Below are 72,089 nucleotides of genomic sequence, written 5' to 3' on the forward strand. Positions count from 1 at the left end.
TTTAACTGAAAACTTATTACAGTACTTTGTATGAATGTTTGATACACTCTCTCAAACTGTGAATACAAGATACACTCTCATAGACCAACATTTTGATACTGTAGTTTACAAAACAAATAATTGTCCCTCAGCTCCCTCCCATCCCCTGGAAGGAGGATGGTGGACCACAGGAAAAGGGCAGCATCAGTCTGCAGTCCACCAGGTTAATGTTTCAGATGAACCTGGGACTATAAGATCAACATCACAATTCGTACATGCCCCTTGGTGACTGATGGACAAATCAGCCAAGCTTCATCTTTTCAGTTTCTTTGTGCTCATGTGTGGAGCTATGCATAGAATATTTTTTGACCTATCAGGGAGCCAGGATTCCAGGGTCTTGATTGGTGAGTGAATGGGAGTGAAGCCCAAGTTGGGCAAACTTTGGTTTGTACAGTATTTCATTCTGTCCAGTTTTATCTGGCCATCTGGACTCTACCTCACCATGCCAAGTGGTACTGTATAGGGAAATTATTTTCAAAATCAAGCTATTGAAAAAATTATGTGGCTGATTACTGAGTTAACTTGTTCAGTACATTAAAAATACATACCACAAACTTTAAAAACATAGATTGCAAACTGTAACCACCATTGTTTTTGTTATTGTTATTATTACTGTTATTATTCTTGCTGCAATCAAAGTCAGACATTTAAACTGATGGTCCGATGCCTAAACATTAAGCTGCCAGGTGGAATGCAAGCTTCCTTCATGTTATGATAATTTCTGAAGCATATGAGTAAACTGGAGCATATTTAGCCTTCCTGTACTGATGCTGACTGCACTGTGTAATATGGGATGCAGGTGGACCATACCTGATAACCACAGGTATTTCAGAACTGACGGTAAATATTTAGGGGTTTGTATTCCACTGTGTGATAAGGAGTTTAAGCACCAGGGCCTAAGTAAGAGTGACATATCCCATGAGAATTTTGAAGGGTTCACTGGATGAACATCTACAGTATATGGTTTGGGAGTTTCATGGATGGAAGAAGCCAAGTGTGAGTATTATATTTTGTGAGAATTTTGAAGTTTGAATAAGTGAACAGGTGCATGCATGGCCAATTTTTCACCAGGCCCCATACTGATAGCTTGTCCTGCCATTATGTTCTTTTCCTGTGAATAGGGCTTGCCCATTCTTTTTAGATAATAGAAATTGGGATAGGGTGGTGATAATGATGCAAAAGAATATCACTGGTAGTCCATGGGAAAGTAGTACATTTTTGGAGCTTCATTTCATAGTAGGATAAGGATTTCTTTTCGTGCCATGTACATTTATGAATAAACTCTTTTCACTTTAACTTGGCCAGAAATTGCATTCTTTCCATTTTGAATGCTAAGCTGGTCTAAGAGATCGATGCTAGAATATGGTGCTCATCATGAAGTGTGCAAAGGTTGTTGGGGCATAGTATTGTCTTATTCTGCCATTGAGCTTTTTGAAATAAGCTGCAAAAAGATGAAAATCTGTGCCAAGTTAAGGTGAAAAGAGTATAGGTTACTTTCAAGGTGCTGAATCTAAGCTGGAAGCATGCTCTATACATTCCACTACTATGTTAAGGCTTGCTGTTTTAGTTTAAGATGTGGGGGTGGTTGTAGCACTGTAATGGTTGTACCTGTGTGTGTAGGAAGTAGCTATGGGTTATTCTGCAGGAGATGGTGCCACCAGATAATGACCAGAATGTACAGGGTTGTCTGTATATAGCACTTCCCAGTATTGTGCATTGCAGGGATGGCTTAGTCTGCTGGTGTAAGGAGCGGAGATATTTTGACTGCTTCGTGAAATCACTGATCATCATTGCAGTCATTTGATATAAAGAGTATACACTGTGAAGAATGGAAAGGGTTATGAGATGTAGAAATTGATGCAGGTAGACAGTGCTAATGCTGACTGAGCCATTCCTGCATCATGCATGAATTGTGATGCATAGTACATAGACCGCCCTGTAAATTGCATCAAATAGTAACTGAGTATGTAGATATAACATATCTACACCATCCAGTAACTGCAGTTATTTTTTATTATGTTCATACTAAGGCAGCTTATTTTGCCTGTTTTAAACTCGTGGGATATTTCATTATTTATATTCCAGTAATTATATTATTTTCTATTCCAGTAATTATAAGTAGTGCAAAGTATTTATAATTCCAGGTATGTTGCTCCAAGCATTGTTAGGCCTGTTTTATGAGTGTTATTAGCCTGACAATTTGACAGCATTGTCAGATTTTTTCATGTATACAGCACTTTCGATTACTTTTGGTTTTACATTACTTTTATTCATTTGCAGAACTGCAATACTTTTTTTTTTTTTTTTAAATAAAAATGTCAGTTGAAGTGTTGTGCTGCATGTTACAAAGCTGTATGTAGTAGACTACTACAGCTGACATGTAATTTCTTAGGAGGTTCCATGGTTTTGTTCCCTGTACATGGTACAGTAACATAGCGATAAGTGTGACATAGTTTTCCAAGTAATTATTAGTTCACTTTGCTAAATCTTTCTGTTATTACTTATACAAGAACCCAGGAACTTGTAGTCATCAAACTTCTAGTGATTTAGTTTTGCCAGATTTATGGCTGACTATTTTCCATTATCCAGTGCTTCAATGCAGAAGTAATATCTTACTAACAAGAATCTCACCCCATGAAATTACTGACTTCCCAGGACTGTGGTTAGATTAGTAAGGTTCTCTTGTGCCACATTAGTGTAAGTCTGACCAGCCTCACACAGGAAGCAACATTGGTCCATTTATACCTTAGTACAAACCTTCCAGATTGCCTTCATAAGTTTCAGTTTATTCAGGGACACACCTTTGCCTAATATTTCATCATCTACTTATTATTTTATTATGCAGGCAGATATTCTTAACCCTCTAACAATACATAAATTTTTTTTTACAATACTGTTGGATTTTAATCATTGATCAATGAAAATAGTTGTTAAGGAGTTTAGCTTTGAAAGGCTTGGTATGATCCTAAGCCCTTAAATGATGCTGTTTGAAATGATGCATCAGGGAGCAAAGTAATGGACATCCCCTAAGTGTGCAGTAGCCTCAGTGAAATAGCCAGCTTACAGCCCTGACCCTGTACTTCAATACCGAGAGTGTTTTGAAACCAGTTATGTGAACACAACTCCAATTACTGTGTTTAAATATGCAGTTGTGTTTTCATGAGGTTACCCTGTATTTGTGAAGACTTTAGGTACAGTTGTAGGAGTGTGATGTAGACTCTATCTCATGTTTCTGTGCATCACCTTCCTTTAACCGTATGTTGTTAGAATTGCCAAGAATTGTAACCTTTGTACTGTTTTGAGGGTTTGGTGTATCCTGCTGTGATGCCAAGAACCCAGAGCATGGTGGGATATCATGCATCAAGCCCTTGTCTGTATATCAGGGATGAGTTCTGAAGTATCACAACCCTATTATCTATTGCCATACTTCTTAATCCTCTAAGGGGTGGCCACAAACAAATCTCCCCCATGCCACTCAGTCCTTTGTCATTTGGCTGCTCTTCTTCCAACTCAGACCCCCTTCCCTCTTATCTCTCTCCACTCCATCCCTCCATCATACCCTTGGTCTTCCCCCTCCTTCTCCCCATTTCTGCCTTACTCACATACACTCTTCTAGCAGTCACTCATTTTCTGCCCTCTCTTTATATACAGTTATTGATATTGTGAATTAGGAGAGACTGGTAAATCACCCTTTTAGGTAACAGATACTTTAGTTATTTTTTTAACCCTTTCAGTCAAGTGATCTATTTCCTAATTTTATTCTTTTGACCACCAGACAGTTTTATTGAAGTTAGGACAGACCCCTGCCTTACCCATTCCAACTTGGTCTAAATTGCCAAGTCTCCATCTTGAATACCGAGTTATAACAAGAGATGCAAGTCATGAAAGTGCTATGGACGAGATAAAGAGCCACAGCATGGTGTAAATTTGACACTGAGCTACATGAAATAAACTGCATAAGGAAAATCTTTTTGGCCAAGTGATGGTAAAACAGCCATAGTGAATGGGTTAATGATGGCCATATAATTATAATCTCTCCAGGTTGAAAATTTTCAAAACAGACTGACATTGGAGTTAGCAGGAATGAAATGGTAATTGCATCATCAGACTGAAGGGGTCAATTAACCAAGTCCTTAATAAGAGAAAAAGAATGTCAAAAAGGTGACATCAACAGGGACTTATTTTGCTTTATATTTTCATAGCAAAGTGCAAGTTGCTTAATCAAGTTCCATATTTTATTTATTGGCTGTGAGCCCCATAAAACCTCATCATTATCCCACATTCTAGCCATGGAATTTGGTGAGGCCATTCAAGTCAGGTTAGGTTGTACATTTGTTCTGGCTGGGTGTGTTGTAGCCATAAAGTATTAGGTCAGATGTCTTTAATTTGTGCTTAATGGACTCAGGATCTGGCATGGTGTGTTGTAGCCATGTACGGTCAGGTGTTGTTTTAACATTTGTAATGGCATTTGTGTCATGGTCTCGTTGGCTTAACCCTTTCAATCTGAGGACGTCATATTTATTTTGTGCTACAGTGCGTTCCTGACAATTTTATTCAGTTCAGGATAGCATTGATGTAGTGGAGAGATAGTGAAGGCTATATGTGACTTCTGTTGGAAAAGTCTTTCACAAGCCGAATAATACAGTCTGCAAGTACTGTAGTAAGAACGGTGGAAAAAATATGTCATTGGAATGAAGGCAGTTGGGAGGCTTTCCTGCACTTCTCTTACAAGTTTGTATTTATATTTTTATTTATTGGTATTTTATTTATTTTTTTGTTTTTTGTTTGCACTTGATGAATGGCAACCTCTTCAATTGGGTAGCATATTTTGTATTTTATTTTTGCTACCTTCAGGTGATTTTGTTCTAGTGAAGGGAGACTGAACAGGGAGGGTTAGAATTAGCTTTCGTTATCCCTGTGGTGTGAGAGATCTTTCTTAAGCTGAGTAAAATTGTCTTCTAGCAGCAAAAATAAAATGAAAATGAATCTCCTGGATTGAGGAATTAAAAAAAAAAAAGAGTGTAAAGAGAATACTAATGTGTTATTTTCAAGATAAAACACAAAGGAAGAGATGCTAAGAAGCTTCCTACTACTTGTCATTTGGGAACATGGCCCTTGGAATGTGTGTAAAGCAGTACAATAACTTAATGTCTGCGTGGGAAAAACAGGTTGTTTGTGCTTTAATTGGTGTAGTGATTCTGTCAGTGTAATGATGTATAAATTTTTTGTCATTGCAGACAAATTGAAGGAATACTGTATGAAGATTTTATATTCACATGATGGCTGTTCTATGAAGAATGACAATTATTTTAGGAAAGGCCCTGAAAGACTCATGAAGTCAGCAATATTATACTGGTAATTGAAAATGGTGTTTTGCAGTTTTTTTTTTTTTTTTTCTTTATGTCCAGCTTGATGGCATCTTCAATTTTCTTGCTCTCTTCAGACAGTTTTGTTTAACGTAAGGGAGATTTATCAAATTTAATGGGTTATACAGTAGCCTCCATTTATACATCGTCTGCAGGCATTGATGGGGCTACACGTGGTGTTACTGTGCATTCTGAGTAGAACGTCTGTGCTGTTCACTTGGGAGCCAGTCACAGGTTTCTGTACACCTCACCAGGGTAAGGACCCTGGTCCAACCCTGGTGAGGTGGTGTCTACCATAAGGGGATGATGGTTCCCTAAACGAAGTACTGCACTGTAATTGTAGGAGTGTTCCACAGCACTTACATGTGGTTGACTGGTCTGCTCAGCCATACAGACCAGGATTAAGCAACAATAACAGCCTTGTCTGGAAGAGTTTCCAGGTTTCCCTTAAGTTGGAAAAAAAAAAAAAAGTGCAGGTTACAAGAACAAAACATTCTACGTCATTTGATTGAAAGGTTTAAACTAAGTTTTGCACATCATTTAATGAAAATTCATTGCTGCAGTCCTATACATCAGACGTGTCCATAATATCAAAGGTATATTTTCACGAAGTCTTCCCATTGTAGTTACCAACACATGATGGTGGTTATTAGGAACAACAGGAAGAATGAGATGTACATTTTTAGCGTAAATTTATAATAACTTACAGTAGACCAAAGGTTTTAGTTCGGTAAAGCAGCTTAGTACATTCAGTGTAATCCTGTACGCTGTATGTTGAACGAGTTGTAATTTTTCCCAGTTGGTTGATATGGTGCTTCTCTTGTACATCACATTGGTGAGACTAACCATATTTACTCGTTTATTTACTTTGAGATTACTCTGGGATAGGGTGGCGCAGTGGTAGAGCGCCTGACGATGAGATTAATTCAGTGTTTATTAACCTTGAGCCCGAGTGACTTTTTCAGTTTGCTCTTGCTGCTACCAGACGTTTTTTATTTATTTCTGTAAAAGAAAGACCTCTTGTATTGGAGGGTTTTATTATCTTCTATGGTGAGCAAAATCATCTGGAGATGTTAAGAAGACAAAAAGATGTCCTTGGGCTCAGTGCACCAAGCACATCTTCCTGTAATCATGTAGATATTTGTGTTAAATTACATTAAATTTTGCATATGCTATTTTTATATTTCATTAGACTTCAATTGTTTCGGTATCCCATCTCAGATTATGTACACTTGACTCATCGTTACATCTTATCAGAAGAATAGACGTAATTTATACAGTATTGGCCTGCTTTGTTCAAGTTTAACTCATAACTACGATGATAGTATATTCTTGCTGCCTCCAGATGATTTCGTTCAACTTACAGAAGACTCATTGTAATGAAGGCTATTCCTAACTTAGTTTGTCAGGTCACCCCGAAACAGAATGAGCCAGCTTGATAGTAGCAAAAGTAAAATACTGTACGAAATACATCATCCAGTTTAAGCCATTTTTCCCTTTCAGTCCAGTAACGTAACAGTACTGATTTTGTTCTATGTTTCTCCAGTTGATTAAAAACCCAGAATTTTCTAACTGGAGTGGTAAAGTCACCAATGTCTGCAAGCATGTTGGAGTCGATAAATGGAACGAAATTAAACAAGTAGAGCCTTCATTGAACTCTTCATTACCAAGTGGCTCATCTTTGCTGAATATCACTGGGGGCAACAACAATAAACTACAAAATTACTTCATTGTAGTTAAAGGGTTAAGAAATCGTCTGCTAGAAACCTCAGGAGTGGAGCCAACATATCAAATTGTGTGAGGTGGGATTATCAAGATTTTAGTTACTGAGCTAAATTATGAAATGTAAGATTATGCTGCGTTTAATCCTTTTGGAGGGCAGTGTGGCCTCACGTTATGTATAGCAAGGCCTCATCATATTTCAAGGATGTGTTCTGAAATGTCACAACTTATTTTGTAGCCACAGTCCGTAATGTAAGTTGAGAAAGAATAGTAATAGGTAACGGTTGAACTTGAATTGGCAATTTTGTGATTACTGTGGGTTAATAGCAAGTGTGAGCGTCAAGGAAGGTGGCAATTTTTAGTGATTGCTGTGGGTTAATAGCAAGTGTAAGCATTAAGGAAGGCAGCATATAATTTTCCGGATATGCCACCTGGTGATCTAGCACTTGAGTAAGTTGAGTTGCAGTGCACCAGTTGGAGTGATATCGTTGCATAGTCAGTCCTTAAGAGGTGATTGGAGTTTTTTTTTTTATCATGTAGCCTAATGCCACATTGGGAAGTAGACTGGCTATTTACCCTCTGGACTCCAATACCTCAAATGGGGTGGTAATAGCTTCTTCAAACACCAGCACCTCAAAAGGGGCAATGCGGAATTGTCAATTATTTTTATAATGAGTAACCAGATTATGTATATATATTTTTCAAATTCAGCTGAGGTAGTGCGCTGCCCTCAAAAAGGTTAATGTTGTAATAAGAAACTTTTATTAGAAGTGACATGTGTACCTTGGTGAAATACAAGGGTATCTTAGAAGTGTTGTATTCCCAGTATGGTACATTTTTTGCTGGGTAAAGTGCTGGACAACTGGACTTACTGTACCCAGTTTACTCTAACCTGGCTGAAATTGCCACCTTTTCATTTTGGATATCATCATATCAAGAGAATAACATCAGTATAAGACGCCAGTCATGAAGTGTTATGGATAGGATGTAAAACCATAGTATTTTCTGCTCCCGAGCTTCATGAAATAAGATGCAAAAGAACAAAAATCTTGGCCAGGTTACGGTAAATGGACCATACACACTGTTAGGTTGGTGGTACTTTCACCCATGATGTAGTAAGACTTAGAGATTTATACATGAACTCCAGTGGATAAGGTGTTTCTAGCAAGATGATTTATATTTCCCAGTGTTTATGCCTGAAAATTTAGTGTTAATTTACCATAAACCTAAAGGTGACAGTGTGATAATACAAGTTGTCAGCAATTATACATGGTCAGAAATGGATAACCTGATGTTATGTCAGTGTTCTGTACTTTTCAAAACAGTAACATAAGAATCTCAAATAACCCGAGATGCACCAATGACAGCTATATCTGCTGTGTGCTGAAGGTCCAGTATTCAAGTTTATTTGTATGATGTGAGTGCTTAGGTACCAATATATATTATATATGCAGTATATATAGAGTTGTGAAATGAAAATTACTAAAGAAATTATTGAAAAAGTAATGTGTATATTAAAACAAACCTACATGTCTGCTGCACTTGATTGTATGCTAGAGTATCAGGTAAAATAATGTAATTAACAACATTTATGTTTATTAGCATATTGGATATATACCAACATTTACACACAAACATCAGATAAAAAACAATTAACTTATTACTGCAAGTCCCAAAACTCTTGTTCCAGTGATAAAGGACTTCCCTTACGTATACTAAAGTGCTTTGTACAATAATACAACAAATGCATACTGTAAAATATTTATCAGGAGTGATACTAAGTAACGTCAGCTAAACCTTTCATATGAGTAGCTTACAAGCACTAGTCATGGGTAAAAATATGGCAATGAGATGCACTTGACAAGTGACAGTTATGCTGGTTAGGTAGACAAGTTTTGAGTCTCAGCTGTAGAAATGGCTTGGATCTGCACTACAGAAAAAATGCAAAAAACTGCCATATACAATGAACACGGAGTGGTAAGTAATATCTGGAATGATGAGCTGCAGTCTATCCCTGAACTCACTCCAGAGGTGGGATGCCCAGTATGATCCATTCCGTCATAACACTTTCAATTTTGTGGGAAGAACAAGAGACTGGAAGTTTCTGCACTCCTTTCCCCATTCTTTTGGTATACAGTATCCAGTATATTATGAAATAATAAATAAAAATAATACAGGTAATAAGAATTATCGTCATAACTAAAGTTATTTTTTACAGACAACAAATGGCATAGGAAGAGTCTGCCGTCTTCTTGTCCTTCCTGCAAAAACAAACCCATTACGATGGAATAGATTGTAAGTATTTCTGACAATCCCACTCCAGTACTATAGCACCACACCACTACACTCCTTAGTGGTATGGGTGAACTACCTTGTCTGTTGGTGTGGGGTCTGTGTTCTCGTCACTTTAGGAGGCTATCTAGCATCTCTTTCTTACCACTTTATCTTGATCACTGCACCTCAGTATTATCTCTTATGCTACTTATACCACTATCTTCTTTTATACCACCAAAGATTACATAACACCTCAGTATTATCTTTCAGTGCTATTTATATGTAGTATACCAGCACAGATTACATACTTAAATAACACACAAGAGAATAATAACCTGTCATATGCAGAAATGAAACTGGTAAGGAAGAGATGCTATAAAAGCCCCTTAACTGACAAAAATATGGCCCTGTACTACTGCTATACTGAACTGTACAGGAATTCTACACTAGGCTAATACCATCCTGATTACCTCAAACTTTGATCATACTTTGCAGGGGTAATGACCACTTCAAGGGGATGGTGGACAGGGCCAACTTTTATCAATTATCTAAGAGCTCATTAATGAGATACCAGTACTGTTTGCTTAGCTAAAGCGTAAATTCATGAAGACTGTATGCACAGACACCACAGCAAGTATCAAAAATATGCTGTGATGTTAAACTGACCGAACGTATGTAAATTTTTAGAATGTGCACAGAGTAAGAATTTAACATTTATAAGTGATGAAGATAGACTGTACCTCCAGTGACCTCTTAGGGACATGGAATGTAACGTAAAGCATGTTAATCCCTTCAATCAGATAACATACTATTGATTTTATCCCTGCATCACTTCACATGATAATATTCAGTTTGGGAGAGGCTAAGGGTAGCTACAGCCTTCATTAACTGTAGTGCGAGAGATCTAAAGATAAATAAAATTGTCTGGGGGTACAATAGTGAGAAGAAAATGAATAATATGCCACTGGAGTCAAGGGGTTGTGTATGTATCGACTGAAAAATATACTACTGGAACATTTGAGTGCAGCTTCAGTGATGATGCACTGTACTGGATGTTAAGTGGCCAGTTATACTGTACTTAATCCCCTCACTTTCCTCTTGCTTCCTACATTCAGTTTTATTTAACTTAAGAGAGTATTTTATTTAGTTAATGCGGGTTGTTTGGCTTAGGAGAGCCAGTTTCATTAGAGACTACAAACTGCAGGGGTTGGGTCGAGTTTTCATCAACCTCATACATATCAGAGACTTCCTAACTTGCATGGATATTGTTTGGAAGTAGCAAGAATAAACTAAAAGATGTTGCTGAAGTTTATTGTTGCTAGGACTAACAATTTTGTCTAATGGAAACACCTTTTGTAGTGAAGGGGTTGAAAGTCTCCATTAGCATCTGACAGCTCCCCAAGTTCAACTAAATCACCTGAAGGTACCAAGCAGCAAAAATATAATCAATCTGAAATGCATTAGTGTTGTGAACGGGTCTTATTGTAGCCCCACCGATTGTATAATGTCCTGGGGGAAAGGGTAACGGAAATTGTGAGGAAAGCAAATAATGTGAACAGAAACTTTCAAGAACAAACTTAAAAGCTGATAAGACAATTACAAAGAGAATAATTCTGAGAACTAACAAGAGCAAAAATTACAAGAGCAAGTCATTTAAGCACCACAATTCTATGGTTTATTTATTTATTTAATTTTTATACACAATCTTGAAACTACTAGATGGTTTTAGTTAGCTCAAGAGCAACCAATCAATAAAGCAGCCACTGAAGGCTCACTTGATGTAGTGCTGCCTACTTCACCTTCATCTTTAATCATTCTTTTTCTGTGTTTGCCCTCCTCACTTCCTATTTCTCCCATCTTCCCCCTTTTTTATCCTGCTTTCATTTTCAGGTGGCTTTGCACCGAGTGACAAGCCTAATTGTATCCTGTAAGCCAGGAAACCTTTGACAGTGCTGAGTGATAATCATATGACCAACCCATACATGTTCCCTACATGTCATCAAATGGGTTTGATGGAGGTTCAGTACCCCTCTCCGTAAAACAACTAACTCAAAGACAAACCGCCAACGTTTATGGGATTGTGGTCTTTGGCTATAGACGAATAGCTGAAAGCTATGCCTTACCTCTTGTGCAAATCTCCTAAACTATTTAAAAAATAAATATATAAATAATTTTTTAAGATGTCACTGGACTAGAAGGGTTAAAGGTAAAATGATAAATCCTTTACTGACAAAAATAAATTAATAAATAACGAAAAAAAAGGAAAAAGTGTCCAGTCTAACATCCTATTAAACTTCCGATTTAATGGAGAGAAAAAAAAAAAAGCTTGGTCATTGGTTGAATTAAAATCCACTTACTGAAGATACAACCAGGCCTCTTCATGCACCCAAAATTTATTTGAAATATGACTAAAATAATTTCCATTGAAGTAGTTTTGTGCATCATTTAAATATGGTATGTCTGAGCCACTGCTGACCTGTGCAAAGGATTTAGTGACTATTTTCTTCATATGCAGGATTCCATTATTAAACAAAGAACAAACAGACAGGAAGTTACTTCTGAATTACATTTTCACGCTGAATTACAAACTGGGATAGACAGACCTGGCATAACCATACACTCCATTAGAGATCTTTGGCTATTACTATTTAATTAACTGCATGTCACATACATGAGTCTGTACAACTACCTTACTGGGACAGGATGGCATTGCTCCTTTTAGCTCCCTATCTCATATCTGGCTTGTGAGGTTCTTGGATACACATGTAATCCAGCCATTAACTTATTTCTTGTCCAGCTTGATACTTCGTGGATCTGAAAACGGTCCCAACCGACTCTTGATATCAACTGCACGCACCGCAAAATGATACACATGGCCCGGCATGAACTGTCAAGAAATGTAACTGTTAACAAGATATACAGTACATTCTGAGTAATAGCAAATATTCATCACTTTACAGGAATGTCAGTACTGTACAATTTTGTGTACAAGCAGTAATCACTGTTAGTCACTGATTTGTTCTACTATATTACCTATTTTCAAACAACTGATGCTGTGAATTGAGGGAGTAGGCAATTTTTCTGTTATTTACTGCTCAGTCAAGAATACAGAAAGAATGACATGTAAGCATGAAGTTACCTGAGTTAGAGTGCAAGCCATGGGTAGCTCCAGGGCCTTTACACTGCCAACCTTTTTCCAGAGACTGGGGCTTGGTGGAGAGGCACCCTCTTGATATGCATACAACTGGTAACTGGCAATGGTTTCATGGTCTTCTGTCTTGGCCATTGTCCACGACAACACTATACCTGAGGGGGAAGCAAAGGTGCCATATAAGGGGACCATCACTGGCATTATTCCCCCTAATACTGAAAGTAAATCGTGTATAATAATACCTATTACTTACGAGTTATAGTGAACATTATATCTAAAGCTTTTCTACACTCCTCCTGTTTCCATCCTTCCTCTGTTTCTCTTTTCTTCATTCTTTCCTCTTCCTACAGTCTACAGGTGACTCTACATTGTGTGACAAGTGAAACAGTTTTCTGCACACCAGGAAACCATTTACTATGCTGGCTGGTAACCATATAACCAAATTTTGGCACCTGGTGGTTTAGTGAGTAATTACGGTGCTCCAATCAAACTGAGCCGGTGAAGGTTTATATACAAGGGGTGGTTGGGGTTTAGTGCCCACATAATGCCACTCGGGGATAAGTGAGGCTGGTCACCCTCATCTTAAGTGTCAGGACCAACTTGCCTAGCCCGGGGCTCCTACGCTCCTCATGGGGCAGCACTAGATTAGATGACGAATGAATGAATGAATATAAGTTACAAGGCAGATGATGATCAGTATGCAAACACAACTGCAACCATTAGGAATATTTCCCAACTAGTTCACCCTCCTGGTTCTTAGGCATGTATAATATATCAACAAATAAATGAACCACCTTGAGGGTGATTATGACAATGAGGCTGAGATGTCCTGTTGTTTTGGAGTTTTCTGTTTTTACTCATTTTTCTTGACTTACTATCTGGTGAATGGAAGGTGTCTGTTACCTTTTATTTATTTTTTAATGACTGGTGATTCACTCATCTTTAATGTTAGGACCAACTTGCCTAGCCCCAGGTTCCTACACTACTCATGGGTCATCATAGGACTGGATGATGGATGGATGACTGATAATATTCTGGCTTACTGGTGCATAATAAATAGTATATTAGGTGGTTTGCTACCTCCTTCATGCTGGTTAGGAAGGTGTTGATGAGGTATATACAGAGTAACAAACAACAAAAATTAATGGTCAAAATAGCTGAAGAATTTTATATAAAACAGCAGCACCACCATGGTCAAAAAATCAGTTTATGACAGAAACACAGAGGGCACAGTCATTCCCAGCATTATATTACATCAGGTAGAAACACTGACAGGATACTGGAACACTTTGAGAGGACTGAGAAAGGGTAAAGCAGGAAGCTGATCTAATTAAATATGCAGGTGGAAATCATCAGGAGACAGCAAGACTTGAAGGAAACAGGCATCCAATCTCAAAAGGTACAATGAGGATTGACTACTGTAAATATACGTGTTACTTACTGCTTTCTTTGTGTGATAATTTGAGGGTAGGTTGTGGAGGGAGCTTCTTAGAAAGCCCAGCCACCTGTTGTACTGGGGTTCGAGGTAGCGGCGCCGGGTGTCGACTCTGTAAAAAATGAAAAAATAATTTAGTTACCCTCTTTGATGTTGGTTTTTCACTATCACACCCTCCTCTTTTTTTTTTTTTTTTTTTTCCAGTCATTGCTTTTTCACTCACTACTACTGTATTCTTATTGTCACTTTTTTATATATATTTTTTTCAATAACCCATTTTTTTTTTTTTTTTTTTTTTTTTGCTGTACTTTTATAATGTCAACCTTTTTATGTTTCTCTGTTAAAAAATATGAAATCAAGGATAAGTTACATAAAACTACTAATTAAATTTCCAGTGCTACCTTTAAAATGATTTGCCAGTTTCCCAAATTTACAGAAACATGATAAAATTTAAAGCGATTAGTGTGCCGGTTTTACTGTTGGGATGATAATACTCGTTTAACAGTTGGCATCCAGTTTTTCTACAAGTTAGGATAAACTGTTTAACTACTGTTAGGAATCATATGTGCGAGAAAATGTTTTATTTAAAATAAGATCTATATATATTTACTTTTGGCAACTGCTATTAATGATGTTGCATAATTAATAATCCGAGTGGAATTCCATATATGAGTTATTAGTACCTACTGTCCTTTTCTGGCTTTCACTGCCCACTGAATAAGAATGTGAAAATATAGTCATGTTAAAAAAAATAATAATAAATGCTTAACTAATTACACTAAAAATGCAGAGCAGGAAAATAAAAAAAAATGCTCACCAATTTGGAGTAAGTGTTGATGTGGTGAGTTGGGTTACTGTTTCAAATTATGTACATAAAGAAAAAAAAAAAAAGTTTGCTATGCTCACCAAATTCATGGGAATGAGTGTTGGTGTGGTGGGTTGGGTTAATGTATTCACCAACACCCCATGTACCCCCCTACTCACCACCCTGGCCCTGCCTCCCTCCACCAGCCCTGCCCCCTCCAGCCCTGCCCTGAAACCACCACCTACCACTGAGGTGCCAATGCGGGCCTGTGCCACGGCTGGGGTGCTAACGTTGCCCATCGACTGCATCCCCGCTGACTGTGAGCAGACATGGACATGGGTGGTTAGTTTTGCATGCTTCTGAACAACATTCTAACAGAATTTTCAAAAGGTTACATCAAATTCTGAGTTATGGGGGGATTAATTTTGCATGATTCTCAACAATAACATTACAATACAATGGTTTCAATATGTTTCCAGAAATTTTGAGTTATGGGTGGAGTGTTTCACACGACTCTGAACAATGGTCTTACAGAAGTTTCAAGAAAGTTTCTAGAATTTTGAGCAAGTTTTGTGGAACTTCTTAAGAGTTTTGGAGTAAGAGAATTCTGAATGACGGTCAAAGAGATTTCTGAATGTCTAACGTAACTAAAGAAGTCTTACAGAATTTTGGAGAACAGTCTTTACAGTTTGAAATAACTTCAAAGAACAATCTGAAAATATCAGTAACATAACCAGTAACAATCTTGATGCAGCCGTAGGTGTGACTATATTTCATGCACATTTTGGATAAACTATACTCCCACACTGCACTGCATTTATTGTTAATCCAACTCTCTTGTAGCTTCTTTGTGGATTTTGTATAACTGTCTCAACTATTCTGATGCTACTACAGTCAAGTTTTAATGCTGCATTAGGGAAAAGTGTTGTGATACAGTCTTTGCATTTGGAGGTATCTTAAATTCTATATTAAACTCTCTCTGTTGTTGAAATAACTGTACTGTATGAATTAAGTTACTTCAAAATTTACTGTGTGTGTGTGTGTGTGTCTCTCTCTCTCTCTCTCTCTCTCTCCAGTATGTACAGGTTTCCAATCAATTCATAACATGAAGAGTACAATTTTGTGGGCTTCAAATTCGTTCAAACTTAATGTGTGTGCAATGTACAGTATGTAGGCTTCAAATCCCTTCCAATAGAGTCTGTCATGGAATTACACAAAGCAACAGAAATCACTCACCACTTGACTAACAATAAGCGCTGTGGTTGGCTGTCCTCCTGAGGAGGTTGGTAGTAGTACAACTTGGCCCACACCTCCTGCTTGCTGTAAACATACACATCTGCCATTATACTCTTTTCACTTTAACTTGGCCTAAAACTGCCTATCTCTCCATCTTCAGTGTTGAGCTGTGACATTGGATTAATAATGGATTACGATGCAAATACTGTACTTTAGACCTATGCAAAGTTTGTAAAGCCAATACTATTTTTTTCTCTCTCTCTCTCTCTGTTACATGAACTGGGCTGCAAAAGGATGAAAACCTGGGCCAAGTTAAGGTGAACAAGCTATAGTCACCGTCGTAATCATAATCACCATCATAATCATTGTAACCCAATTTATTATATCAATAGGGTGGGTGGGATCCATAAGCCAGAAAGGGAATGTGTTGCAAAATACCACAACTTCCAAACAACTGTTGCTGTAAACTGGGGGAAACTGGCAAATCAGTTTTATAGGTAGCAATGGAATTGTAATAGGCAAGTTATCTGTAATTTACTGTGGACATACAAAAACAAAAGGGGGAGGGGGCGGACTTGCAGTGACCACACACACACACACAGTCTCACCTGTATGGGAAGAAGTTGTGCTGTGCCAGAGGCAGGAACCTTGACTAGGGTACCAGGTTTGGGCACCACAGCTGTACGCCCTGTTCCGCGACTCACTGAAATGTAGAAATATTATACAGAGTGCTGGACATGCTACTGATTACCCATGCAGCCTCACCTAAATATCTAGACCTAGTTGCCTAACCACAGGCCCCTATACTCACAATGAGGCACTAAAGACTTGGATAATGTACAGGCAGATATATACATCAAAAGAGAGAAAAATAAGACAGACAGACTGACTGCTTAACTGGTACAGATTGATGGTTACACAAGTAGACAGAGAGCCACTGAAACAGAAATAAGTAGATGACAACATGTGATAAAATATGACATGAACCAACCATCATCCTCATCCGTGAGATCAATGACCCCGCTGTTCTTTGTGGTGGTGGTGGCAGCATGTAATCCACTCTTATCCCCTTGCAGGAGGATGGGACGCTGGCCAATGAGTGTGGTGCCGGTGGGAGCCATGACGGTGCTAAGGGTGGCCACTGGGGCACGCACAACACGGCTCTGTGACACCGGAACCAGGCTACCACTCACACCTGTGGCCAAACTTCTGCTGTGATTACTCTGGCTACACACATACTACAGTAAGTTCCTGTTATACACTGCCATCCGAGTTGTGACAAAAGAGCAATGAAGTGTATGAAACTGATGCAAATAGGCAAACACATGTCCACTGGTTGCACATCAGATGAGATCTAATTATACAATCCACAATTTTCATAATACAGTACACCTTTGAGATGCTATATGGAGAGAGAGCACATCACAAGAGTATGCAATTGTTACCTAATATTACATGTACTCAATACTCAGGGGCATTGCAATTTTAGGCACAACAATAGCATTCTGGTACTATTTAATAAAAATACCGTACTTTTTATCACTGTGTAGAGAATAATTAATTTACTAAAACTGCACTAGAACATATTTGTCTTTTAATGAAATATTACTGATTATAACACATGGGCAAGATGTTTTGGAACACAACTGACATACATACTGTGCTTATAAGGAAGGACATAAATAACACTGCCTATTTAAACAAACATCCCTCCATTCCCTCCCTGTCCCCCAAACTGTGGATGATGGATTACAGGAGAAAGGCATCTTCAGCTTGCTGTTTGCTGGGTTCATGTTCGTATACAAATGAGCTTATGGCCACAACAAGAGGGAAGATGTTAACTAACCTGGATGAGGTAGTCTAGTGTTGGCTGCTGTAGTGAGGTTCTGTACAGTGGTGGTAGCTGGGGCCATCATCATGATCTGACCCTGGCCTGGTCTCACCCCCGTCCCAAGGGTGCTCGCTGAGGAGGCCACACCCGGGCTGGCTCGCACTGCCCCAGCCGGGGCAGTGGTGATGATGCCCAGAGTGCCAGTGGACAGCAGGCTTTGGCTTGGGTTGTTGGATGTGGGGATTACCTGATGGGGGAACAAGTGGCACTTACTACACACACCCACTAAGTCTCTCACTGCTTACATGAGTGTAACACTGTAGTTCTAATCTCACAAAAATCCTAATACATGCACTCACTATGTCTTCTCACTGGCTACAATAGTGCATTTGGTCTATTATGACAAAGATCTCAAACACTCTTCAGCTCAGCTGACAGCTAAGTGTAGTCAGACCAGAGGGTTGATTTGAACAGTAACCAGTAAGTCTCACTTGTATCTTATCATCAAGGCCCATCACACTTCCTGCAACAACTTTGTACAAGGTATAAGTTGTGAAAGTAGCCCAGCTGTCATGTGAAAACAAGCCAAAAACAATACATACACACCCATGAGACCTGTATTCTCATCAAGTGAGAATCCCTAAATACTTATCCCTTAACTGTTTCATATACTATTATCATTCTCTGGTTACATAAATCTTCTTTGTATCAACACTGACTGCACAAATAAAAAGCATATATTAGCATAGCAGATACAGAATTAAACTGAAAAGTAAGATGTGTCGAAAGCCTCTGAACGTCACCGGACAAACATAGAGTACTACATCTTCTCAGAGGCAACTAACCAATATCAATATGGAGCACAATACATAAAATTCTCGTTATGTTGCCCTCCCCTTCTTAAAGTACCTATTAAAGTCTTACTGCTATCTACTAAGTTGATTTACCACTGTCCCCAAACTTACAGTTGCACTTCTCTGTAAACAGTTGTGATATTTTAAAACACATTCCTTACTTACAATGACAAATGCCTGTACTCTAATTACCGTATATTAACATATGTATTGTAACAGCACAGCTTCCACACACCTGACATGGATGGGCCACTGTACTGTGTATATTCAAACTGTGTTTAATGGGTCATGAAGGGCAACTAATCCAATCCACAGCTGAAGAACACTGCTTTCTGTCACATGACACAACCATTATGCTTTTGCATCTCATGTACCTAATACCACATTTTACAAAACTAACTTGAAATAACAATAAGTAAATGAGGATTATTTCCTTTGACACCTGTAATGAAGATTACAAATACACACTACAAACTTTATATGTTTTAGGAAATATGATGAACTGAAGCAGCATTTAGTACCATACTCAAGTGAAACTATGAGTCTACAGGGTTTTAAGTGCATCTCTTACTATGTGACAAAGTGACTTGAGTATTGCTGTGCAACATTTAATACTTGTACTCATTTTGATAACTACCTTGTAACCACAACTTAACATATAACCAGGAATAGCAGACTAACATCAAACCACACTTATATAATACATGTAACACAGTAAAAGACAATGCACATTTATACTTTTTTCACCTAAACTTGGTCTAGACTTTTATCCATTTTCAGTTTATTTCACATAGTTCATAAATGGAATAAGACAAAATACAGCTCTAGCCTACATCCTTTCCATTGCACTTCTTCATAACTAGTATCATTCTGGTGTTATCTCCTTGAACTTAGGATTCAAGGTGGAGGGATGGCAATTTTATGCAAAGTTGAAGTGAAAAAGGTATACACACTTAGTTAAAATAAAGAGGTAAATAAACAGGAAGAGAGAATAAGGGTGTGAGAAATACATACCCCAACCATGGAGGCAGGCTGGGCGGTGGATGTGCGGGGGGAGATGGTCTTGATGGTGCCAGTATTGCCATTGGCATGCATGATACCCTTGTTAATCTGCAACCAGAGGGCACAGTAACAATAAAGAGAGGCCAAACTATAATACTGCATACACTACAACAAAAGCAGCATAAAAAAATACAGTAATGTTGAACAGTTACCAAACCAGGTATAAGTGGGGACAAAAGTTTGTCTATTATTTCACCTCTTCTACTCACTTTCCTCTGCTGGCCAATATTCCTAAAATGAAAGAGGCTTGGTACTGTGTTTCTCTGTCATAATGGAATCTCTACATGATGTGATGCATCACGGAGGAGAGTGACAGATATATCATAGGTGTACAGTAGACACACTGGAATAATGGCCAAGCTCTTGTCCCAGAATGTACACAGAACATTATACAAAATAAATAAAGTGAATAATACTAACGATGTGTGGTGCTGCCTGGATGCCAACTGAGCGCTTAATTCTGATGGGCGCCACATACTGTCCCTTCCTGGCTATGTGTTCTGATGATAGTCTGTTGGTCACCTTCCTCAGGTCCTCAATCTGGGAACAATAAAAATTTATTAACAAACTCTATGCATGGGGATACAATAACACAACAGAAACATTATCTTTCCTTTAGGTGCTGGATGAGACTGCAGCTCAGAGGTCAGAACAGGACTTGTGACTACAGTATAAGGTTAGTCTGATTATCTGCTTCATGATAAAATGTTTTCACTGCTCCTCTGAAAAAACCAACACATTATTAACATCCATGTCAACACCATCGCACCAGTTCTGCATGTGATATTCCTTGCACATTACAGTACAATGGAACTGGTGGCTATTAGTGCCCAAGTGGTGATGTATAAGGTCTGCTGGGGATCAAGGGTTCTATAGGCATACGGAAGGTCAACTAATGGATCTAATGAACTGGTTTACAAGCCAACAGCCACAGTAAGATCAATATCAAGTGGTTATCTGTATGATGAAGTAAGCTAAACTGGGGATAATAAAGACTTACCAGTATTTTATAAAATTAGGTACACTTGATTAAACCTTTCATTTCAGTGATGAATTTTTTTTAGTTTATACTCAACTAAGGATGGATTTCTAGTAATGATGGAGTCATTTTAATACTATATCTGACCTATCCAGTTCAAAATGTTTATCCCAAGGTGATTATAACTATTTGTGGTAGGTGAGGGCACTCACCATCCACTCATTTGATGTAGTGCTTCTCTCAGGTGCCTGCCCTTTCCTCTCTTCCTTCCTTCTTTTCTTCCTTCCTCTTCTGTCTTTCCTTCCTGTTCCTTCTCTCTATGAGTGACTCAACACTAAGTGACAAGCCAAATGGTTTCCTGTACACCAGGAAACCATTTACTACACTGAGTGGTAACAATATAACCAAATTTAAACACCTGGTGGTTTAGTGGGTAATTAAGGCACTCAAATCAGACTGAGCCTGTGCAGGTTTACATCCAAGAGGTGGTTGGGGTTTATTGCTCATGTAATGCCACTCAAGGATGAGTAAGACTGGTCACTCTCATCTTAAATGTCAGGACCAACTTGCCTAGCCCTGGGCTCCTGTGCTGCTCATGAGGCAACATTGGATTAGATGATGAATGAATGAATGATTACAAAAAGGAACCTACTGAACATCAGACTGAACAGGTTAAAAGACATGACCCACATCAGACATTTCACTATGGCTCACCTCCTTATGGAACTGAGCAGTTTTTTTTCTGTTGTTTTCTAAAGTCGTCTCCAGCTTCTCACACAGCTGTTTCATGCGTCCCATCTCACACTCATACAGCACTTTCTCACTGAACTGCCTCATCACAATACTCTCCAACTCCTGAAAATTAAAAGAAATGTCATGTAACTACTGTACGTATGTTGCAACCGCTTTTTACTCTGCTTATTATGCAAGTACTTTCCAACAAGACATTAGCATTTATTTCACAGTGTATTGACATAATGAGCTGCTGAATGTACATCAGCAGATAAATTCATTCTACTTCTTTTATGAACAATTATGAAACACTTACAAGCTATTCTGGAAGCCTGGGAGACTCTGAATCCATATCATCGGGTTTCATAAGTTATTGCTCACTGTCTTGTTATTAGATATTATAAAATGGATTGAGTATTTATATCACTACTGAACACTACCATCAAAAAGAAAAAACAAAAAAAAAAACATTTAATATAACAGTACTCGCCTTTCTTGACAACCGACGAACTTTTCTTCTCAAGTTCAAGTCCCTCTCTAAAAACGGCCGTTCTTTGCTTAGTGGTACGAGAGTCTCCCGTCGAGTGGGAGCAGAAGATAAAACATCTGGGCTGTTCTGGCTCCCCAGCACGGATATGCCAGCATCCTCATTCTTCCTAGAGGCAATATCCAGGTGCTGGTTGAATTCCTTCACGCTCAGGTCTCGCTGTAACATTTTTTTTTTTTTTTTTTAAATAAAAAATTAATAACACTATTGGCCTACTGTAGTACATGAAGTCCTCTGTCAGACAGTGATGTATTCCAAATTAGCAAATATTTTAAAAAATACAATTGATACCATTATTCTGGGGAAATTGGCAAATCAAGAGTGAGGGCAGTGGACATGAGTTACAGTATCTGACAGGAGCATGTGGAGTTACGTGGAGAGACTAAGTGACAAATAAGGAAGTGAAGGAGCATTGCAGTGAAGTTGTGGATTAGAAAGTGTTAGAATACACTGAGGTGGTTTGGCCATGTGGAGAGGATGGAGAATGAAACACTAATGAGGAGAGTGTATGCGAGTGAGGTGGAGGGGGGGTAGAGGGAGTGGGAGGCCAAGGGAGGGATGGAGTGGAGTATACTGTATAAGAGAGTGGGGTGTGAACTGGAAGCAGGGCAGTGAAGTGGCACTGGACAGGGTGACATGGAGGCAATTTGCTTGTGGCCACCCCTTACAGGATTGAGGCATCTGGCAATAGACTGGCAGAAGTTACAGATGATACAAAACTATCAACAAGTGCAGAAGTTACAGATGATACAAAACTATCAACAAGTAATTTTTCTGGGAGAAAGGAAGAATTAAGACTTACTGTACACATATGTACCACCAGTGTCCAAAGGATATATAAAAATTACATTCATCTCCCCTCCACTGTGAGTGATGAAATGATGAATAATGTCCAAATGTGAACTACTGTCTGCTGTGATTTGCCAAACAATAATACAGCTAGCCTATATGGTATTGGTATGCAACTACTAATGTAGCACTGTACTGTACACTTAAACCAAGATGTTAATTTATAATCACTAATGATAAATTTGGAATGAATAAACAATGTGATAACACCAACTCATAAAAAAATATAAGTTTACAGGCAAGAAATGTTTACCAGATCACCCCATAAACTAAGTCACACACATGGTAGTACAATCAAGCAAACAACCAAAAAGGACAAGGGAAATGTGGTTAACACCCCGCAATACTGTACTGACATGAAAATAAGACCCTAAAACATCCTTATGATGAAGATGGTGACTGGTTTCTCACCTTAAACCCATCAGCAGTAGCTGTAGGAAATACTCTAATCTTCTTTAGGTCTGGTTTGACTGGTCCGCCTTCCTCATCACTTGCCCTCTTAACTCCCACACCAACACTTCCATTTAGCACAGTCACCGAGTCATCTGCTATAACCTCATCTTTATCGTCTCTTACTTTGTCATCTTGTATATCTTCTTTTAATGGCTCTTCTTTTTCAGTCTCATCCACAGACGGTTTAACTTCACCATTTACACTGCTGTTTTCACCCAGGTTCTCTTTTTCTTCACTTTGGTCTCTGTCATCACTATCTGTTTTAGACTCATCCGGCACTTTGCCATTCAAAAGAGCCTCTAATTTTCGTGCTGGAGTTATGGTTATAGAAGAAGTGTCGAGTGAGGGCGGCAAAACTGGAGAGGAGGTTCGTGAGTTTGATAGAACGGTGGGGGTAGGGGTGGGAGTAGGAGTGGGGGTGGGTGTTGGTGTTGGAGTGGATGCTGGTGTTGGGGTGGGAGTTGATGCTGGTGTGCATGTTGGTGTGTTGAGAGGACTCAACTTGTCTGCCAAGGTGTTGACATTATTGGTGGCATTGGTACTGCTGGAGGTGTTGGTATTATTGATGGCAGTATTTGTAACAGGAGTGGGAGACACGCTAGAGACTGGGGGTGGAGTGGGAGTGCGTGAATTGGTTGTAGTCATGAATTCCTTGAGGACACCAGCTGGCACCGAGATCATGGGTGCCCCTGGCTCCACAGCTTTCATGGTTCCTATGTTACTGACTAGACACGCCACTTCCCGCACGCTTCAGCATCAACTCTGCCACACTCTGTTATCTGCTGAGGGAAGAACAAGGAAAAATTTACTTACCTAATACAACATGTAGACTATTTAAACTGTGAATTTATTTTTTGTATTGTATATACTATATATATATATATATATATATATATATATATATATATATATACAAACTTCAAATGTCCATACCTGTGAATCAGAAAAGAGTAATACTTACCAGAATATAATGTATATAAAATGCATATAGAAAAATAAGTTTTCATACTGTACCCAGTACAGTACTACAAATGTGAATTACTTTCACAGACTGGGCTACAAGGTACTACAAATGTGAACTGCTTTCACAGACTGGGTTAAAAGGCATTGAAGACAATATACCGTATATGGCATTAACTACTGTTTATATTTTAGCTATTAGTTTACAGGCTGCGGTGATTTAATCCTATAACAAATATACTGTAGGCAATTTTGTGGCTGCAGCTGCTATGACATAAAAGCATAAACCTTTACTTCTACCTCAGATTCATTCATATTCATTTACTTCCATCCACATCCACAATTGAAGTTCATTCCTGTCTATTCATCACTATGGTTCACAAGATCATATCAGTTTGTTTGTCAAATTGGGTATTTCAAGCCCAATTAAGTCTATTCACACCCATTCAGGTGACTACTCATATATTCAGTCCCTGCTGATTAAATATATGTCATACCGATATCAATTTAAATCCACCCAGTTCAGTCCAGGCCCTTACACATCTCTTCCTACCATTATCAGTTCAGTCTGGGTCTATTTAAGTCACCTGAGATTCTTTGATATCACATGTGATCTCATTTACATCTACTCATCAAATCAGATCCATTCTGACAACTTTTGAGTCAAGTACCGTACCTGACATCAATACTGAACTCCATCGCTTTCAAAACATTAAATCAGTACCAGAGTGACTCAGCGGCCTATGAAACTATGAGAAGAAGAAGAAAAGAAAAGAAAAAAGGCAGCTCTATCCAGACAAGTATCCATGTTGGATAACACAACAAATTGCCATGGGATGGTGAGTGGTGGGGCAGGGCCGACACTGTATTGTACATTCATCAAGATGGGCACTGAAGGCAGGCAGTATTGGCTGGGTAAAGGTTTATGCTAAATTTTTTCCAAGTAAAAGCAGAACTACATGAAAGCAAGTCAACATAGAGAATTACGGGGAAGGGCAAATTTGCCCATCCTGGGGTAGATTAGGGTGGCCAGGGCATTGGTGTGGATTAGGGTTAGGCTAATGTAGCCAACATTGTGATAAACAAAGCAAAACCCATGATAACTGAGTGGAAACTCCAAGACACAGCCAGAAGCAGACTGAGAATAAGATGGCGATATGAAATTTATATTTTGCTGGGACTGGATGGAACTGGTTAATAGCCAATACTATGTTTGAGAGGGAAATGATGGGAGATGCCTTTGTCCTGCCGTGGAACAACTCTAGCTGATGATTATATGAATTACTGCCAAAGCACTATTCATAATCTAACCTAAGAGATTGGAGTTGCCAGCATGTCTCACATCGCTAATCAGATTTTCCCGTGTAAAATCAGTCGCCATGATGTCAATCACGTGCCTCAGTACATGTCAGATTTCATGAGTTTATGGCTGCGTTTAATTCCCCTACCTAGTGGTTTACTTTGAATGTTTAAAAATAATTGATCACCGCCACCTTTTCGCTACATACTTGTGATCAGTTCAAAAACTGACTACAAAAGTACAAACTACAGTAAGTATATATAATTTTAGAATCAAATTGGGCGAGTATGAAATAACTTTTCTCAACTAAATGTGGCATACTATAAACACTGAATCCTTGCGTGTAATGTACGATAATAAATAAGCATTGCTTCACACAGACTTCCCCAATTCATATCCAAAAACAAAGGATTCAATGACCTTTACACCTAAACCGAGGCTGCAAATCTACGGATCTATAGTTTTGGCTCGGCAGCATATATTTCAGGTCGAGAGTAACTACTCTCATTACTCCGTCATTTCTAAGGTATTTTTCATAAATTCTGTACACCCTCTCAAAAAATTTTCGGCACCCCTTGCTCTGATACCCTTCGCATTATAGATTTCATCATTAGCAGACGAATTCACACATACCAGCAACACACGGCCAGGGATACCAACCACGCACCGTAATTCAGGAGTTGATTCAGAATGCGTCGTGTGGTGTGGCATAATGTATCGTCCCGTAAGGGTGCCGATTTTTTTTTTTTTTTTTTTTTTAATAGCCTGTACAATACTGTACACTTCGTGGTCCGTATAATGCATGTAGCGCGCTTCCTTCGAAGACTACTTTCGGCCTATGAAACGTACGAATGTTGGCGGGAAGACTGATGCCACTGATCACCCATATGCTTCCTGGTAAGTTGTAACAAAATACACGAAAACCATTCAAAATTCAATATCGCCTTCATGAACACTCTCTTTAAGCATTCTCGTCCACTGAAGAAAGCTTAGTATAAAATTATTAATAACTGACGCTACTAAAATACAACATCGTGTCCCCTATATAAATACTATATATTTCAAAATTTCGGGAAGGAAATACTATGCTCTGTTCCTTAAGCTGAAGCCTAAATGGATATAATGTCGACATTTAACAGGCGCCCATTATACCGTACAATATTTTCAGATTTGCAAGTTTCAATCAACACCGCCAATTTCTGAATAAAGCAAAATCTTCAGAAAAATGCTTTCACTATATATATATATATATATATATATATATATATATATATATATATATATATTATGCCCATTTGCGAACGGACATGTTTACGTTTCTGTTGGCATCGAGTTTGCCGCGTAACGGTCTTCCTCAACTTCTAACGTGACGGAGAACCCACGACGGGTTGTGTGCCTACCAGCTTCTGCTTACAGGTATGATTAGATACGGTTAATTTACTCAGTGTAGTTTAGTTGAGGAAAGTTAGGGAGCGGGTTTGCTCTAAGAGGATCTGTACCTTTACATCAGTTTCCCATATGTTTCCACTTCGTCTGTTTCTCAGTCGTGGTTGGTCTTTCGTTTCGGTTCCCGTATTTCCACAATTCGCTGAAAATTCCTGTTTCTACGTGATTCAGTAAAGGTTTCCAGTGTGTTTTGTTGAGGTCGTCAGTGATAAGCAGAGTCATTTTTCATGTACTTATACCAGTATTTCTCAATATTAAATGTACTTATACCAGTATTTCTCAATTGAATTAACATCAAAAGCGAAAACAGAATATACGCAAGTTTCATTATACCAGTATTTCTCAATGGAATAAACATCAAAAGCGAAAACAGAATATACGCGTTTCATTATAACAGTATTTCTCAGTGGAATTAACATCAAAAGCGAAAACAATATACGCAAGTTTCATTTCATCACCTTGTAACGCCAAAGTTTTGCCAAAATCAATTCATCATCACGTGGCGCACATACTGGTACAATTGCCTTTGTCATGTCTAGGGTGTAAGTGGTCTAAAGTTTATAGTTATAAAAGGATAATCGTTGAATTCATATGAAAGTGAAGAAAATGACTTTTTTTTTTTTTTCGATTTCCCGAAAAGTAGAAAATATGGCTTAGGTAGTATGTTTATGAGTGACTTTATATATATATATATTTACAGTATATACTGTATATATTTATTTATTTACTTATGGACGGTAATATTCAGTACAAAAGGGTGTCCTCGAGTAGTGCCAAAATGGCTAGGTTTCGAAAAGGGTAGATTGACTGGACATTTGAATAATTTTTAAATGGACCCTTTCCTCAGCCCGGTAGGGTGCAACATGCCATTTAATCTGGCTTAGGACTCCCTGGTCGGTGCGCTGGAGAAACACTGGACCACTGCAACAGCAATACAATTTAGGCGACTGGGCGGGGCGGGCGATGGTAGGGATGCCTTCTGTTTCCAGAAAGCCAAATATGTAATTCACCGGGTCGGTCAGGATCACTTGATGGCCGTGATGGTCAGCCTTTACCCTCCCGGAAGGGAGCTGAGAGCTCATATAGTCCGATCTAAGGGCAAGGCTGTGACCTTGACACACGCACACACCCGTCCCCTTGCTGAAGGGGGACAGTAACCACCCACTTCGTCAGTGAAACTTCGCAACCTGAGCGAGGCGTGAACTCCCGTCCACCAGTTGGCAAGCGGGAACGTTACCACTGCACCAGCGAGCGGTGTGTATATATATATATATATATATATATATATATATATATATATATATATATATATATATACTGTTCAGTCTTTCAAGAGCTGAATGTATTTTTCTGATGGTAGGCAGGAATTGTAATGAAATGCGTCATCAGATTGGAGAGGGTTTACATTATAAATATAATACATAAAAATAGACACCTGACGTTAACTTTCATGGTGGAGACAACTCGTGTATTGTAATCCGGTTAACGCATTCAGCTGAGAACAAGGCAGAGAAGTCTCGATATGCTTATATCATTAACCCTCTAATCGTCCGCATAACTCTAGTGCACAATTCCACTTAGTTCCAGGAGAGAGAGAGGGGGGGGGGGATTGTTGACGTACACATAAAGATCTACGAAAGTTCAGTGCATTTGTATTCGACATTGCAAGTCGAGTATATAAATTTCTCTCTCTAACAAAATCGTTTTCTCATCCAAAACGAAGGAAGTTGTATAAAGTACACGTTTCCCTTCTATGAATGGAATTAACTGAACATAAGGTCCTGTACTAATAACAAAAAATCATACTGCTGCTTACTAAGTTTCAATGAAGAATTTAATTTAACTTCGGCTGTTATGGCCCTTGGTTCATCTGAACATGGGCCCCAGTGGACTACATGCTGAAGCTGTTCTGCAGGCCGCCGCTCTCCTTTCGGGGGATAAAGAGGTAACTTAACGTTTGTACAGACTGGTTGTTCCGCCACCAGGTTATATCAGTCTTAGTTTTATGATCAGGAAAGCTGCCAAGAAAAACTATGCAATCGAAAAGAGTAACATCAGCACCTGAGATCAATCCCTTCTATACGATAAAACGTTTTTATTATTTATATATTCCTTGCGGTTTTACCACGCTGTAAAAAATCGACGTGGTTGAATACAGCTTTCATTAACCTTTCGCTAAGTGAAGACATTTGTACGCTGAGAAAATCTTCTGACGACAGACAGACCAAACAGGCAATATGACGTCATAGCAGTAAATGAGATGGCATGCCAAAACAAGCAGATATATACGGTAACTCCAAAGCGACATTCATATTACACTCGAAAATCCACGTAATCCTTACATCCTGATTCTTATCCATGGTGCATTGTGGCACTTGTTAGCTACGGTAGAGTTGCCTGAGGTCGTTAGATAGGTAACCTGAGTGAGGTTCCACTGACTTGGTACATTTTAGCTGCTGTGTACTGCCTCAAAAAACTCCGTTCCTGCTCCAGCCTTTCAGTAACTCATAACATTTGTCTGCGTAAAGCTGCATATATTCACTGCAATCTGCTTAGTTTGGTAAGAGCCGCTACGTAATTCCTTTATTGAATTCATCATGTCCCTCCCCCCCCCAACTCATACGTGAGTTGAAGATTACTATAAATACACCACAATAGGATCATGCCAGTATTCACGTTGACTTGGATTCCAGTACACATCTTCCTCTACCATTATTTGCATTGTCGCCCATAACCTTCACGTAGTCATGTCTTCTCTGACCCAGTTTATCCAACTCCGTAACTGTTTTTACTGCCGCTACCGGGCCACCTCATGCAGCTATGGAGATTTTCTGATTTGAAAGGACTATACTACTTTTACTCTAACTTGGCTGAAAACTGTCCCCTCTCTCCATATTAAAAACTAAGTAGTGATTATATTAACACCAAAGTATAATGCACATCACGAAGTGCTAGGAAAAGGACAGAGTCGTGGTAGTTTTTATTCTTCTTTGGTCTACGTGAAATAACCTGCAAAAAGGACGAAAATCTGGTCAAGCCAGAAAATTCAAACAGGTACTGCCTTAATCTCAAGGCTTTGGGTTAGACTTTGAAGACTGCATAATGTAGAGGTAAATTTTGGGCGATTATATTCCCTTTTTATCAGACTTAATGTTCAATCCATTCTACTGGTTACTGTTTATATCCATCTCCTTACCACGCTTTAAAGGCTTAAAATTGCCATCTCCTCTTGAATGCCTAATTGTAATACGATCAACGCTAGAATACTATAGTTACGAAGAAAGGATGTAGAACAAATTATTTTATTCTGCCATTGATTTACCTGAAATAGGCGGCAGCAGGACCAAAAAATGGACTGGTAGGACGACTGTAATACATATACAATTCGTTACCCCACGGACAAGCAGTCAACCTAGCTACATGAAAACGGTGCCACACCGGTACGTCACATATTTTACCCCTAAAGATGGTCCAGTTATTGCCACTTTTTACTCCCCTTAGCTCTCACGGATTGGTCGTGATCTGATACGGGTTCATAAAACCCTGCCCTTGGGCGGGAAAGGAGGTCCGGATTATGATGATGATGATGAAAACATGTTTTACAAAATTTGTGTGAAGTTCCTCCTAAACGAATTAAAATTCACTATTATTATTATTATTATTATTATTATTAACTAGCGAGTGGGTATATATAAACCACGCCAAGACACGAAGAGGCTCTGAACCATGTGACCCAAGAGGTGGCACCGCTGCGTGACGTCTAGGCCAAGGAGGAGGGAATGACCTTGTGCGAGACTTGTGAACTGGGTGTGACGTCACACCAACACCCACAACACAGGTGTACACTTGCAATACAAGACGTAAGCCATACGAGAGCAAAGCGTGTTTGCTTACTTGTTCCTGATGTACTCAAGCGGCTTTCACATCAAAACGACCAGGCACACACACACACACACACACAAAGGGAGTGGGGTAACGAACTATACGTAGGTTATTAAGATACAGAGGCAACAATGAAACGCAACGAGATGGTGTAGCAAGAAGAGTGAAAGACGATGTGCGAGGATGCAACAGGCAAACATTCAATAGGTAAAAAAAAAAAAAGGGGGGGAGGGAGAGGCAGAGGGACCTTTGTCCTGTAGTGGAGTAACAAAATGTTCACGATAATCATGTACTTTCAGAACACTGTGTTCATAAACACGTAATCTACTCAAGTGCACTAGAAGTAAGGTGTAATTCCTACCAAAATAACGCAGCAGATTAATATAACTCATGGCTACTCTGATAATTCCCAACCAACGCTATGGCAGCCACACAGGTTGGTAGCACTGCCGGACCCACCTGCCGTCTCTCACCAATAATTTGTTTCTCGCACAGAATTTCTGACTTCGATAAATAGTTTCTCACCCATAATTGTGCTTCACTTATCTGTTTATTAGACTTAACCGGTCCGATATTTTACTCTTTACAGTAGTTTCTTTCTTGCACACAATTCTGTTTAGTTAACTGTTTTTCGCTCATGTTTGTGCTTCAATTTATTAGTTTCTTAGTCGTAACTGTTCCAACGTAAATTTCTTTACAATACTTTACTGATTCCTCCATAATTTACTTATATTAATTCGCATTTGTCCCTGTGTTATTTATTGGCTACAATTTTGTATGTCACTGGACGTTTTTAACCATACATTCCATTTAAAAGGATCCGGATTCCGTGGAAACATTGTGTGTAATACGGATCCGGATCCTCCCCAAAATTTAATAATTTGTTCCTTGACCCATGGCCCACTCTTCCACAAAATTTTATTGAAATTTATTGAGAACTATTGGATATATTACGGTATACACAGGATCCGGAGTCACCCCAAAATTTAATAACTTTCTTGGCCCATGATCCCTTACAAATTTCATTGAAATTCATTGAGAATTTTTGGGGATATCGTCTGAACCTACCTCTATGGTCTGGACAAACACAAACAGGTGAATACATAACCTCCTCCAACTTTGTTGGCGTAGATAATAATAATGATGATAATCACAAAAGATGTATTGTTCTATCATACGAATTCAGTCAAAACATTTTCTACATTCGCCAGAGGGCACAGACGCAACGTTATCTTTAAATACAATAATATAATCCACCACAGCACTAAAGATTTTAACCAGGCCTATGCACCTGACTGATTTAACATGCTCACTCCCTTGTCTCCACAGTTTACCCCCTCCCCCTCTCCTGTTTATTCTATAATGAACACCCATCCCCTTCCCCTTTCCTGTTTATTCTACAGTGAACACCCCTCCCCCTTCTCTCTCTCGGTTCCTTTCGCTCAGGTTCAACAACCTTTAACCCAAGTAACCCTTCCCTTCACCCCCCCCCACCCCGTCACTACCACCCTCTTATGGTTGATGTTCAGTACTCCCCTCCATAGACGAATATTCTTTTTTTTTTTTTTTTTTCCCCTTAAGCTCCGCACTCTTCCGAATGTTCCCAAGCATATGTTTTAATTATAATGGTCCAGTTTCGGTGACCAGGCTAAAACATTTTTGCATCTTCTACCTTAGTCATATATTCTTCGACTCATTTCTGTTGTTATTTTCAACTCTTGTTACAGTTAACGGGATCTTCATTAAGGCTAGCCTAATAAAGACATTTGTCCCTTCTCGATTGAAACTTCAATTCCTCTCCTCCCTCCACCTAGGAGGCGTGGGCAACTATCACAAAATTTCTTCAGCATCTTCGAAATGTAAAGGAGCATTATATGTAAATTATACCTGCATTTTTGCTGTTTATTCCATATACCGGTATACATCGAGGACGATCTGATATTCAACATCCCCGCATGTCTCCATGCACCACTTACGAGAGTCCCCCCTGCAAGATTCCCCCCCCCCCTTCCTTCCGTCTCCAATGTGCATGCTCTAGAGATCGAAACAAAAGATAATTTTAAAGTTGTAGGAATTTCTGTTGCTACGCCATCCATAACAGGTATGAACATGTATACTCACAACAGGTAATTTTAACGATGTAGGAATTTCTGTTGCTACGCCTTCCATAACAGGTATGCCCATGTATACTCACGGCTCATTAGTGTCATCCGATGGTTAAGTGGTGTATGTAGCTTACAAAATTGGGGAGGGAGAGGAACAATCTGATTTCAGTTTCACAACACGGCGCTACTCACACTGGCATTGTGGTTAAGTCACGTGACACACCCTGCGCCTCCAACTGGCCAGATCTCGATAAGGTTGCCTATTTTACCTCCACCACATTTTCTATACTATATCTTTTTTCACATTCAGCATAGACTAGCTACATTAACACACACACACACACACACACACACGGTAAAATTAAAAACTCCCCGTGGCTGTAGTTAAAAAATAAATAAAATGATGCTGTTTCGATCCTATATGCCGAACACTTGAAATCAGAGGGCCAGATTTTTACTTCATAATGCCAAATCCTTTACATGCAAATCTGTTCACGACGCCAGTCATGTTACAGAAGCCAAAGCGACCTGACAGTGCCATGATCGATTTTCCCGCCTAGGATGGATAATGGGTCGATTATTTGTATCTCTTGCGACACTGAACTAAATTCGACCACACAGTTCCTTTCTTTAGTTGAAAAAACTAAATTTTACTTTTAATCTAGATTGTTAACGAATTGAATCGTAAGTTAAAAGCCATTTCCTGTTATCAGAGCCAATATTTTTCGACAGAACTGTAGCCTAATGAGATACATCATACTTTTGCGCTGATGAATCTGCCTGGGTGTGACGTCAGAAGTCTCAATTCACCCCTACCCCCCTCGCCTCAAAATTGTTCTGACAAGTTAAGATGCAGATAATAGGCCGCATACCCTCCACCGACTATACCAGACAACTCAGATCACCACCAAAATTGTATGACCTCTTCCTTGGCCTATGAACCCATATATCCACAAATTTTTCATTAAACCCATCAATAACTTTTTGAGATATCTTGTTTTAAAAAATGCTGAACCGAGACTCGCACTGGGATCACCACCAAAGCTGAAAAAACTCTTCCTCGGCCCATGACCCACATATTCACAAACTTACACTGAAATCCATCAAAAACTTTTGAGATGTGGACAAACAAACAAGGATGAATACAATACCCTCCACCAACTTCGTTGGCGGAGGTAATAACGAAGATGCTTTGAGCCATTGTGAGGTAAAATGTGTAACGCAGGAGGTGGCAACACTGGGCCTGCCGGGAGGGGGGGGAAGGTGCAGGGGTGGCCTCGTGCGAGGCTCGTGGCTTGGGTGTTGTCCCACCAACACAATACAAATTTTTAAGACGGTGGATGAGAGCAAGACTTGGTTATTGTCTACTTTGCAATCCTTTGGCCAGGCATTATTCAAGTAATGAAAATTTCTGTAAATATGAACAAATGATCATGGGAATATGTATTACTTTCAAGGGATAAGACGAACAGGTAACGTAATGGAGACAGCAGTCATTGATTTGCAGTATGATATGGAATCACAGAGGGATGAAATTAGTAAATTTTCTAGTGTGGATGAACAGGTTACTGCAGTACCTGATCATACTGAAAAAGTAGAACTGTCCTGCATTCATACCACAGCTGGTGATAATGTACGGTACTTTTATAACGTGTGTCCTCGCACTATAAAAGTACATAACAGTACTGTCTTTTATGTATGTATATGGGTATTCCAAGAGGGTAAATGTATTAAAATGAGCCAACCAACCAACGTAACAAATGGCAACAATTCTGGACCACCACAGTAAAGGTGGCAGCCCTGCCCGTCCACCCGCGGTATCCAATAATTCTGTTTATATGCTACGTTTTCCCTGTACTAGTTTAGCTTATCACCTCTATATATATATATATATATATATATATATATATATATATATATATGTGTGTGTGTGTGTGTGTGTGTGTGTGTGTGTCATAGTTTGACATACTGGTATGTGCTACTCATCACAAATATTGCATTATTTTCATATGAAACTCTTAATTATTATCAACCGTGAACAATAGGCAGAAGAAAATCCAAGGAAGGAATTGTTTATAACACCATTAAGTTACCAGTTTACAATTACTTCGGATGCCCAAAGATCACCGCCAGACAATATCTTGGAAAAACAGAAGATGGGTGCCTAATAATAAAACAGTACAGTGCAGATGTTCACCACATTGTCTCCAAATTGCACCAAAACCTAATGAAGTCCTATTAAACCAACTTTACCAATATAATTTGGCCTAAAATTCCCATCTCTCTGGCTTTAATGTGAGCTGGGAAACTTTGAACTGGAAACAGACAATTATAGCATTCAATGGTAGGTGGTGGCGACCATCATCCACTCACTTGATGTAGTGCTGCCTACTTCTTCCTTAACCTTATCATTCTTTTTCTGTGCCTGCCCTCCTCTCTTCCTATTTCTCCCATCTTTCCTGTCACTTCTTATTGCTTTCTTTCCATTACAGGTGGCTTTACATTGAGTGACAAGCCAAATGGTTTCCTGTAAGCCAAGAAACCATTTAAAACGCTGGGTGGTAACCATAGAACCAAGCCATACGTGCTACCTACGTGTCAGCAACTGGGTTGGTGGAGGGTTAGTGCCCCTCCCTGTAAAACAAATATCTCAGAGTCAAATGGCCACCCCTTACAGGGTTATGGCGTCTGGCAATAGATAGATGGATAGATAGATTTACCCAGTTAATACCACGAGGTCTCCCAAAAGACATAACATCGTCTGGAAGTTGCACAAAATAAATAAATCCCCCAATACGTCAGCGTATCAAAAGGATTAACACGAACTGGGTGACGGAGAAAATGGAATGGGGGGGGGGGGATGCAGGACCGTAGTAACTGTCTTTTCTACCAATGCTACGAGAAATTCATTGTGCTGCAAAATACTGGAACTCTCTGCTAAGGTAAGATGGACAAATCACAGCAATATTCAACCAGCTGAAAGGACCGGACCCTTGGATTCCCACTGGGTTCTCATTTCATTTGTTTGGAACCCCCAGACCTTTCGTAGTAGTAGTTGTTGAGGTCGATTGTGGTGGTGGTGGTAGTAGAAGTAGTAACTGAATCTGTAACCCCAAACTCATCTGGACGTGAGCTATATGGTTTGCAGGCTGAAGATGCCCTCCCTCTCAAGTTCATCCTCTTCCTTCCGGGGAGAAGGATGGAGTTAAGGAACGTTTGCATTCCCGAGCAGCAGAGTAACTCAGTTATATAAGTGCCACCGCATGAAGCTGTACCTCTTCAGTACCCACACACTTGTATTCATTATTGGCAGCAACTGTACCAATAGTTGAACTTCACTGATGACACTGCAAATTTAGTATGTCTTCTCTTTTCCTGCTATTAATATGGTTTGTCTTGTATTTTCTTGCTGCTGATCTGGTCGATCTTGCCCTACACACACACACACACACACACACACACATATATATATATATATATATATATATATATATATATATATATATATATATATATATATATATATATAAACGTGTTCTTTGGCAGTCTCCTCTCGTCTGTTATCCACGTGCTTTCTTCCGTTCTTTTAAGTGTTCGATTTTTTTGCCCCTTCCTGGTTCATCAAATGTGTATTAAAGTACCTAAACATGTATGGCATGAATTTTACGTCCATATCACAGGTAACATTATAACATCTAGTACTCAGATAGCCATTATATTTCTTTAGAGAAACGAATATTAGCTTCTTATGTAATAACCCGACAAAACATACTAGTAACCAAATAGGTTGTATTTGCGAAATACAGATTTTTAAAAATTCCGCGCGCACTGGCTGAGTTCCAACATTACCCGAGTCTCCCCTAAAATTGTAGTTTTCCATCCGCTCGTCGCGACTGCGCATGCGCCAACGGATCAAAACAGTATAACAGACGCTTATAACCGTTGTAGCAGATTCTACCGTCACGCCTGTCTTCACCAGTATGAAACACGTATACTTACAGTTCAGTAGTAAGGATAATCCGGCAGTAAGATCATCTGTGTAGATTAAATAATTGAGTCAAAGGGAGAGGAACACCAGATATCACCCTCACTACACGGCGGGACTCACACTGGGCTTATGGGTAAGAGTCACGTGACTCACTCAGCACCACCTATTGGTCGCACCTCAGAGGTTGTCTAATTTACCAACATCACGTTTTCTATGCCTGTCATTTTTTTTCTTCGAAAATTAATGATGTGCTATATTGACTGGCTATATACAAATGGCCTGGTCAATCATGGTACTATGCACATCCACTGGCCGGAATTTGGGGGGGGGGGTCGTGGGGGCGTACGCCCCCCATTTTCGGCAGACCAATGATTAATATAAGAAGTGTTATATGCGATGATTCTCATCCTGTACTAGCATTGTTCTGCCTAATGTATTCCTTAAATCAAAATAAGTAAAACAGACAGCATGTTATTGGATTAAGTCCATTCAGTGGTACTGTGCTTGGAACCAGACACCCTTTTCTGAAGTACTATGGTACCGGTAGATCCGGCCCTGATGCAAATAAGAATTAAATTTAACTTTTCATAATAACTGTGGATTATTTTAAAATCTGACCACATTTGTACATCGTACTTGTGGCATCCTAGCCCTACACCGCGATGACGTCCCATTTTATTATATTCCTCTTTCTCCTCCTCATCATCATCATCCCAGCCTCTTTTTTCATCTAGGTTGGGGTGAGGTTGGGTCTAGAGAGCAATTTTGATAAAATCTGAAGAGACTTTTCGCCCTGGTGGAGTTAGATACCGGTATAATCATCAATAATCCCATCATTATTAGAAATCGAAATAAAATCGCTTGGAGTCAACGAAAAATCGAACTGAAAATTAGCCCCGTTAGTATAATGCCGTTTATTCTTTCACTCTCCTGAAGATTTTTATTAAGCTTAGGCTTGGACGGCCGTCTGGGAGTGAAAGGGCAGAAAAACAAATCACAACCACCACCATCATCATCATCATCATCATCATCACTGTCTCGACCTCGTCTCCCCCTTAAGGTTAGAAACGAACTCATCTCAACCTCTTTTCCCTGATAAAGTTAAAAACGAATTCCATCAAAACCCCTTCACAAGCTAAGTTGGTAATGGCGAAAAATTAACCCCTTCAATCCTCCAGACGATTTAAAGTTACGGGAGCCCTCTCTTAGCGAAGGGGTAAGCGATGGTTGTATCAAACCTTTCAGTTCGAAATCCTTCCAAAGTTTAGGACAGCTAGAGTTAGAGGGGAAAAAAGGCGTCATTGAATACATGTCTAACGCCAAAATCAACTGATCATGTCGATCTAGCATCAAGTAATCAGCCTAAGAGTTAGGCCTACCAGTGTTTACGGCCAGGTTGAAGTAGGTTATGGCAGATTATCTTGACTTTTCTAAATACTATTACAATCTTACTTCAAACAGTCCATCAAAGTATTTATTCCACTTCGCCTGTCCAGTACATTCATTATTTTCAGATTAGTCTGTAAATTGATATGTTTGTTGTTACAAAATTTGAACACTGTTTAGTATTATTCATGACAGAAATCAATCATGTATGCATTTTATAAGTATTTGTTATGCAGGAATTCAGTGGTGACGTCAAAGAAAGCTTCATGAATACTCAGTGCATTGAGGGTCTTTAAGGCAGCCATTTACTTTTTCCCTATCCCAAATCTTCGCCCAAATTACAAGCAACCGTCTAATTTACATTCTAAGTCCCTACTTCAGTTCTAGGGACAAATAGACTTGAAGAGAGAATGCCTTCCTCAAATTCGTGATGGGGAATGAAACTAGGTACTCAAATTCGTGATGGCCCGGGAATGGAACCAAGTACTAAACTGTTGCGTGCCGAATATGCTTATAAATGCACCACCGCCGCTCTCAGGAAGCCAAAGACAGCCCACAAGCCTCACACAGGGTCCCTCCCCCGTCTGTACCCCCCTCTCCCACCCCCAAGCTCCCCTGCTCCGAGTGCTGCCGTCGTGCAGTCGATAAAATTATATAGGAGCGACCCGTAAATAGCGCTCCATTCCAAACACATGGCAGTATCTTGTGTGTTGCGGGGATGATTCAGTCTGCAGGTGTGGGCGTCGGTGTGCCAGTGGGAGTAAGACTGAATGAAGTATAGATATTGACATGACAGACTAAGCCGTTCCCGCAACAAGAGATGGGAAAATTCTGCACTCTCTTTTCCTATTCTTCCTCCTGAAAACGACGTACGATAATCTTCCGTACCTATGAAATCCATCTTTTCTGGAAGCAACCTCTCTCTCTCTCTCTCTCTCTCTCTCTCTCTCTCAACTATCCGTTCACTAAGGCCCAGAAGTCCCCTTACATGCCACACACCTGCGCATGTCACCTTACACCCTCCATACCCTTCCTACAAAAACAAGTCATAGTTACTGGAGGAAACTGAATCTCTTCCCCAGACTCGCGTCTCAAGATTTCATACATTCAGGTGGGAAAAACTTCATGAAAGCTCAAACTAATTTTCCCCCTAAATGACAGAACGGTGAGCTTCTACGATGTTCCAGGCTCAAGTGCGTGTACTGCCTTACAGGTACTTTTCCTTTTGTCCTTATCTGCGAAATTCCCGCGTCATTTCTCCCACCTAGAAACTGCAACGCGTTCCTTCTCACTTTCTGCTATCAATTTCTGCCGAAAGTTTTGAAATGTTGAAGAATCTTTTAGAATGGACTAACCCTTGCCTGCCAATATATTCATGCCATACTTCATTCATTCGCTAAACATGCAGAACTCTTCCACGATCAAGATCACACAACCTAAATCTTTGCTATCCTTGTCTTAATTCTCCTGGTTTAATCCTACCATGAGCTAACCAGCCACTTGAAATTATTTTTTTTCATGTGTTCTTATGAGGCTCCGAAGCACGCGACTCTGGGGTAACCGTCGAGGTGGCAACACTGTGACGTGGGCCGGGGGACTGTGGGAGGGGGAAGGGGAGTCGGGGGTGGGAGTGAGGGGAAGAGCAGGAGGAGAGAGAGCGAAGTTGGGTTTGGGTAGGGAAGTTAGGGAGGGTGGGGAGCAGGAGGTGGACAGAGAGTATTTGAGTTGGGGGAGGGAAAGGGAGAAGAGTTAGTGGAGGAGGGAAAGGGAGAAGAGGAAGTGGAGGAGGGAAAGGGAGAAGAGGAAGTGGAGGAGGGAAAGGAAGAAGAGGAAGTGGAGGAGGGAAAGGAAGAAGAGGAAGTGGAGGAGGGAAAGGGAGAAGAGGAAGTGGAGGAGGGAAAGAGAGAAGATGAAGTGGAGGAGGGAAAGGGAGAAGAGGAAGTGGAGGAGGGAAAGAGAGAAGATGAAGTGGAGGAGGGAAAGGGAGAAGAGGAAGTGGAGGAGGGGAAGGGAGAAAAGGAACTGGAGCAGGGGATGCGAGAAGAGAAACTGGAGGAGGGGAAGGGAACAGAGAAACTGGAGGAGGGGAAGGGAAAAGAGAAACTGGAGGAAGGGAAAGGAAGCAGAGGATTGGAAGAGGAGATGGGAGAAGAGAAACTGGAGGAGGGGATGGGAGAAGAGGAGCTTGAGAAATGGAAGGGAAAAGAGAAACTGGAGGAGGGGAAGAAGAGAAACTGGAGGAGGGGAAGCGAGTAGAGGAACTGGAAGAGGGGATGGGAGTAGAGGGAATGGGAGAAAAGGAACTGGAGAAGAAAGGGATGAGTTTTTGAGGAGGGGAAGAGAGGAATGGGTTTGAGGAGGGGAAGGGAGAAGTGGAGGAGAGGAAGAGAGAAGAACTGGAGGAGGGGAAGGGAGAAGAGTTGGGGAGGAAGGAGGAGAGTTGTGAAGGGAGAAAGAAGAGTTGGAGGAAGGGGCATAGGGAGTGCCATGGACAGTGGCAGTGTGCGAGGCTTGTTACATGGGTGTGTGACGCCAGACATGCAAGAAACCTGCAACACTTATTTTTCCAAATTAATGTAGCGCTGTTTTGTAATCCAAGTGTAGGTTGAAAAAGCTACACTTCAGTTAATAAAGATGGAGGACGTGGGTAAATGCTAAATGTTGCTTTGAGTAACACAAAAAGAGAGAGGAAATAGCCAAGTTGGTCAATACTGGGAACCTCTAAGACGGTACTGCCAGATCTGCGAATAAGACAAGGATATCAACTGTCAGACAACTACAGTAATTGTTGCAGCCAGAATATGAAAATGCGAGAAGGGGTAAACAAAGCATTTTTCCTGAATTTTGAAGGGCAATATGAAATAATTAAACAACTGATAGATAGATATGAGTGATTAGCACAGATGCGCTTTAATAAAAAAATAAAAAAATGTTGATGCCTTCTAAAAATGATATACTTCCGACCTTAAAAAAAAAAAAAAAAAAAAAAAAAGTGCATGTCCCTTCAAACCAAAGTACTGTACTAACACCAAGGTCAAGCTCTAAAGGCGGGAAGAGGCGATAATTCCGGGCCCCCGCGATGGCAGCCACACGAGACGTTGGTAGCCCTGTCCACCCGCCAAGCTTGCCGTCTCCACCAGTTTTCAGTTTATATATACAGTATATATATATATTTTTTTCGAGTTTTCAGTATAATTTCGTTTACCTTTTTTTTTTTTTTCTCTCACCAAGTTTTTAGTACCGCCATAATTTCGTGTATCTTTTCGGCTAATTATTTTCTCACCATATATTTTTTTCTTGAAATTGTTTTCGATATTTTAATCTCATTTTCACAAGTAACTTTTCTTATGATTAAGTTTTCATATACCAGTATTTTCCCACAAATAATAGTTTTTCACTACGTCACCAATATTTTTTTTTTTCGCCACCATCTAAACCAATATGATTTAAGTATTAACCTTTTCAAGATTTTAAGGCATTTATTTCGTTCTTGCCACGTGACAGCTTTCGGTCAGCGTCTGGAGATCCCTCGTAATGAAAGATCAAGGTATTCTCTTATTTGGCTAAGTAAGAGGTCCTATCATAGTGAAGGGGTAACTCATCGATTTGCTACAACCTGAGTCATGCACGAAACAAGTACCATCAACATTATTATTATTATTATTATTATTATTATTGTTGTTGTTGTTGTTGAACTTTACAATATTATCTCAACCAACTTTTCAAAGCATCGTTTACATTCATAAGAAATGTAATAACTTTGCAAGACACTAAATTTCAACTTGTACCCTTTTGCAAAGCTGATAACACACAAGGAACTGCAGAAATTTAGGGTTGAACCTTGCAATCGTCATACCAGTTATTTTTTTTTCTTTTTTAACCTGGCGAAGATGCATAACTTTCAGCACGGTTAATAACAAACTATTAACACTGGATACCCCGTCCTTGCTAATTCATTCCTACCTAAAGTAAGGCTGATCAAATTTCAGTAACTCATGACTTAGTACTGAAACTGTGGGTGTGGTCTGTTTTCATCGATAGCTATTACTACATACTGACTGTTAAGGGAAAACAGGCACACGTGGAATGCCGTACCTGCGGTTTACACAAGCACGTCCGCAGGGCCTTTATTAGGTTACTACACATGTTAAATGGCGTCATGTAGTCGAGGAAACCATTTACTACGCTGGGCAGTAACTGTATGACTAACAAGTAGATGAATGGTTTGGTTGCCTTAGGCACAATAAATCAGTGCTTCCCAGAAGAGTTAAGACCAAGTGTATTTTGGCTGCGATTTACTGATGATAAAAATAATTAATACCCTGATGATGATGATGATGATAATAATTATAATAATAATAATAATAATAATAATAATAAAGGATAAAAATGAATTTTATTTTGCATGAGACATACAATACAGCAAAACAGTGACTGCCCATGGAAGAATGATGGGACAAAAGGCTTTTAATTGATATAAAGAGCTTAACCCTGGACCACTACAATATAGAACTGGATGATGGGTAGGGAGAAAGGTGTTGAGAGAGTCTGACCGTATACAGAGAATGGAGTACCAAACTGAAGATGAAATACTGGACTGAAAAGGAAGTATACCAAGATGATTGTATGGAAGGTAGACGTGTGTCCTGTAAGTGCTGGGTTGGGGGTCATTGTCGATTTGGGAAATGAATGCATGGTGATCGTCTTACCAGTGCCACGCCTCCCATGATGTGACGTCGGGGATCGAAGTGTGTCTAATAAGTATGAGTCTGGTTTAGTTTACGAGTCTGCAATGTAGCTAATACTTGTAAGATTAGATGGCTGGAAATGGAAACAAGTACATAGGGCTGGGTATCTTTAATGCAGTCCAACTCCTTCCATATCAATATTTACTCCATCTGTCTGACACAACAAATTCCCTTTACAGACCTACCCCGTACATCTTACCAACTCTGCATCATACTACTGACCTACTCCATGCATTTTCTTTACAGACTCACCTCATACATTTCCTTTACTGACCTACCGCACCTAAAAAAAAAAAAAAAAAAAAAAAAAAAAAAGTCTGACCTGACCTAACCCATTCCGTCTGACCTGACCTATCTCATACAATTCGTCTGACCTAACCTACCCCATACATTCCCTCTATCTGGCCTGACCTACCTCATACATTCTCTGCCTTGCCTTATCTGATCTTCAGACCGAACATTCCTTTTCCTGGACTGGATCTGACTCGGCTACTTCACACATTCCCTCAGCCAGACCTACAATGACGTACGTATTTGTACATTATTATTGCTGGACCTGGTCCTACCTGTATCAGATAGGTTCATCTAACCTGATCTGAACCAGTTTTGCATTTTCAAGCATTAGCTAGGAATCACTGTATTAAATACATCAGGATACTGTTGGCACTATAACACACACACACACACACACAGGTTCAAGTACTATAATCAGCTCAGCTTATCTGGTATCAGTCACCATTCATCTCCTCGGTCACAAAGTTTGCTTCCTCGTTGACCCTGTTCGGATATAACACTGACTTGCGAGACGCATTCTCAGACTGGGACTTAAGAAAATTTGTTGTCTACTTTAATGGACCTCGAGCAGTCAATGGTCTTCTTCCACAATTTTTTTTTTTTTTTTTAAATTCCGCAATGCTGTTTCAATATTTCCTGTATTTTCATTCTTCCATTCCTATACGTTTTCAACTTTTTCATTCATATACAGCACTCGAATATTTTTAAACACGCTTCATCTCCACTGTGGTCGTTTCTTGTGTCCGTCGTCTCGTGTTTTCCACATCAGTCCTTCCAACACCTGAAATGTACTGTTTACTTTTTTTTCTTGCCAAGTTGTCTCCGTTTTCCTTTCCCCTTCACTGTTCAGACATTCAAAATTATCAAAACACAATACACATGTCCCATTCCATATTCATATTTCATAGATTTTGGCATATAAAACGGTCAACATAAGCAAGAAACAACAGAAGTACTTACTTATACACCTGGGTGGTTTAAAATTACCGCGCGGACCGCCAACCTGCACCATTACTTGAGTCTCCCTTTAAAACTTCCCACCTGCTCGTCCGGACGGCGCATGCGCCAACAGATGAGACCAACAGACCAACAACAGATGACTTTAACCGTTATATTAACTTCTGTTGTCATGTTTTCCGTTACCAGTATAAAACACGTATACTCACGGTTCAGAAGCAGGTGTAATCCGGCAGTAAACTCACATATGTAAGGTAAAAAATGGAGTAAACGTGAGAGAGGAACACACAGTTAGCCTCACAACACGGCACGACTCACACTGGCCTTGTGGGTAACAGTCACGTGACTCACTCAGACCCACCTATTGGCTGGGACTCAAAAGGTTGTCTAATTTACCACTATCACGTTTTCTATACCTTGTGATTTTTTAAATATTTTGAAATTATTACTTAAGCGATAGTTATGTATGTACGAGTGTATTAATGGTAACATTCCACATCAATTACTAATTTATCCAGTATTTTAATGCATATTACCATACACAAATATTCGTATATACATGAAGTGGATTAATTGCAAGTAATACATCTTCCCAAAGTCGAAACTCACACGGCAGCATTTTTTTTTTTTTCCCTACATATGATTTGTTTTGGCCCCTGTCCCTGTTTATTTGGCAGTCCTGTCGGGACCTGGGTGAAACATCGACTCATGCAGGTCGTTTTCTAATAGAAGATTGGAACTTCAAAATACTAGTTTTTGTCATCCTCGTGTAGTCGACAGGTGTAAATGTGAGCCTTCTGTCCAGCCTTTGAGACCTCTTGTGTTGGGGGGGGGGGAGGTGACAAATACCAGCTTGCACTTTACCAACACCTGCTGCACAACACAATGTGCCTCGGTGGCGAGCAGGCTAGTTGGTCGTCTGTGATCGATTTTTTTGGAGGCGGGAGGGGCAGACCGAAGATGAGGTGGTGGGATCGGGTGGCGAGGTATATGAATGATGGTGTGAACTTGAGGAAGGGCAACCTGATGGCGAAGGACAGGGTGACATGAGGCAACATTTTGAGGTCACCCTCCGGAATTTAAAACGTCTGGCTGTACATAAACATAACTGTATGATCAGTTCTGAGTTTTCTTCTTTACATTAACTGCTTCACTGTATACTCGTATTATGTAAGTTTTATGGACATTTACGAAGATACTCCAGTAGACCGGTCGGCCTAGGCCAGGCATCTCCTTTAAGAGTAAAATACAAGAATAAGACAAAGACAGAAAAGAATGGGCTACAGTGAACTCGTCCAAGTAGTTATAATGTGAGTAGACTGCAAGAATAGGACAAAGATAAAAATGTGTGCCAATAACCTACTCGTCCTGATACAGCTTTAACACTCGAATTGCTCAGTAGATGTCATGTTTGAAGATGGTGTTTACTTAGTCGCACATCCTTGACGTGACTGGATGTTCTTTGATCACTTAATGCTAACAGCTCCATCATGCAAACATCGAACATGCGGTTATGGGTTAGGTATATTATTATTATTATTATTATGGGGAAACTATTCGGCATTATTACTATTATTATTATTACATGATGCTTGCTATTTACTCCTACTGCTACTACCACCACCACCACCACCACTACCGTACTATTATTATTATTATTATTATTATTATTATTATTATTATGTTTACTACACTACAGTACGCCTATTACAAGTATTTTTAATAACAATATAGAGTATTGGGGGAGGGGGGAGATTTCAGTGGCTATTACGTCATCAGCAATCCACAAGCCTCGCACAGGGTCCCAGTCCCTTCGTAGCCCCACCTTCCTCATCCAGTGTTGCCACGTCATGGGTATATTGAAACCTCGTGTTCCGGAGCTTTATTCTGTAATTTATTCAGCCCGAGGACGTCCTCTACATTTTATTACTACTTTACAAGTTGCCTTCTCTTACTAAGTTCCAAACATCCCCTAAAACGAGACCCATAACCGATGTTAAATCCAGGTCCCTAATTGTACTGCTGAATGAACAAGGGAGACAACTATGCCAACTATGACGCGTTGGTTATATACGGTGACCTTATGGGTGGCAGAACAGAGAGAGGGGAGGGGCTGGTGGGTTGGATGTTGTGCTGGATCAACTTATCATCCACATAACAAATTAACTACTCCGATAATACGCTTTACTACTTGGTGAGGTTAGATACGGCGTTCATGGACCCCTGCAATACGACAGGCCTTTCCCAAAAGAAAGTATTGTTGCTTGAAAGTAGCAAACACTTCCAGCCATGGAGTTTCTTTAGTTAAGACTCTGAGAACACTCCCGGCAATCACAATAAATCACCAACATAGAACCACTCTTATTACTAATTCAAATATCATTATCTTAAGAGCCAAGAAGACTTAAGATTCATGACAACAGACTGCACGAGGGGGCAGACAAATTTTTGCTACGTACCAGTAGTCCCTTGGAATACTATCCACAAAAGTCGGTTTAGTCTCGAAAGTAAATTTAACCAAAAATAACTAGCTTCGCTGCAACACCTACAATTCTCGACGCGCGCGATGGCAACAGTACACATACAAGGTTGGCAGCCCTGAGCGCCCCACCTGCTGTATTTATTGGCTAAAATTATGGCATTTATGGATTACTTTTAATACCTGTCTGTATGTACTCGCAAATGAACACTTTACCTTCATTATCAAAGGTATCTTAATGAACTGACTCATGTGGTGGCAGAGAGAGAGAGAAACCCTGTGCAAGGCTTCTGGGTTGGGTGTTCCATCAAATCCACACACACACACACACACACACACACACACACACACACACAATCCTTTCAATCGAAGGACGTAGAAAACTATTCAGTATTAAGAAACGCCAACAGCTGAAGGTTATATCGAATGCCTCAGTTTTGAAGTACAGCTGAATAAAATCGTCTGGTGACGGCAATAATGTATGCGTCATTGCACAGAAGAGGTTATAGGTAATCAAAATCAGTATGAATAAAATCGTCTGGTGACGGCAATAATGTACGCGTCATTGCACAGAAGAGGTTATAGGTAATCAAAATCAGTATGAGCAGCGTTTGAAAAAGATTATTTTCTTTAGTTTATCCAAGCCAAATTCGGATGAGAAAGTTACGATGAAGGTAAATTACTATAACAAAAAGCAAAATTGTTATTTATTCACATGTATTTTGGTAATAATTCATACATCCAGTCAAAACTGCATTAGACCATTTAATAAGACTTCACTCCCTAGAGTGGGTAGACAAAAACTGTCTGGAAAAAGTAAGAATAAATAGCTGATGTTACTGTCATCAGGGCATTTGGATATCCCGGCCCTTACACAGGCCACTGAACCCTTCACCCCGTGATCGCCACATTATAACTTTCCATCTCCGAAATATGTCATTTGACTCGAGATTTCTCGAGCTGGAGGGGTTTATAATTAACCTCAGCGACTACAAATCCTATTTACGGAAAATCGTCCGTCTTGTAACACGCTGAGACAGAGAGGGAGGAAGGGAGAGTAATGGAATCTGAACTGGGAAAATCGTCTGGCGGCAGGTAAAACCTCGACCTCCGCGACGGCAACAGTACAGTGCAGTTGGCAGCCCTGCGCGCCGACCTTGCCATATCTTATCTCAACCTTATTTTACTATTCATGATGCCCTATTGTCAACTGACTATATGGTTACTTGCTAATTAGTGCACACTTTAACACTCTGGCTACTACGAGTCACCTGAGTAAAATCGTCTGTAATTAAATAAAACACTAGAGTTGTCCCTACCATGAAATGATTAATGATACCAGTCTCCACGCACACACTAGGCCCCTATGACTCACTCTCTGATGAATAAAATGGAATGTTTTAGCTGAAATAAAGCACAAGAGTTGTCTCGACCGTGAGAGTGTTAAAGGATCAGAGATTCAGAGGTCGAAAATAGTGACTAAGATGGTTGGCAACATTGTGTGGGATGTGGGAAGGGGGAGAAGAGCGTCGTAGTGGATTTGGAGAGTTCTTAACATCTCTTCCTTAGCGACTTATTCTGCGCCAAGCATCTCGATATACCCCTGTGTTATCTGGTATTGTTAATATTAAAACCATATAAGTAACAGACAGAATGTGGTGTATTGTTAAATAAATCGCTCATGGCGCCATGTACAGAAGGGGTGATGGTGGCTCTAGTTCGATAAAACTGAATAAAATCACATCAACACAAGAAAACAGTGTGGCAAACAAGAAGAATTAACTTCCGGGTGACAGAATTCTAGACCCAAACCCTGGCAGAACTTGAATTCGTCGGTAATAACGAGGATAAAATAAACCCCACTGCAGTTCTCAAACATCAATTACTTTTTGAAATGTGACGCGCTGGTAACACTAAAGCCGTCAGGTGGTGGCAACAATAAAGTAAACGTTATAGTACGAAAGGCATTTACAAGATCAATGACTATCACAGTGACAATACTGACTCCGGCGCTGGCAACACTGCGCGCGATGAGAGAGAGAGAGAGAGAGAGAGAGAGAGAGAGAGAGAGAGAGAGACCACCAGGGTGACAATACTGACTCAGGCGCTGGCAACACTGCGCGCGACGAGAGAGAGAGAGAGAGAGAGAGAGAGAGAGAGAGAGAGAGAGAGAGAGCTGGCCCTGTGCGAGGCTAGTTGGTTGGGAATTAAGCCAAACCTACAAAACTGACGAGGAAAGCGTCACACCTACGAAACATCCGCAACACAAACTACCTCAAGCAGTAAAACTTACGCAGTTACTACAGCAAAATTGTTCTTTATATGCAACATCCCAGAAGGATATGTAACTACAACATTATTATTACTACTAAAAGTTCTTATTTTTCCAAACACCTCACGAATTAGTTCAATACCGTGTTATTCCCTATATGCCAAATTGCATCAAAAGTGTTCATGAAACTTCATTTTACGTTTATGTATTCACTGATTCAACATTTGGGCTCCTATGGCTCAGAATAAAATCGTCTGGCGCTGAAACTGCTGAAGTTGTTCCTAGCATGAGGGGGTCAGTGGTTCTGCACCAATATTAACACTAATTAGTACAGCTGAAGAAAATTGTCTGAGACAAAACTACAAACGTGCCAACCACGGGAGGTTCATGGTACCACGACCCAATATGGTTCCAACATTAACACACTTGGTATGTCACTCAGCTTAATAAAACAGTCTGGCATTTGCTGGAATAAAATACAAGACGTGACCAGGAGAGGGCTGATGACAAAATTTTCACCCTACGCATGCCCCATTACTGTCAAAACTTAGTTGGAAACCATGTAAAATTAACTACCTAGCTACCCACGCTGGCAACCCAAAATTCTGTACTCACTCGATGGCAGCAGCACAGAAGGTTGGCAGCCCTGCTTTTGGCATTTCCTATAATTTTATAAACGTATATAATTCAACATTCAAAATTTACCTACCGATGGCTTTTTTTCCTTTTTTATAATGAAACGCTTACTTTAAAACAGAAGCAATAAATTAATCATCTAAATTTAATGAATATGAATGCGGAGATCCCGCTTTGGCAACACCGTGGAGAGAGAGAGAGAGAGAGAGGCGTAGAGGAGTGTTGGACAAGCGTCGTTTCCGGATACTCAGCAAACCCGCAACACAAGTCTAGTAACACAAAGGCATTAACAGTCCCAGAATAAAAACATCCTTGCAGCACTAATTAGACTCACGATAAATCCTGCAAGTCTCGAAAATAACCTTGGAACTGTGAATCCTACATTGCGTTTAATTTTTAAATAATCCCAGTACAAAACTTGACTGAATTAATCATGACACGGCCCGTATAAGTCACTTAGCTGAATAAAATCGTCTAGCGTTAGGTGGAATAAACTATTGCAGCTATCCCGACCATGAGAGGGTACATAAATATAGCCATTGTGGTGGCGTGATAATTCTAAACTCCCGCAATGGCAGCAGCAGTAGTAAGGCTGGCAGCCATGACCCCCGCATCTTTCCTGTCACCTCCCGATCTTATTAGAAGTACATACATCAAGGTCTTAAAAAAAAAGAAAGAAAAAAAAAAGCATTCTTTAAGCATAAATTATCTTGTGCTTGGGACCCCCTTGTGTTCTAATCCACCAAATTCCAGACGATTTTATTCAACTGAGTGAGCCATAGGAGCCTAATATTTTCACCATTCTCCCACTCGATGAACATAACTCTCGTACTCTATTTCAACTGATCAGACGATTTTGTTCAGCTGAGGAGTACAAGATGTGAGTAAATAATCCTCTACTCCCGCAATGGCAACAATGCAGTTACGGTTGGCAGCCTTGAACGCCGCTCTGCTACTTCACATCTCGAAATTTGACATGAATGATTTAGTTAAACCACATTCTCTTATAAGTTAACCCTCAAGCTCTGGACAAACACTTATTCTATTCCAACTCCACACGACTTTCTTCAGCTGAGTCATAGGAGCTGAGAACACTTTCACCATTCGCTCTCTCATGGTTGGGAGTCTTATACTGTATACCAAGTAACTTCAAACGATTTTGTAGAGAAGTCGCAAGATCTCAATGAATAAAATAACTACATGGTGGCAGCAGTAATAATTCTCGAGTCCCGCGATGGCAACAGCGCACTGAGGTTGGTAGCACTGACAGCTGGGTCTGCATCACATCGACACGAATATGCTGCTGTACATACCCTAGTTAGACACGTCAGTACACAAATATACTCGTCGCATCAGCTTCTCAATTTGGGGATAAATCTGCTACTCTGGTTCAGCTGACCAGACGATTTTATTTAGCTGGGTCAGGGAAGCGGGAGTTAAATCTGGTACCACTGGCCCTTTCATGGTTGGGGCGTAGTTAGTATTCTGAACCAGCAAACGCCAGACGATTTTCTTCAGCTGAGTCATCGGAGCCCGTGTTAATACAGTCGCTACCTAATAAATGAAAAACAATACCGGGTAAATAAGAGATGACCAATCGATGGCGACACCGTGAATTAGCAGGTAGGGAACCGGGGATTAGTGGAGGGGGTTAAGAGCAAGTGAAGAGGGAGGAGGGGGAGGACCGAGAATTGGGGTGGAGGGGGGAAGGGGAAGGGTTGGGAATTGGTGTGGAGGGAGGGAAAGAGAGGAAGAGGTGGGGAGGGGGAGACGGTGGGTGGGGTGGAAGGAAAGGGAGGGGGAGGTTTGAGGATTGAGGGTAGAGGGAGGAGATTGGGTTTGCCAATGGGGGTGGAGAGAGTTGGGGGATTGTGGGTAGAGGAAGAGGGGGAGGAGAGTTGAGTGGTTAGAGAGCGTGCGTCCCGTGCGAGGCTTACGTGGTGGATATGACGTCAGGTACAGGAAACCTGCAACACAACTTCCACAAATCCCGCAACACAAATTCCGCACATCCTGAAACAAATTCCACAATTTCCGCAGCAAAATCCACAAATCCCGCAATATAAGTTCTTCAAATTATTCACTCAACACAAAATAATCTCTGAACATAATTCCTTCCAACTTCAGGCAAAAAAAAAAAAAAAAAAAAAAAAACTCCATGGATCAATAATTCCACATTTCCGGAACATGGCCTCAACAGATTCCTGAAACTCATTTTTCCACACACTCCATAACAAAGTCTCACAGCGCCATCCCACAAAATTAATCACAAGTCTGTCTAGCAACGCACAATATAGCAACTCGACCAAGTTACAAAGCAATCTTGAAACACAAAGCTCCACAAACATTGCCAATCCGATCCTAAAAATGACCTGCTTTATTTATGCAAATCCTTCGGCAAACTACTCCAAAGTGATTTTATAAACAAAAGCAATTATAAGTTTTCCTTCCGACTTTATTAATAATACATGCAAACTAGTCATTATTTTCTGACTCATATCAAGGTGTGTTACAGGTAAGATGTAACGAGGGGCAGCGCAAGAAGCAGCAAGCAGCGTGCCCTTGTGACGCTGGTCATAAAGCAGAAGAAAGCTAGCAAGATGACAGATAATTCTATATTGTACTCCAGCTGCTCACAGAGGTTGGTAGCCCTGCCTCTATCAAAATTTACCACAGCATTATGTTGGTACCCTTGCCTATAGTGTAACCTAACTGCCATAAGTTGGTAACCCTGCTTGTAACATTGTCCACCATAGAATTAGGTTGGTAGCCCTGCCTGTAGCTTAATCAGCACAGCATTAGGTTGGTAGCCCTGCCTGTAGCTTAATCACCACACCATTAGGCTGGCAGCCGTGCCTCTACTGTAGTGAGTTAGGTTGGCAGGCCTTGCTTTAGCATCATCTGGTCGCCAGACATTAGGTGGGAGGCTCAGCCCATAAGCCTCTAAGCACAGTCTATCTGCCATGAACAGGTAACCCTGCCCACAGCACAATCTATTTTGCATAACATTAGGCTGGTAGCCTTGACCCAAGCATATACTAACTTAAGGTGAACCTCTGTGCAAGGGTTAATGAAAGCAATATCCAACAGCTGTAAAATTCCAAATATCTGAATAATTTATAAAAAGTCTGAAGTTAGTGTGAATAACAAAATACATCATTACATTGAAGACATACCAATGATCCATCTTCCCATTACACAGTACCCCACCTCACAGTACATACTAACCCACTCTCCAACCTTGTTTTTATCTTTTCACCTCCCCCACTTATGTAATCACCCATTCACCGTCAGAGAGAGAGAGAGAGAGGGCACAGTTGACCTAACCCATGCAGGCTGTAAAAGGCAAAATTTGCTGCACATTTTTTGGTATCTTAGGTTACCACAGATTGTCCGGCAACTCACATCAACAGAGATGATATATAAGATGTTTTGCTAACTAAGCTAAATAATGCAGTCTGGCAATACATGGAACAGAAAATTCAATTTGCCCCTTCCAAACCAGTATTAACATAGGCTACTGTGACCCACTCTGTTAAATAAAATCGTCTGGCTATTGCTGCAACAGAATATGAGAAGACAGGAGCATCACAGGAATACAGAATGGCACTACAGATTACCAAGTGTTAATGAACTTTACCAGTACCAAAAAAGTAATACCACGAATCGGCAACAGATTAGAAATTGTGGTCATGAAGGTGAAACAAAATACGCGTGCAGTCAATTTTAAAACTCCGCGCGCGGGTGGTGGCTCCCAGCACGTTTACAGCAGTCCCCCATACCTCCCGCCCAGCGGCACCTGCGCATGCGCCAACGGTCCAAAACAACAGAGAAACAACAGACGAAGCTTCTGTTGATACGAGTCCTATTGTCTGTACTTTTCTTGTTTCAAAAGGTGACTGATATACTCACAGTTCAGGATATGGCAATGGCCAGAGTCTGGGATGCACAGTTATTGACGAAAACAGGTTATATCACAGAGTAACCCCCAGATTCAACCTCACAACACAGCACGAGTCAGACTGGCCTTGTGGGTAAAATTTGTCATCTGACTCTTTCTCGCCCTCCTATTGGCCGGTCAGTGGATTTTCTAGGTTGCCTATTTCTCAGCATCACCACATTTTCTACGTCGTTCACTTTTTTAACATCATAAACATAATTATGATCATTAGCATTAACTATACTGCATAGAACACATAAAAGCAAATGCAATATTGTTCATTTTATAACATAATTATGATCATTAGCATTAACTATACTGCATGTAGAACCCATAAAAGCAAATGCAATATTGTTCATTTTATGTATTATCTATCTATTGCCAGACGCCATAATCCTGTACGGGGTGGCCATTTGACTTATTTGTTTTACAGGGGGGGGGGCACTAACCCTCCACCAACCCACTTGACACGTGTGTGTGTGTGTGTGTGTGTGTGTGTGTGTGTGTATATATATATATATATATATATATATATATATATATATATATATATATATATATATATACACACACACATAAAACTACACTGCATAAAATATACAGATAAAAGAATGAAATGTGTTCCTTATCAAGAATAAGGTAAAAGAAGCATGCAGTAATCATGTATTCACTTCATAAATAGATAAAAAATAAATAGGTAAAGAATAAGGTAAAAGAAGAACGCAATAATCATGTGTTCAATATATGGTCATAAATATAAATGCCTGAAAACTAATGCAAAAATCCACATCATTCTCTAATAACTCAGTGCAAACATTTCTACTTTAAATTCCTGTGGTCAGCCGACATATCAACCGATAACACCGACGTGTAAATCTAAATCCCCCTGGCGGCGATGCTCGAAACAAGGATGTGCATTTTTGAAGAATCTGATGAACCCCGCAGCGGCAACACTTGGGACGGGAGGGAGCCGGGGCGAGGGTAGACACATCTGGCAGCCGCAACATTCGCAACACTTTAATACTTGTCTCCTATCTCTACGTTACTTTGTACTACGCACGTTAATATACCAAACTGGTAGAATAATTAATAGTATACCCTGACTCTGAGGTGCTTAATATACGCCAAAGCCCAACACCGTATCGGTGGTGACTCGAGCAGAAGTGAGCCATCGGTAATGTTGGCAGCCCTGCCCGCTGCTCTCCTAACTCGTGCGCGAGTTAGTACTTCACCATTATTGACAAGTCTTCAATGTAGCGGCAGTACTTTGTAAACTTATCAGTAATGATTCGGGAAGTGAGAGAGAGAGAGAGAGAGATTCAGATTCATTACATTGCTCTATCATCAGACGATTTAACAGACGGGAAAAAAAAAATCTTTAGATTTTTTAATAATTACGAATTTTAACCCTGAACACTGGCTACCGTCTGAGGACTTTACTCAGATGCAGGGAAACCCCTCGACGTAAGGAATGCTTATCACCCACCATTGTCTGGGCTGGGGCAAGGTACGGTAGAAGTAAACAAAGTAAGAGCCAACTCTAGCCGGTGGACACAAATCTGAAGATATTTTACTGTGGGGTGATGCAGAAGTCATTCTAAACTGAGCCTGGGCGTTGCTCATGGCAGTCTCCCTAATCAATTGCTGTTACCACTAGGCTCAAAATTAAGAAATAAATAATAAAATTGCTAGCCCGTATGATGGCAAGAGCGAGGTACAGGTGGTGGAGAGGACGCGCTACAGCGAGTGGAGGGGGGTGGTGAAGGTAGGGGAGAGTGGTTGGGGTTAGAGTGGGTGGTGCGGACCTTGTGTGAGGGTACCAAATCCACGCAGGGAAGGCCGTCCAATCCACCTCCTCATCTGCAACACAAACTAAATAACTGAAGGCGAACTTGAGTTACAGTTTGTAAAGCATTTCACTCTAACACTGTTGCCAACAGTTACGAACAAAACAGAGCTTTAAGGGTTTTTCATATTGTCGATGTGGCAACACTGGCATCAGTTCTTGCGCGGTGGTAACGGTAGGGTTGGTGTGCCTGCCATCTACTCTACTGCGCAGTATTGTAAAATTGTAGAAACTCATGTTTATAACCTGTGGGAAGTTATTGCAGTTCATAATTATACCACTCTCGTATCCATTACCAGACGCCTTAATCCTGGAGGTGATGCCATGAAAAAATCGGTTCGTCTCCCTATCCTCTTGTCAACAGGCTGCCCTCTCTTCAACTTACCTTCATTATGTATCACTACGTCTAACCCCTCCACCTTATTCTCGGCCTCCTTCCCGTCTCCCCCTCCACCTCTCTCACTGTCCTTGTCAATCTCATTCCCGTTCCTCTCCACATAACCAACCACCTTGGGATACCTGCAGCATTTTGCAGTATGTCCACATCAACACTGCCTTTGTGACGATGGTCATTAAGAGAGTAAATTTTCGGAGTCATAGGATGTTGATAACTACGGTGTCTACAGAGTGGGCAGGAAAGTCACAGTACCTTTCTTTAAATGAAAATGATATATAATTCAGAACATTATTATTTTCATTCATGACAAAAGTACTCCTCTAGATTACCAAAATTTACTGCAAACTTAAGATAAAAAGTTTGAATCCGCCATGATGGCACGGTCATATTTTAAACACCACCATTAATGCTGAGGCATGATGTTTTCAAGTCACCGTCATAGCTATGGTGATAAACAAAAGAATCTAGTATCACCAAGCGGCGAGTTTAGGAACCACGTGGAGTCTGCGGAAATGATGTGACCACCGCAGCGGCAACACTAGGCACGGCAGGGGAGGAGAGGGGAGGACGTGCGAGGCTATTGACGTAGATGGCGTGGTATCAATGCCTACCGACTGCACGAGCATCATGTGCTAAGTTCCGTTCTTCCCTGCAGTTTTCGCCAAGCTCCATTTTTCACATACAGATTTTACCAAGTTCCATTCTTCCCGTAAAATAAGACCCGCAAGTCAGTGTTACGTCCAGGTCCCTAATTTTATCTTGATAAGTGAACAATGGAAGGGGGGGAACAACTTTACCCAAGAGTCCGACCGGCCCAAAAATCGAACTCAGATCCTTCCACTTGTGAAGTGGACTTGCTAACCCATGCACCACCTTCACAACACTCGCGCCGCCCAGAGAAGAGGATGGTGGAGGGTAGGGGAGGCTGCGCGAGGCTTGTGACGTGAAGGCGTGGTCACTCTTCCCTCAACACTTGCAACACAATTTTTTGACGTTTCGAAATTTTCAGTGATAACAGCTGTTGCTTAAGGTGAGTGATATTAAAAGCAAAATAGATGATAATAATAATAATAATAATAATAATAATAAATCAATAACTCAATTCGATGTGAAAATGTACAAGATACGATCCCAGAAAAATATATTTACAGCTATAGAGAGCATGAATTGATTCCATCAAGAACCTGAAAGCAATTACGAAAGTCTGGTTGGCAGCCCTACCTGCTGCCCACGTTCGGACGTTAAACTTCATTCTTATCCCATAATTTTTTTTCAGCAGTAATACAGTATATATATATATATATATATATATATATATATATATATATATATTGTATAACATGCATCGTACAATATTTTTCTCGTGGATTAAAACTTCAAAAATGTTGTTCACTACTGGTCAACTGTGTCCCTGGTGTAACAGATAACGGTTAGATACATGAATACAAAATACAGAATAGAGCAACGTACGGTATGCGGGAAGGCCGATGCTGTAAACCAAGGGAAGGAGAGAGAGAAAAAAAGACGGTAATGGTCAGTGATACAACGCTTCTGCAATGGTCAGTGATCCAGCGCTTCTGCAGAGAGAGAGAATTTTCAGATAAAATTGGATCATTCAAGTTCAGCTGGCAAAATTCATCTTCAGATAGTTAAAACATATTAAGTCCACCCAAATCACTTAGAGCGTTCACAACCACAGTTGAAGCAAGTCAGGTCAGCTGAACCAGCCACACCCATTCAGGTCGACTGACAAACATCTGCCGAGTCCTTCTGTGCCCTGTACACATCTTAATCTGATCATTTCAGTTCACAGGTCATTTCAGTACATTCGCATCAATTTGGGACCAAGTCGATCTGTTTACAACCAGGTCAGTTCAGCCATGATATGATCCATTCAAATCTGTTCCGGCTCATTTCTATCATTTCATTTCCACACAGGTCGGCAGGTCCAGCATGCCTACCATGGTGCATTTGGCGCAGTACCATCCACTCATGTAGTTTTTCCATAATGTTGTTCACAGCCACAGACAACCCAAACCAAACGAGTTAAGACCAACGTGCTACGCGCGTAGGTGTAATAGTAGCAGTTATGGCGGTGGTGGTCGCAGTCAACGCCAGGATCAGCTGGATGTCAACCCACTGGACCGCTGGAAGCAAACGTTGCAACCTCCACCTCCTTGGGGAAGGGCTGAAGAACGTTTGTTGATCCGCACGGGTCCTTTGGGTGCGTCGGCGTCACCATGTGTAATTAGCCTAAAGTAGCCCTGATCTGTCCGATCGAGCCGACCCATCAACCGCAAGCAAGCAATAGCCCATACATGTCCGTCTTGTGCGGTGAACTGATGATTCCTTGCGATGGACAGCTCCTCACCACAGCTCCGGCATGAAGTGTGGAGGCTTAGTTCCTGAATTGAGGCCCCATTTGTCTCGCCACCCAATTCAGGACAACCACATCACCCTGTTATTTGCTTATATGGGTACCATCCGTTGTAAATGGTTTTCTAGGTTACAGGAATCCATTAGGCTTATCGGTGTAGAGTAACCTAAGAAAGAACTAAGCAGAAAATTATGTCTAATACTGCCATTATTATCACAACCAGTATCGCCTCTGTATCGTCACTTCGCTACCATAATCACCACACTTATTAATTATTACCCTTCCCACCACTGCGATACTGATTACCACTATAATAGCTCTTCCCCTGCCATAACCCCACTATTACTACCAGTATCACCGCTGTTTTGTCACTTCCACTACCACAGTCAGCACCATCATTACCATTACTACCCTCCCCACCACATCCATAGTGATTACCACTACAATAGCACTTCTGCCACAACCCCAATATTATTATAACAAAATTTTAGTTTTCAAATGTAAGGATTAGTTTTACAGATGCGCATTAAAGAGCCCAACGCAGCCCATGATGATGATGATGATGATGATGTACAGCCACCGTCCCCATCCCGCCCAGTTCAACGCTTCCAGGCAGGCTTCAAGTTTTAATCCCTTAAAAAAAAAAAAAAATGTTCTTTGTATAATTTTAATATCGACAAAGTTTTTATTAGCAACAAAGAATACGATACCAAGGTGTAACATGCAAAACAGACAGCAAAGGAAGAAGTGTTACGAATCGCTAGTCTTCTTGCATACGAATCTTGCCTCGATTTCATAAGGTGCCAAGGTCTTTGAAAGGGAGAGTGATGGTGATGTTAGAAAAAGAAGATTATACTGTATGTGGTATGGATTAGTAAATAACAACAGTACGCTGGTGAGGGAGAATGAAGGGGAAGAGGAGAGGCTGAGAAGGCAAGAGACCGACAAGAAGAAAAGTAGCACAGAAATGTCTCCTACGCTGGTGAGAGAATGAAGAGGACGAGAAGTGATTGAAAAAGCAAGAGGCGAGTAAGAAGACAAGTAGCCTGGAATTGTCTCCTATCAAAGAGGCCCTTCCACTTGAATATAAACACAATGCAGCCACGCTTCCAAATCTGAACCTCGCCTGCTAAAGAACAGTAATATATAACCTTACTTTTTTTCTATGCGAACAATAATGAACTCTTACCCAATATTCTGAAAATCTGATTGGGCTCCGAAGACATCTTACTGGGTTTTGAAACTGATTGCCGTCTCGTAATTTATCTTCATGAAGTAGATCGATATTTGTCCGCAATTGTACAGGACCAAAATTTTATTAATTTTGGTGTTTAGAGGTTTAGTAATGAAGCAACAGTTCGATTCTCGGGTCCATATGTAAGATGATTTAGGTCCACATCCAGAGCAATGGTCCATAGGTAGAGTGATTCAAGTAATTTTTAATCTATTCATTTAATTATTTTATTTGTCCCCAACGCAATTCACGCCATAGCTTAGTTCTGCAGTACATACGGTAACCATCTCCTAGGATTTTCCTTCTAATCAAGACTTAATAACCGCACATGAGCGAGGTAGACATTAATCGTTTTTTCCCCCAGTGTAAACTTGCTTTATTTGTCCGATACTTCTTTCCTGATACAGTCAAGTTCTAAATTACAGCATCTCTCAACCCTTTCAACACTCACGTCTTTATTCTCGCTTCCTCGAACCGAATTTTACCTAGGAAAGATATCTGGGGTATGTGAAGGCTATATCTACCCCTCCATTCGAAGTCTCCTAAGGTGAATACAGTATTCTGGAGACCATAAAGATAATAGCTTTATACGTTGTCACCATATCGAATGGGCTAAGGGTTTCCTTAATAAAATTAAATCCACCAAGCACACGTTCAGCTGGGGACACCGAAATACATTACTAGTATTAATCATGACTCAACACTCTTCTTGACGTTTTCACACGGATTTTAATGCCATTATCATTGCTCTGCCTTTACTCTCGTGCGGCAGCAATGACCTTTGTTGTTATGCTGCCACGAGCTTCTTTTATGTAATAAATCTGAACCGTGTGAACCTGCAGCTGCCACCTGCACGAGGACACGATGGACCGTGTTTTGGGGTGTTCGTAAAGTACAGTTTATCACACCTCTTCTTTACCCCTGCAATCCAATAACTTTCTTATATAATATAGTTACTAATTTCACTCTAATTTAGCCCAGTACTAGTCCTTTTACGGTTTATTTCACGCTGCTTAGTGTAGAAAGTCAACAGTAGCGCTCTACATGCTTTCTACACTACTTGATCAAAACTGCCATCATTATGTCATATTCTAGTGTTAACCCACCGTTCCAACTCAGCATTCAAGGAGACGATAATTTTTGGTCAAGTCAGAGTAAAAATGGTTTAGTGACAAAGCAGTTCATGAAGGACAACCCCTCCAGTCTAATCCTACAGACGAATAAAAATAGACGTCCTCGGGTTGAAGAGGTTAAAAATGCAAAGCAAATAGATATGGAAGCTGTGCAATAATGTTTTCACTTTAACTTGGCCTAAAATTACCATCTCTCCATCTTGAATACCGAGTTGTAGCAACAGATTAACTCTAGAATTTGTTAGTCACAAAGAAATGCTATGGAAAGTAGTGCTGTAGCTTTTTTTTTTTTTTTTTTTTTTTTCACTACGTGAAATAAACTGCAAAAGAACTAAATCCAGACCACGTTAAGATGCAAGATTGTGAGGGCTAAATTAAGCGTCCCGAGCCGAGAAAGTGCACCCATGGCTGCCAAAACTTACGTAATAAGAACTACCACTGCGCTTCATCCCATGCTTCTACAAAGGAACTACCACTGTGCTTATCAAAGATCCCTCACTCCATTGTTAAAACTAGTTGGACTGAGGAGGCAGTATAGTCGGTAACCAGATCATGCCTCATTACTATGGCTCATCGAACGTCATGCAACTACGACATAGTATTGGAGTGGACCAGTTCAGTCAGGTAAAAAATAAATCGACCACCAACCTAATCCAGTGCTCGCCTGATGTGACATTGTAAGGTACAATAAAACCAAGCTGGGTCAATCTAGCACTTCGTCAACCAAACCAGTGGTGCCAAACAGGTTGCTCTAAAGTCTAAACAATCACCGAAGCCAACGTGAGTGAATTCGTTGCCAATGCCAAGACTTACAAACTAACGATCAATTCCCTGTTGTAGCTTCATCCCCCCCCCCTCCCGCATAAGAACAAAACCCATTACTTGCTGCACACACATTATAATATATATATATATATATATATATATATATATATATATATATATACTGTATAAGTAGGTATAAAAGGATGTACAAATGTTTCGTAAAGCAAATAGCAAACCTACTGGTTCTATCAAAACTTCAAAACTGAGGTATCTGCTTCTGTGAGCTAAGGCAAAATATTAATGCAAGAAAAACCCACTGTAAAATCTGATCATGAACCCGTCAACAGGTATTGATACACGATGAATAGAAAATTATACCTGATAAGCTTACCAACGCATTCCCCCAACTGCCAACCTTCGTATTTATCAACACCAAATTAACCCTCAGTCTGACCACCAAAAGCTCACCCTTGACATCAGTACAGGCAACCGTGCCGCCACGTCAGCGGTTGTCAAATTCAGAGGCCACTTGAGACCTATTTTAGTTGGCACACCTGTTTCAGACATGCCAACCGCACCGACCAACTTCTGCTGCGCTTAAGACCTGTATTCTGGTTGGTTGTATGTTATTTGATGTGGCTCTGGTGATTTCGTAACATCCTTTCCCTAAACATTTATTCTGTACATGACTTATGCTGATACTGAAACGTTATAAACAGTATGCAAGAGAATGTCAAGGTGCAATATGCAAAATAAATCGTTAAAGATGGGGTGTTACGAAGTCCCTCATGCCACTTACAATACAACCCAGGCAGGTACCCCAGCCTTTCTTGTTTATTTCTACATGTTAACATATGCCTCCCAATCTCACCCCCGTGCAGGGATACCAGTCGCTACTGAGCGTGGTTTTCACACATGCCAGATACATGTCCTTCAACCACTTCATGGTCGGGACAACTCTGCTACTGTATTCCGGTTAGCGCCAGACGATTACGCGGTACATTCTGTCGAGTAAGTCATAGAAGCCTGAGTGTTAACGCTTGCCTTTAACCCTCTCATGGTCATGTCAACTCCACTATCCATCATGCCAACTAATCATTGTTAATTTCCAGCTCTCATAGGTGCCGGGGGCTCAGTCTGTGTATTCTCAATACTGAACTCAACTTTGAGTACAACTGTCGCACTGTTGTGTCTATGGCCAGCCGATTACATAAGGGTATCCCCAGCTATTTCTGGCTGGCAGCTTTAGGGTTCCCGCCATATTTAAATTATATTGTATGTACATATATATAATACTTATACGGTATATATAAGATATATATGAGTGCGTGTGTGTGTGATTTGTTTACAATAAGTCCTATACAACTTTTTCATTTCGTTCTTGCTTCTCGTAACGATGGGGTTAAAAACATTCTGCATGGAGATGTCTGTTTTTCAGTTTTAATACCGCTCGCTTAGTTTTTGGCGAGACCTCGCAGAGCAGCCATTACAAGAATTTAAAAATCTCGTGGGAAAAAAAAAAAAAAAGTTCATTTCCATGGAGCTCCGTACCAAGGATCTTTAGTCTTTATGCTGAACAGTCCCCGCATCACGCCAGGCTTACCAACACTTCCAGTCTGTCATAATCGGACTAAGACTGCTACCAACCTAACCGATGCCTAATGCTAAAATGACTGTCCACATCAATTAACTAACCAAACCTTCACCACAGCTTTGCCCACCACTAATCGTTTCATTGCCTGTACTTTGTCTAAACCTCCTCCTAGTCCCCCATAATACCACATTTAATTCCACGCAGCTCGGGGCAGCTAGTATCACAATGCCACGCCTACCACCACAGAATGAGTATCACTTTTTCAGCTACAGAATGTACACACTACACCATAAAATCGAGATTTACAGGATGTTATTGAAATGATTCAAATATACGAAAATGATGAGGGTGTACTGTGTATAATAAACTACTACGAAGCCTCCCATACCGCCTAAACAGCACATAATAAACTATTACGAAGCCTCCCACACCGCCTACTATGCAGCTAACAAACTTACTTTTCCCTATTTCGCATGCGGCAACTGACAAAAAAATAAAAAATAAAAAGCCTATTACTGAAGACATCTTACGCAGTGATCAATATTACTGAATTTTCTTCAACCAAATTTTAAGTTCGACCCCCCTCCCCCAAAAAAGGGGGTACAGCAAAACAAAAATCAACTAGCACTGCCCTTCGTGGCTGCCAAACGTACGATTAACCCCAAACTTTCTCCCTTTGGCTCACGTGCAGTTTATTGCAGACAAAGGAACTTTGACAGTAGGGTTCTCCATCTGTATATGTGATGGGTAGACCTAACCTGTATAAAACTTGCGGTACAAAATTTTGCTATCACCAGGTGATCTTAGAACACAGGATTCGTGAATTATGTATTTTGTATATATATATATATTACACTGAATCAGTTTGAATTATGCATCATATTGACGAAGTTTGCATCAGTTACACACTCAAGGTTATAGAAGCGTTATGTGCTGAACAAATAGCAAAGGAAAAGGTGTTACAAAGCTGTAAAAATACTAGTAACAGGTCCTCCATGTCATGTTAGTTACTTATATAACGCTCGCACGCCGTTGTTAGGGAAGCTATGATCAATAGTTACTTTACACTGCTGCCGAACTTCAAGTGGCTTTGGTGAATCGTAATCGTCTTCCTTTACAATTTATTCTGCAAACATACCTCAATATCCCTTCTGTGTAACTGATGCAACACAGCTCGATATCAAAACAATCTACATTATGTACTTATTATGAATCATGCTAAATAGCTAAGGATAAGGCGCTACGGCCCATTGTCAGACCCTAATAACTTCCCGAGTAAATTCAAATGGGTTTAAAGGTGTATTATGTTCATTACATAGGAGTCCCATGCGTCTAACACGATTAATGACCCCAGCTGTGCAATTCTGTATCGATTTAATTTTACCACCAAACTAATTTCTGTACTCAGATCTCCCCAGCACATCACAACAAATCCACCCACTATTTACTGAGCACATCATAGCAAATCCACCCACTATTTACTGAGCACATCATAGCAAATCCACCCACTATTTACTGAGCACATCATAGCCAATCCACCCACTAACAAATTAAGGCACATCACTGTACATCAAATAATTCAAAAATTGCGTATTAGCAAATCCCTCCACAAAATTAACCATTCAATTCATACAAATCTGCGGTGGGGGCGATTTTTTTTTTTTTTTTAATCGGTATTTTTTTCCGAGACCGCGTTGGGTTCAGTGACCTATGCTAGTAATGTAACTCGGGGATCACCTCCTCAGCCTAGGTCCCAATAAATCACACAGGGCATGGTATAATTAAACGGCGTATATTCCAGTACAGTTTGGCATTTGAATGTATTCCATGCAACACAGGTTGCCCACTTCCCATCGGACAAAACCTATGTGTCTCTCCCCTCCCATGGCCTGACGACAACTGACGCTCAGCCGGCTCGCTCTCCCACTCAACCCTGCTCGAGCCCGCCACAATGAACCTACCATGCCCGTATTTATTGATCACACCCAACTTATCTTCATCCGAGATTACGTTACATAAAATTCTAAAACTAAAATATTCATCATTCACAGGCTACTTCGCTGGTTAAAATGGTTGCCAAATGATTATGGTAGGGTTGATAACAGGACGGCTGAAAATCGGGAAAGTTGTTTGGCTGCTGCACATGGACTCTCAAGGTTGGCAGTGCTCTGACGAGACTCGCGACTCGTGGGTGACTCGTAGCTGCCGGGGGTCGCCTGAGAACGTTCCCGGCCTGTCACCAAACTCGCACAGCTTAGTAATTTTGCTTTTCACATGAGTTGTAATCTTGTACGTGTTTACTACTGCAAAGAAGCACAGTTACTTAGTTGGCAACGTGGTTGAGTATAATACGCAATACAACCTGATCAAAACGAGTAAACGAGTTCAATCAAACCGCCATTGTACGAGCAAGTTACGCGCATGCGCAGAACGATTTTCATGTGAAACTCGAACAAGGTAAACAGTGATGACAACAAGTAAACTGATACTCACCGACCGTCCAGAGGAAGAAGGAGTCATACACAGGCACCGAGAACGGAAAACGTGGATGAAAATAAAGAGGTGGAGAGAGCGTGGATGCACCAGTATGGAAGACGGCCACCACTGACACTTCCCGCCCAGGCGAGCCTGACCCGGCTCCACCATGTGAGCGTCCGCTGGATATCGTTCACCTCCATCTAAAAGAACACCAGTACGCTTCAGTATAACAGTGTAATAAATATTTGCTTTTGAGTATTTGGGGTGCTTCTGTAACTGTAAATGAATTATAGTGTCTCAAATTTTCTTTAAACATAACCTTTATCTTGTCTGAAACAATTTGGTAAACGACGAAACATTATGGAATTTATATTTTCAGCGTTTGTATGTGCGCGCGCATGTATACATGTGTAAAGTTGCCAGTTTTCTAGTCATAATTTGCATTTACATACATATTCACTGCATTATCAGAATGGAGGTAGGTTCTTCATTGTACACTGTAAAAAAGTGTCATTACCTTAAATTTTTGCTGGAAAAAAACTGGCAACGCAGCATTTTACTCTGTGCCTCTGTATAATTGCTTCCTGCTGGGTATTGATAGCTTCTTATCTGTATTCGGTTCTCACATGTGGAGTGAAATGTGGAGGTAAATGCCTAACATCTATGCCTGTTGATTTGTGAGTACAAAATATACATACTCACTAGACGACAACACTCACCCTTGCCACATGCACGGCACGGGATTTTACCTCGGTGTTGCCATATTGTGTGTATGATATGAACTGATATGAACAGTATTAGGTGTAAACGGGAAACTCATTGTTCTTTATGCTACTGAATGAACAGTGCTTACCAATAGTCAATGGTAAGTATTCACTGCTATTCTCATAATTTGTCAAGGGCTTTGTAGTTCAACAACTTATCAATATCAACTGTTCTTTTTTGTTTCTGCGTACTGTTTTGCTAGTATATATATATATATATATATATATATATATATATATATATATATATATATATATATATATATATATCAGCCAGATTTCATCGCAAATAAAAAATTTTAATTTTTCATACATTTATTGTCCATCCACCATTAAAATAGTATGTGTATCCCATTCAGACAAGGACAGTCCTGCGACTGATGAAATAGATATGGGGTAACCATTCCGTCATTTTAAACCTGTTTGGGACGGTCACTCATATTTTATTCTGGCCACCAGTAGACGACTCGATTCAGGTCAGAAGAATGTCACAGCGAAGAGTTTAGAAATTGTCCATTAACACATGAATAGTGGGAGCTGTGTTATTCCTAGCTGAATAATTTCCTTTGGCTGCAGCCGTCTAGGCCTATTTAAGCTGAATGGAAACTGACATCCATGACCACCAGGCCTATCATAATTTAAAGGAAATCATGTGATGAAAACACAAATGTTTAAATATGAAAAAGATTACAAAGAACAATGGCTAGGTTGTCAGTTTGTGTGGCCCTGTGGTCAGGATGGAGCATATTTGTTCACATATTCCGTTTCCAAGCAACCATATCACTGTTGTATTTTGCCATAGTGTATTTAGTCTGTGAATTGTATAATTATTATTTGCCTGTCCACGTTAATTTATAAATAAATTCCTGTCAGCTGCACATCACGCAAGGGTCATTAAGGTAGATAGCCGCAAACTTACAAGATTTGAGGAGGGGAGGTTTTGCCACCTCGAGTTTTCTATGCATTCCAGTTGCTTAGTGCTATATACTGGGGAGAAAAAATATCGAGGAAAAGATGGGAAAATTCTTTATCTTAAAGCAAACCGACTTAGGCAGTTGATGACAAAGGCAAAGAACCACATAGAGCCATATAAAGTTGTTCCATTGCCGTCAGCAGTAGATATAGCCAATTATATCCATGTGGCATCAGATTAACAACATTATTCATTTGTCATTTCAAACTAATCTATAACTGGTAATTTATTAACGCCCTTCTCATTCACTACGGCTCAAACAGATCAAATTTTGGTCCATTCGTCCATTTACTTATTCATATATCCATTATCTGAGGCCATCTTATCCATAATTAAATCAGTCAGAGCAATTCAAGTCTGTGTCGTTTCAGGTGGTCATGTCATCTCTGGACCGCTGTGAGCAGTTCAGGTCGATAATGGAATCGGCTCCGCTCAGGTAAGTTAGCTTATGTCCTGTTAACATCATCATTATTATTATTATTATTATTATTATTATTATTATTACATGATAGGGTAGAATCTGAAGTTGCTTGACCACTTCATCCCCATAATACTGTATATATCTATATTTGTATCGATCTGTATCTGTCTATCTGTCTATATGTAATTGTGCCTAATGAATACATGATAATTTACAGCTTTAAGTCCTTTGCTGTAATACTCAATGGGTTAATGGTAGCTGCTTCCAACTCCTCTGTGTAGATGGACGCAGTCGACCTGTAAGGCATAAATTATGGATATCTCCTGGAAATTCGGTGTAGAAATAAAATTAGTAGAGTGGGCGTAACAAACTGGGATGGTGGTAGTGGTGAGTGGTGGGGCAGGCCGGTGATAGTATACCCTGTGAAGATGCGCGTTTGAAGCGAAGAACACCAACAAGACTGTCCCCACATACCGCTCCCATTTATCTATGGAGTCCAGGTAAACTTTGTAATCACTGGAAAAGAATACGCTTGGATGAATGATTAAAAAAAAAAAAAATAACAATGGAGTTTCATTAGGCGCAGTGCTGGGCCATAATCAAATTCTAATTTTCATAGTTGATAATACGAAAGACTGCTTTATTAAAACATCAGAATTTTCAGAAAAAAATATATAACAAGTTCATATGCAAATTGTCCTGAAATCTATATAGTGCTGATTTTTTAGTGGTAATAAATGAAAATTATCTACACCGTGGGTAATATTCAACTTGTGTTTTGTAATCAAAGATGAAGATTTTGAAGTACAAAAAATAATAAAAATTCTAGGCAGTGGTGTACAGGGGCAGTAGAGGTCAATAAATTAACTGGTAGATCAAGGTCGAATTCAAAACTGAAATTATAATCTTCGCGTTGTACAAATTTCGAAATACATCTAATCTTAGAGTATTGTGTTCATTTCCGGTCATCTTTTTTAAAAGTACAAACTGGACAGCACACGAAGGATGGCACATGTATTTGTTGATAAACAAACCATAAGAGATACATAAAGGAGAACTAATGAACTTAAGAAATTGCAGACAACGAGAAAACCAAATCTACAGCAGATATAACTTCTTCCAAGGAAGTACAGAGATAGAACAATAGTGTTACGCTACAGGTAATGACATTTTTTGTTTTACCTTTTTGTTTACATTAGTCAAATGAAGCAAAGGATTTTTTCTTCTAGGTAGTAATCATTGCAGGCTGCAAGTTGTCTCTGTAGCAGATCGCGATACAGTATCGTAATTTCAAAGTCTCTTAACTAAATATCTGTTCCAGAATATTGACCTCGGCATGTTCACTACTCAGTGTATATATATATATATATATATATATATATATATATATATATATATATATATATATGCAGCCAGACTCCATAATCCTGTAAGGCGTAAGGGATGGCCTTTTGTCTTTGAGTTAGTGGTTTTACAGGGAGGTGCACTAACTCTCGGCCAGCCCACTTGTTGACACTTAAGGAACACGTACAGTATGTGTTGGGTATATGGTTACCACCCGGCGTTATATATGGTTTCCTGGCTTACAGGAACCATTAGACTTGTCAATGTAAGGCCATCATCTGAAAGAGAAAGAAGAGTAATAAAAAGTGACAAGGGAGATGGGAGAAACAGGAAAAGAGGAGGGCAAACAGAAAAAGAGTGATAATGGTGAAGGAAGAAGCAGGCAACACGACATCGTGATAATATTTTTTTGCCACTTCACAGCTCGCTGACCAACTACGGCGAACCTTATGCAGTTAATCATACATGCTCAGGAGTTAAGATTGAGTTCACCAAGTTTCCATTCACCCTTTCCCATGATGGAATGTCTGTTCTATATGGTGGTCTATCTCTGTATTTTGCCATTATATTTTGTTATTAAGATCACAGTAAGCTCATGAAAACTGCCAGCCAAACCCCCGTTACTACATATAAACTGATTTGTGCCCCCCCCAAAAAAAAAAAATTACAACACCAAAAATGTAAGCGGAAAGCTGTGATAATTTAGAACACATCTGATATGAGAAAAATATGTATGTTTTTTAAGGCAGTGTATTTCAATATTCAAAGACACATATAGCACACAAGAAAATAATACGGCGCGATATGTCTAGCCAAGTGGAGAGGAGGGAGAATGAGACTGGCTAGAAAAGTGAATGTGATTGTGGTGGAGGGGGAGAGGAGGAGGGAGGGAGAGGCTGAGGTGGAGGGATGGAGTGGAGATACATGAGAGAGAGGGGGGGGGGAGTTGGAGGGAGGGAGGAAGTCAATGGCAGGGCGATGTGGAGGCGATTAGTTTATGGTCATCTCTTGTAAAACTTTAGGTAATAGAAAGAAATTCATAGTCATTGGATACCCTAAAACGAACACTGGGGAAAGCATGGACGAATCGTTGCTGTTTGTTTTCCTTATGATCCCTTTTGAGAACATGCCGGAGGTCGGAGTGAGATGGAATGGGTGCAGTTGAATCTGGAATACCGTATGTAGGAGGTCGGAGTGGGAAGGGAAGGGAGGCGGATGCTGTAATCCCTTCCTCGTCCAAATCTTGAACCCCTGAAGATTAAACCTACCTCGTCCAGATCATGAACCCTTAGAGATTAAACCTACCTCGTCCAGATCTTGAACCCATAGAGATTAAACCTACCTCGTCCAGATCTTGAACCCATAGAGATTAAACCTATCTCGTCCAAATCATGAACCCTTAGAGATTAAACCTACCTCGTCCAGATCTTGAACCCATAGAGATTAAACCTATCTCGTCCAAATTTTGAACCCAGAGAGACTGAACCTACCTCGTCCATATCTTGAACCCATAGAGATTAAACCTGTCACAGCCAAATGTTAAACTAATAGAACTAACATGTTTTAATTAGCATTGTGCAGTCAGTAAGTATAAACATATTGTAAATGTTAAAATGACCTGCAAATGAGGAAGGTTTATGTAGGAAGAAAGGGAGTAATGGACTGTTGGAAAGAATGGATGTCTCAGAATTTCACCTCTTGAACTCTTGGTTGTCTATTCTGAGCATTCTTGTGCAGTCGGTAGGAATAAATTTGTGTTGTTAAAGTGATGGAAGGAGAGAGCATAGGTGAGGTTGGGTGTGTGTGAAGATTATTGTTTTTGTTTTGCCGTCACCCTGGATGAAATACAAGGCTTCAGGTGGCATAGAAGACTTCGTAACACTTAGTGATTTATTTTGAATATTACATCTTTATCACTGTCATATACTTAAATCGGTTTATTATCGCCGCATTTCTTATCGGTGGCATACAAGGACTAAAGCGTTATGTCCAGAATAAATCGATAAGGATGAGATGTTACGAAATCTCCAAAGCCTCTTAGAATACGACCCTATGGCGTAAAAGCAAGAAAAATGAAATGAACATCGACCGCGCCCCGCCAATGCCTAGTGGTGGCCTGGGATCTTGTTTACATTTATGTGGTGTCGGGGAGGTTGGCAAGCCTGGGTGTGTGGGGCTGGGAATAGGTGGGTGCGGCATATAGGGAATGTCATGATAACTAACTAACTAAATAAATAAATAAGAACTCTGGAATACAGTGAAATGGAATTGGGTGACTGACAAAGAAAGCACTGCAAATCGGGGACAGAAGACAGGATTAGAAAGCGTTGGGGGAAAGGGAAGGGAGGATGAATGTGTGACTGACTAGGATAGCACGAGAAACGAGAGGCTGGGAGTGAGGCAGGAAATGGTTGTGGCGTGGAAAGGGAAGTATGGAAGCTGGTTAGGTCGCAAAAGGGCAGCAGGTAAAGGAAGAGGAGAGAGAAGTAGGGGAGGATTATTAGTTTTTTTTTTTTTTTCAATCTTTCCTTTCAATACGACACCCAGTGGCCGTGTCACAGTGGATGAACAGGGACAAGAGGGGAACAAACTGTGTCTAAGAGTCTGACCGGTCAGGGAGGGGATGATATTTGTAAGAGGTGTTGGGGATCTTGAATTTGGCATTTATGTATATTTCATTTATTTAATATATTTATTCATTTTTATTTTGTGTGTGTGGAGCGAAGAATCTTGCTGCTTCTCGTCTCTGGTTCCTTCTTTATTGCATAATAAAAATAAACACGAAAGAAAAATGCACCTTCATCGCTTATCAAACCACGAGCTTTTCATACCTAGCTAAATAGTTACATGAAGCTGTAATAAGTGCTGAGGTTTCCCTTTATGCATGTGCTGTATAGTAATGGCCGGTTTGCAAACACGTCAGATGGATGGGCAGGTTTACCATGCATTTTTCCCTGTAGTTCACCTATATATACTTCTCCCTTCTCCCCTCCTCCTCCAATACTAGGGGAAGCTTTGCATTCATTAAGGAGAGT

The 72,089-nt window shown here is 40.2% G+C and overlaps 1 protein-coding gene across 1 annotated transcript; it reads right to left on the reverse strand.

Annotated features, from left to right (window-relative positions):
• Positions 1-11,904: 11,904 nt before the first annotated feature.
• LOC145403400 (uncharacterized) lies at positions 11,905-37,129 on the reverse strand. The gene is made up of 15 exons (XM_080275181.1): positions 37,028-37,129; positions 23,752-24,117; positions 23,294-23,691; positions 21,977-22,192; positions 21,469-21,609; positions 20,196-20,315; positions 19,728-19,823; positions 17,875-18,106; positions 17,016-17,223; positions 16,637-16,727; positions 16,029-16,112; positions 15,038-15,109; positions 13,994-14,099; positions 12,541-12,707; positions 11,905-12,288 (listed from the first exon to the last, which is right to left on the reverse strand). The coding sequence occupies exons 2-15, from the start codon at positions 24,041-24,043 to the stop codon at positions 12,184-12,186; spliced, it is 2,328 nt and encodes a 775-aa protein (XP_080131307.1). The 5' UTR covers positions 24,044-24,117; positions 37,028-37,129; the 3' UTR covers positions 11,905-12,183.
• Between the last annotated feature and the right edge of the window lie 34,960 nt (positions 37,130-72,089).

The sequence above is a fragment of the Coenobita brevimanus genome, chromosome 60 (assembly GCF_032717465.1).
Source record: "Coenobita brevimanus isolate Jiangsu-jjx chromosome 60, ASM3271746v2, whole genome shotgun sequence".
Classification (NCBI taxonomy): Eukaryota; Metazoa; Arthropoda; class Malacostraca; order Decapoda; family Coenobitidae; genus Coenobita; species Coenobita brevimanus.

Bases quoted from the DNA above. Each gene is read 5' to 3' on its own strand.
- LOC145403400 (XM_080275181.1), bottom strand. From the start codon at position 24,043: ATGAAAGCTGTGGAGCCAGGGGCACCCATGATCTCGGTGCCAGCTGGT. The intron at 17,224-17,874 runs GTTAGTTAACAT...GTTTGGCCACAG, and splicing joins CACTAGACTACCTCATCCAG to GTGTGAGTGGTAGCCTGGTT. The intron at 12,708-13,993 runs GTAAGTAACACG...CTTCCCCCTCAG, and splicing joins ATTATCACACAAAGAAAGCA to GTATAGTGTTGTCGTGGACA.